At 35.4% G+C, this 72,089-nt stretch overlaps 1 long non-coding RNA gene across 1 annotated transcript; it reads right to left on the reverse strand.

Annotated features, from left to right (window-relative positions):
* Positions 1 to 6,218: 6,218 nt before the first annotated feature.
* Positions 6,219 to 39,605, reverse strand: LOC103883763. The gene is made up of 4 exons (XR_002521600.2): positions 36,000 to 39,605; positions 11,254 to 11,401; positions 10,214 to 10,298; positions 6,219 to 7,041 (listed from the first exon to the last, which is right to left on the reverse strand). It is a non-coding gene; the product is annotated as an uncharacterized LOC103883763 (long non-coding RNA).
* Positions 39,606 to 72,089: the final 32,484 nt, after the last annotated feature.

Below are 72,089 nucleotides of genomic sequence, written 5' to 3' on the forward strand. Positions count from 1 at the left end.
TGCTCTACTCTGTTCCTGTAGTATAATCAAGATGCTAATCTGTTGCCAGTAACTGTATCAAATGGAAAGAATTAAATGAATGTTAAATGGCAAGGACTATGCTAAGTTTTGTGGTTAAAATGGCTTTGATATTTAAAATACAAAGGTTTTCCTTTAATTTTTCATAATCTGAATTCTGAATTGCTCAAGCTGCTGCCATCTGAGAACTTATGTAATGCTTGAGCTAGAAAACACCTTAGAGATTTTCTAATGAGACTTTACCTTTTAATATAATATATATTTGTTAAACAAAATGTTGAAAATCAAAGAAAAATCACTTATAGCCCATCATTGGAGGACTCACAAACTTTAAATGAATCAACTGAGAAGAAAACAGACTTAATGAAAGTTCAAAATCGCTTTTTAGTAATAATAATTTCAAAAGAGTAAGAGAAAAAAGTGATTCAATTCACAGTAGATAGAGGCCCATGAATTATCTATTATAAGAACGTAAGTGTAGAATACTTTCATGACAAGAGAAAACAATGATTAAATGTACTAAAAGTCATAAATAACTTACTGAATAGAAAGTGTTGCCAGTTAGTTTGTCTTTCCATTCTGGCATAAAGTCACAGTTTTATGAAATCATGATACTAGTCACTTATACTTCATTTTGATTTCAATGAGATTTCACCAAATATTTTCCATTTGAAGTGTGCTGTAATTTTTTGATATAAAAAACCTTTTTAATAATGCTAAGCAACATAGACTAATATTTGAAACAATATTTGGTGGTATACTTGTTGTTTTGGTTTTATATCAGGCATAGTGTAGCAGATTGTATTATAGTTCCCAGGTATAATTTCCATGCCCTGTAGGAAGATTCACCCCAGCTCAGTGTCACATCTTATTCATTGCCTTGTAAGGGGAGTATATTCTGTCCCATTAATGATAGTCATGGATTTGTGATGTACTTGATAAGTGGTATTTCAGAAAACATGGTATATGTTATATATGAGCACAAGCTTAAAAAGCACTAAAATTTCTACCAGTTCTCTTTCTTTTTTCCCTCTGATAAGAAAATAATATGTCCAAAATAGGGCTGCTCCTTTAGCCTGGATTCTGGAGAAAGCAGACCTATAGAGCAGATCAAAGTAACCTGTATTTGATTACATACTACATGAACAGGACATAGATGTTTGTCATTATAAACCAATAAGATTTCTGGGTTGTTAGCTATTAGCAATGTAGTCTTGAATTTTATTGTAAACTTTTACTATAAATGAAGACAAGCATAATTTTGTTTCTTATTTAAGCAATGACCAGAATAATAACATTTCTGAAATCAAACCATATTCATATTCCAAGATTACATCGCACTACGTCTTGATAAAATATTCTTGTAAGCCAAAATTGTTAACTAAAATTTTTAATACTGTGTTTTATTTAGTTTTCCCCCCCCCCCCCCAAAATGTTCTATATCCCAAAGAAGTTTCCACCTCCTGGCAAATATGTATTAATGAAAATTTGAAAATGTTCCTCTTAAACAATCTTTGCTTTCATGAAATTTCTTAATTTTACTTAAACATTTAAAAATTCAAAAGTTTAAGTGTAACATAATGAAAACATGTTATAAAAAGATATTTTCTAATTTCTATGTAATCTCATTAAATTATATCCTCTAGGTTGTCTTATCGTGCTCAACTCTCCCTCTCATTGGCACCCCACTACCCATGTAGATCATTGGCATCTAACTTTCTTTGTCTATTACTTCCTTCAGCTATTTCTCCTGGTACAAAAATATGTTGATAACACCTATATGCAATTGCCCCTTCTCTAATACTCTGATTTTTTTTTTGAGGGGGAGGTAGAAATATATATATGTGTATGTGTGTGTGTGTGTATATATATATATTTTTCATTCTTTTCTTATAATTTTTCCAAGTTTCATGTAGGATTGTAAAAGGTAAACACATGTGTTTGATTTGCCATGTTTACTATAATGCCTTTCATATATTCATATTCTTTCCTTTCAAGGCTTAGATTAAATGGTGAATTATCTGTGCTAGATACCTTGAAATTCCAAAGTGGAATAATTATTCCTTCCTCCGTGCTCTCCTAGCACTTTGATTATCATGCTAACATAGCAATCATTATATTATATTTTAGCTACATTTGGATATAGTTATCTAGCTTTGTAAATTATATTTTACTTTATAAAAATATAAAAGTAATAAAACTTGGTTAAATGTAACTCGGATTTGAGAAATCAGAGATGGTCCTAAGTACATAATAAGATCACAGAAAAATAGCGGGAGTTGCAGCAATCTGTAGAAGATGGTAATGTCCTTCATTCAGTCAAGAAATATTTATCAAGCACCATGTATAAGTCAGGTACTGTGCTCGGGCATTAGCGATAGAGCAGTGAACAAGACAGACATGGTTCTAATTTACAATATACTCATGGAGGCTTAATATCTAATTATTTTTTTTTCCAATTTCCAAAGTATTTGATATCAGTTGAACCCATGAGCCAGTATGCTGCTGTCATTATGATTGCTATGGCTTTAGCAAGGAAAGGCAAAGGCAACAGAAATTGTGCCTTACAAGTCATAAAGTATGCGATTGAATTTTAAAATAAGGAATCTTGCTAAACTCCTATAACTACAGATTTATGTGCCACTTACAATAAATACCTATCAATAAAACTAATCATTTTACTTCTTTTTGGGACCGACATTTATATTGGAGTTGTTCTCATGATAGTTATGGCAAACACCTGCTGACCTCACTCTGTGAACCACCATCACTTATCCAAGCCCTACATCTGCCTCAATGCCAGCTCTCCAGAGCTTAAAAGGTGCTAGCCATGACCAACACTTACTATTGAGGCACAACATGCATTAAACCTAGCACTTGAAATATGTGAGGGAAGAAAATTTAAAAGAAAACTTTAAAGAACATATGAAGAAACTTTCAAACATTCATGAAAAATACATATTACAAAAAAAACTAGGCATGGATTTCAAAATTATTTTTTCATCAAAGTAAACTCATACTACCTTCTAATAACATGTCTCAACAGGATCTAGTTTGAAATATTAAGAAGGATAAGACACCAGTTTGAAAATAGTCCCTATCAATCAGAGCAACATAAATTCTGCTAAAATTGAAGTGAAAACAAACATCAAATTTATGGTGAAGCTTGGATGAAAGAATGGTGAAATCATATATGCTTTATGAAAATTTATTGGGGCAGTCTCCAAATAAATAGGCAGTTGACAAATGGATTTCAAAGAAGGAATAAGATGGTGATAGGATGAAGCTTTCAGTGGCAGACCATCCACATCAACTTGCAAGGAAAAATTCAATCTTGTTTATGCTCTAATTGAAGAGCACTGATGATTGACAGCAAAAACAATAGTCAATACAATAGACATCTCAGTTAGTTCAACTTACAAAATTCTGACTAAACAATTAAGGGAAAACACGTATTCTACTTGATGGGTGCCAAAATGGTTGCACCCAGATCAGCTGCCGAGAAGAACAGAGCTTTTGATGGAACTTTCGAACAAGTGAATCAAGGTCCTGAAGCATTGTTTTGAATAATTGTATAGTAAAACAAGATGAAACGTAGCTTTACCAATATGTTCCTGAAGACACAGCACAATCAAAGCAATGCTTACCAAGACCTGGAAGTGGTCCAGTGACAGCAAACACAGGATGGCCAAGAGCAAAGGTGATGAAGACAGTTATTTTTCGATGCTCAAGTCATTTTGCTTCTTGACTCACAGTGTTTTGAGCAAGTTAGACAAAGCTTTAGCAAAAAAATGCTCAAGACAGCTCGATTAGAGAGTCCCTTTCCACCATGACAATGTTTCTGCTCATTCCTTTCATCAAACAGGGGCAATTTTTTGGGAATTTTGATGGGAGATCATTAGGCATCCGCCTCACCATTCTGATTTGGCTCTTTGTAAGTTATTTTTGTTTTCTAATCATAACAAATCTGTAAAGGGCATCTATTTTTCATCAGTTAACAATGTATTAGGTTGGTGCAAAATTAACTATGGTTTTTCCATTACTTTTTGGGGATTTTTTGAGACAGAGCCTCACTCCGTCACCCAGGAGTGCAGTGGCACGGTCTCGGCTCACCATAACCTCCACCTCCTGGGTTCAAGTGATTCTTCTGTCTCAGCCTTCCGAGTAGCTGGGATTACAGGCATGTGCCACCACGCTGTGCTAATTTTTGTATTTTTAGTGGAGGCAGGTTTTCAACTAGTTGGTCAGGCTGGTCACAAACTCCTGACCTCAAGTGATCCGCCCTCCTAGGCCTCCCAAAGTGCTGGGATTACAGGTGTTAGCCACCCCACCCGACCTTGCCATTTCATTTTGAAAGGCAAAACCACAATTACTTTTGCACTAACCTAATAAAAAATGACTGCATTGATATTAAATTCCGAAGACTGTCAGTTCTTTAGGGATGGATTAAATGGCTGATATAATCTCCCGCAATGTGTGTTGAACTTGATGGCCCTTATGTTGAGAAATAAAGTTTGAGGTTTACATTATTTTTTAAATTTTTGTCTTTCAATTCAATTTTTCCACAAGCTTTTTAGTTTCCTTGTATTTGAAGTGAGGAATTTCCCATGGGATATATCATACAGAAAGGAAGAGAGATACAGAAAAAGACATACAGAGAGAGGGAAAGAGTAGGAAGGAAAGAGGAAGAATAAGCAATATTAGTACAACTACAAAGTATAACATATAAACTAAGGAAACTATTGTAAATCAGAATGAAAGAAAAATACTTTTTTGTTTTCCTTTTTTTTTTTTTTTTGACCTAGTTTCACTCTGTCGTTCAGACTGGCGTGCAGTGGTACAATCTGAGCAAACTACAACCTCCGCCTCCCAGGTTCAAATAATTCTCCTGCCTCAGCCTCCCAAGTAGCTGGGATTACATGTGTCCCCCACCATGTCCAGTTAATATCTGTATTTTTTAGTAGAAATGAGGTTTAACCATGTTGGCCAGGCTGGTCTCGACCTCCTGGCTTCAAGAAATACACCTGCCTCGGCCCCCCAAAGTGCTGGGTTACAGGCGTGGAAGCCACTATGCCAGGCCTAATTTTTTGTTTGTTTGTTTTACATTTCCTTTGTGTAAAAATCCAAGTGATAAACTTTAACAGTATTAGTTTACAATAAATGCGCTAAGATACTTATGACCCTTCCTCTATCTTCTGGATAGGCACACACACAGTTGAATTGAGTTACCCATTGTTATACTTTTAATTGTAAGCCCTGAAAATACATTTCTCTCTTCAGCTAAAGGTTCTCCATGACATCTGACTCATCACCATGTTCAAACTTCCAAGTTCTTTCCAATTCAATTAAAATGAAAACAGTGAGGAAATTTCTGTAACTCCACAAAATTACTGATTCAACACCTTGGTGTTTTACCATATGTAACAGAGACTAAAAATGGAGATAATCCAGAGGGAGAAGGACAGAATGACTCAGGATAGTACCTTTCACTTTCATGTCAGTAGTTAAAATTCAGTACAAGGCCGTAGTTACTAAATCTGCTCCCAAGTGTTCCACAGAGGCATATAGGAAAATGAGGAAAGGGAATTTCTCATGGTTTGACAATTCTGGTTGACTGGCAAATTCCCATGACATAAATGGAAAAAATAAAATGGTTGATGGTGGTAAAGATTCCAAGGAGTGACTAATGAGGCACTGGTATGGCCTTCTTTTAGGTTCTCTTTCTGCCAGAAACAAAGGACTCTATTTCTATTTTTTGACGCCTGATATATGAATAGTCTCTTATATTATTTGACAAGATTAAACATTATTTCACTCTTAAAAATAACTTAGAACATTCTTGAAATATAAATAATGAGTTTGAACAAATGGTTCAATGGATAGTAATTCTGTTTACATTGTCCATAGGCTATAAAACTTAGGTAATTAACACGCTTAACTTCTTCTATCTGAAAGTCAGTACACGTTTGCATTCTGCATATTTGAAATATCTTTAAAATAAGACAGTACTCATTAACTGAGATTCAAGTTATGATTCAGAGCTCCTCTCTTATATTTATAGGCATAAGGCAAATTCACAAACCATTCATTTTCTTTATTAAAGGATATGTGGTATAGTGTAGAGAAAAGATTTCATTTAAATTTTCTAACTTTACATATGAAATTGTTTCTGTTATTTTTTTTTCTTTCTACAAAATTTTATTAGGGTTTCTTTAAATGGGAGAATATAACCTACTCCTTTTGGGTTTTGCTGCTTCAACAGATGACATATTTATAAATACATACAGTACCATCCCATTATTCACAATTTTACTTTCCATAGTTTTAATTACTCATTGTCAACTGCAGGCCCAAAATAGGTGAGTACAGTACAATAAGATATTTTAAGAGAGACCACAATCTCATAATTTTTACTACAGGAATTATTCTATTTTATTATTAGTTATTGTTGTTAATCTTTCATTACACCCAGCTTAAACTAAACTTTATAATTACTGTGTATATACAGGAAAAAAACATGGTATGCACAGGGTTCAGCACCATCCATGGTTTTAGGCATCCACTGGTGTCTTGGAACATATCCCCTGAGAACAAGGAAGAGCTGTTATACATATCACTTATATATGCATACACACACACATGCAAACATAGAAAATAGTGAATATAAATAAATAAATGCAGTTTTATAGTTCATATTTCCTACCCAGCCCCTTAGTGAATCAGCACCTCTTGGTGTGTCATAGTAACCTGGCTTTTAAATAAGCACTCCTAGAGAATGTAAGAGAAGTAAGAGATAACCAAGCTCACCCGAAATGTCAGAATATTAAGGGTCAGATGGCTTCAGTGAGTGAGACACCCAGGACACACACACACACACACACACACACACACGGAGAGAGAGAAAAAAAGATAGACTACAATTTATATACAGAGATAGAGATTTTTCTTGTAATTCCTACTTACGTGTATTTTCACCTCATAGGGCTGCGTGATTCTGTTTTCCAAGGTTCTTCTGATCAAAATCTGCACCGGAAGGTAAAGCAAAATAAACTTATTAGAATAAGTTTATTCCAAAATAAATTTATTTCTTTGGGCAGCTCAGGAGTCAAAAGCAAAGTGAAATATGCAGATTTTTTTTTTTCCTGCTCTGGATGCAGAGCAGCCCTGAAAATTCAGCCACAATAATTCACAAAAATGATCTCTAAGTTGCCAACATATCCCTAAGGTCTTAGGTTTCATGGTTCCTAATATCTGTGTCTTTGTTCGAGTTTTAAATTCTGGAAAAGAAAATCTGATTTTCCTAAGTTGGATCATGTTATGTTCCCTAGATTAGAAACCCTAGTTAAGAAAACAGTTCCTATAGCATAGATATGACTCCAGGGGTAACCCATGAGTAGTAAAACTTTTTCCAGTAAAGGGGAGATCATTCTGAGATGTAGTACCCAATGCCAATGCTGTGGACAGAATTTTGGATCTAGAAGGACAGTTTAAATAGCTAGACTATCCCACCTTTTGTAGCCAATGAGAAAGATCCAGTAAGGAGGTTAGGTCAGATATTGTTAAAGGACAGATTAATACAATTAAATGGAGAAAACCAAATTCAAATTTCTTTGGACAAGAGCAGAAAATAGGAGTGAGGCCAAATGTCTTACCAGTTCAAGGTTCAGGATCTGATTAGGACAAAAATGGAAGGGCAATTAAACACAATGTAGGAATAATGCACAAGGATTACTGCTACAGTCAGAGGGAAAGTATCTTTGGTTTGCATTTATTAGACATAATTGTCTCACTGTCTGAATGGATCCTGTTTGTTTATATGTAGATGGAACCATGTTTCTTAACAAATTGAATTGTGCATGTAATTTAGTAGCCTTAATAGTGACTAGAGTTTTGATTTCAGTGACTATGCACAATGCTTGTAAAAAAACTTTTCACTATGACTTCCTTCTGAAGCTTCAGATTTTCATTCCCTTTAACTTTCTTATGGTCTTACGATTCCAAAAGATCAAAAATTAAAATATGGTATTTCTCCCCAATTTTTTCTTTTCTTTCTCACATTCATAGTTCATTAATAGCATCGTGCTTTTTGTCACTTAAGTTCAAATGTAATGGCTGATGATATTATAGATCAGTTACACATTAATTAGATTAAAAATATTTCTACATACAGTTCATCTCACTAGCATCCTACAGATAATCTAGGGCTTTCTTTTATAGTTTATCACCACAATTTAAGCAGATAAAAATCTAAATGCACATCCTTTCTCTTAGACTGTATGTTATTACTGAACCTTGTATATATAGTCAAGTTCTCAGTACGGTTAATATTTCATCAGGTCTGTTGCCCGGCTCATTTCTCTTTTGACTGCTGTGTGTGCCTTGGAGCTCTCACTTTATATGCTTCACTCCAAAGAGTCTCCTTGTATGTTACTGCAAGATGAGTCCAAGTACTCTTTCCCTCGCTTTGATGATGCTCAACAGTGAGCTCTCAAAGAGTATTTGACAAATTATCCTCCTTAAAAGCAACTTTGCCTCAGGATAAATATTAATTCTTCCCCAAAGATACGTGTTGTATTGAATACAACTGTGGTAAACAACAAGACTATTTTTTAAAACTTGTTTCTGGGTTTTTCAGTGAAAAAGCAGCAAGAGACATAGAATTGTATAACTGAAATGTCTTTTATAGATTATACATCTTTCATTTTGCAAATGAGAAAGTCTAAGACCCAGAGCAGTTCTTTGGTGTTCCCAAAGACACACAACTAACTGATAAGAGAAATGAAATGTCTTTCTTAGGGTTTCCAGCATATTGCTGTTTTTTGTTGTTCTTGTTTCTCACTATAGCACAGCTCATATAAATCTGTGACATCTTAATATGTACTTAATTTAACGATTGTTCAAACTGTCACATGATTTGCACCTACAATGGATTAATAAAGGCTTATAGCAATTGACCAATCTTTTTCTTAAAATAAAGTCAGTTAAGCAAAAATTTTAATGCCAAAATTATATTATTTTCTTGAGTAATATTTCAAAATAAGATTTTACAGTTAAAAAATTAACATTTTAAGACTTAGATATACAAATTTTGTTTCCAATATAGCATCAATACACTCCTGCATAATAATTTTATTAGAAAGACATTCTCAACACACCCTGGCCAACATTTTGACCTTTGCTAATTTTATGAGAAAATGAAAAGAGAAATTATTTTAATAAATAATATAATTAATTTCATGATAATATCACTAAATCCTCTAAGGGTGTACTGAAAAATACTGTAGTAACCAGCCACATATAACTATTTACATTTAAATTAACTAAAATCGGCCAGGCGTGGTGGCTCACACCTATAATCCTAGTACTTTGAGAGGCTGAGGCAGGTGAGTCACTTGAAGTCAGGATTTCAAGACCATGCTGGCCAATATGGTGAAACCCTATCTCTACTAAATATACAAAAATTAGCCGGACATGGTGGCACATGCCTGTACCCAGCTACTCAGGAGGCTGAGGCAAGAGAAACCCTTGAACCAGGAGGGAAGGTTGCAGTGAGCTGATATTGCACCACTGCACTCCAGCCTGTGCAACACAGCAATATGCAGTCTCAAAATAAATAAATAAAATAAATAAAATTAATTAATTAACTAAAATTAAGAATTCAGTTTTTCAATAGCACTAGTCTTATCCCAAGTGTTCAATAATCACATGTGCTTAGTGGCTATTGTATCAGACAGAGCTGATATAGGACATTTTCTTCATCACAGAAAGTTCTATTGATAATGCAGCTCCAAGTTACTAATACCAATTTATAGAGGAAGGAACTTAGGCTTAGTTATATGCTCATCCTCATACATGTAGTAAGAGAAAAAGTCAGAATTGAATAAAATTTCTGAATAATCTATGTTATTTAACACTATTTGCCATTGAATTTTTCTACTAATAGAATAAACATAGAATTTTATTTTATTCATTAAGACTTTCTGTGTTTTGAATTGCTTATTCACATAGAATAAACATCTACTGAATTAAAAAAAAAACCCTTGTTATATTTCTCTTATTAATTGTATAATCTTGGCATTTTGTTTTTAAATTAAATCCCCATTAATCCAAACCAAATATATTATCAATATTAAATGTAGTATTGTATAAATGAAATAAAAGTATATTAATATATTGCTTCTACTGGTCTCCTTACATTTCCAATGAGGAGGGTTCTCTGTTGACCCATTCATTTCTTTTCTTCAGTAAGATTCTTCCTTGACAAACCATCTTTTGAACATCTGGGGAAAAAAAATGGAGAAATAATATGAGAGAAGAAAACATAAAGAAGACATTAAATAAAACTGCATGAGAGGTTTTTATTTAAGGTTCACAATGAAATATATACCAGAGCAGTAGAAGAGCTGTTGCATTTAAAGATACTCGAAGGGGAATAAAATGTGAAGCATTTGGAAGATCTTTCCTAGCTTACATGTCTATTTTCAAAGTTGCCTTCAGGAAATGTATGGTAATAAACTGAGTTATACTGAAATTAGCATTCAAGTGCTGAATTGTGCTGGATAAAAGACTAATACAGGTTCTTCTGTGGAAAATGGTATTTTAATTGCTATATGTAGTAATAATATACTTTTATGATGAAAAGTTTAACAAATGTTATACTGCCACATATACATCATACTTAACTGAAGGAGTAAAGAAGTACGTTGTTAAATACTTTGCTAGTTTTAATACCTTAACTAACAAAAGCATTTATTCTTTTTTTATTTCTAAGAAATACACACACATTAGGAATTTAGAACCTAACAGAGTTTTTTTGTTTGTTTGTTTGTTTCTTCCCTCTTGGAAAATTCCAAGTATTGTTGATTATTAATATTTGTGAAATAACTATATACTTTATGTAAAAGTAACAGTTAAGATTTAGTCAAAAGAATGACAAAATTTGATTTTTCTTCTTGTCTCCCTAGCATGTTATTCTAAATTAAATGGGGCATTCCACATTATAATAGTAATAACAAATACAAACAATCTTCTTAAAGACTCTCTTTTAATTTAAGAAATGGTCCATTTTAAAAAACAAATTCCCAGTAACTACTTATACAAGATAGATTATGTTTTTGGTCCTTTTTCCCATATTTTAATTGGTTGTGCTTGGAGCGGTGTTACAGCCTTGGCCAGAAAATTATTCAGAGAGTAACTTCTAAATGTCATCATCTGTATTAAAGTGACATGCTTCACCTTGTTTTTAAACATCAAGAAGTTTTTGGAGTTTTGCTTCTCACTTCTTAACAAATAGAAATGGAATTTGTCTTCTTGATTATCACACAACCTTCCCTCCTCTTCCTGGCATGCCTCTTTTCCAGCCCAGACTTTGTATTTAAATGCACTAGAACAGAATTTATAAACAGAATTTATTAGAACAGAATCTCTATAGTTAGATGCAGTTCAGGACAAAGTTGTAGTATATGTTGATAATTTAGTCCTCAAGCAAAACCATGTTGTACACTTGTATTTCTAAAACCAGCAAAAACTCATTTTTTTTGTTTGAACAGAAGAGCAGAGACACAACAAATTCCTGTCTTCCTTTTCAGAAACTATATTGAAAATCTCTTTTTGACTTGCAAGGTTGATGCAGACTTTAGGAAGGTATGCTTCCACATTGAAATCCTCCGGAGATTAACAGCAACAGCAACTGCCTCGAGGTGTACTTGGTTCCATTTCACCACTTCACCATCTGGTAGACATATGAGGATCAGTTCAACAGATTTAGGAAATGGTTATTATGGAGGTTATTCTTTTAGCAGATGATTTTTTTTTGTTTTGCCACTCCCACATAAATGCAAAACAGAAAATATATTCTAAGCAGAGACTACTATAGAGCTTACCTATTTGAAATTCCCCCTCCAGCAAATAAAACCACTGCAAACTGAGCTTAACAATGTCCAGTCATAGCATGAAGGGCAAATTTTAAACTGAAAGTGCATTAGTATGATATATAGTTCTCTTTGGCCCCCAAAATAAATTACCCTCTTTAAAGATAAATGTAAATATAAGAACAAGCTGCAATGTTACTTTATAATTTTATTCTCCTTCAATGTGTCCTTGAAACTTCTACAAAGCAGACAGTGTTTTAGGAGAATTTAATGCAGAAAGTATCAAAGTACTGCAAGACTCCAATAGGTTTTCAAAATTAGACAAGCATTGATTTTAAAACATTTATAACTTCATATTCATTGTTAATATTTTCTTTGTATATAGAAGTAATTTTATGTAAGGTACAGATGCCTCTAGCCTTTAACGTTTTAATACAGTGTGTAGAGTTTATTGTTACGTAATTTACACACTTCTTTACAGACAATTAATAACCCTATATTTATTACAGCCTTTGTGAATTTAAGAAGAATTTTTAAGTAGAAGTGTATGATAATAGCTTTGACCTTATCCTTTTATATAGATTTTAATAAATAAATGATCATACTTCTCAAATGTGACTTAGCCAAAGAATGAAGTATGATATTTAAAGAACAGAGTAATATAAAAAATTGAAATTACGTATTTACACAGGATCTGTGTATGCTGAGAAAGAGTTGCTGTGTCTTTTATTGTTCATTTTTCTCTAGGCAGTAGTTGTTAACTGGGGTGATTTCACCTCCTTTTCCATGAAACATCTGGAAATATCTAGAGAAATATTTGGTTGTCAAAACTACGGCATGGCTACTACTAGCATCTACTTAATAGAGACTGGAGATGCTGCTAACTTCCTACAATGTTCAAGACAGCCTCATTCCGACAACAAACATCAATGCATTCCAAAATGTCAACAGACCCAAAGTTGAAAATCTCTGCTCCAAAGTTTATATTAATATATACAAAATAAAGTTTGGCAAATAAACTATTGACAAGTAAATTGGAAACTCCGAATCTTAGAATGAGACAATCTTCTGTGACTTGTTAACACATGTGCACACACACATACATTTTCACACACAGATTAAACACACATATATGTTTATACGTCATAGAAACAAATACATATATTCCCATATACCAACACATACTCAATTTTTAGTATTTGATTCTCAATACTCTTGAAGCAATTGATTTTTTTCCCTCAGTTATTTAAATATTGGTTGTTCTATATTATTTAAATCTCTAGTGATCAAAGCCACAATTTCAAGTAAACATAGGCTTTCTCCTGTTGGTAATCACAGCAACCATACAGGGTCAAAGCCATTATAGTGTGGGGCTAATATTTAGAAAAGCGTTTCTTTGTGTGCCTATCATATTTCTGGATTATTGGTCTTCAGCCTCTAGGACAGATTCACTTTCTAAATTAGACATTTTTCATCTTAAGTATAAAATGTTATTCTGAAACATTTACAAAAATATCATTGTTGCTTTTCATAACTCAATGTATGTGCAATCTGATTTTCTAAATTGTGACTAAGAGACTTAGCTGTCATAATTTTGGAAAGTGAAGAGGGTTATCATCTGTATGTTTCTCTACATTTTAAGTTTCATCTTTACATGGAAAAAAAATCAAAACTCCATAGCTTATCTGCATCTGGAAGGAAACATATAAGACACTCTGAACACTGTTCTGCTAGTCAAACCAAACTTCCTAATTTTTTTCCATTCTGTTCTGAAGATCTTTGAAAATTTTCACTGGTCAGTAACACCTGTGAATACTAAGTGGGAAGTATAAGGAGTTCTGCGGCAGGGTGCGGTGGCTCACGCCTATAATCCCAGCACTTTGGGAGGCTGAGGCTGGCGGATCAGCTGAGGTCAGGAGTTTGAGACCAGCCTGGCCAACATGGTAACACCCTGTCTCTACTAAAAATACAAAAATTAGCCAGGCGTCGTGGCAGGCGCCTGTAGTCCCAGCTACTCAGGAGGCTGAAGCAGGAGAATTGCTTAAACCAGGGAGGCGGAGGTTACAGTGAGCCGAGATCTCGCCACTACACTCCAGCCTGGGTGACAGAGCAGGACTCCGTCTCAAAAAACAAAACAAAACAAACAAACAAAAGAGTTCTACTCCCATTTATATAAAGCAAAGTGAGTTACTGCTTTCCAACACATTCACTGTTAAAGAACTACTGCAAGAAGGAAAGTACAATAAAGGGAATATACAGAGTCCATCAGTTAGAGATATTGATAGATAGTTATGCTGTAGTATACTTGTGTGTGTTGTTACACATGTCTAAATGGTGAACCATATGAGTCAGTTCTACTATCATACAATTGAATAACTGTGAAGCTATTCTTCATTCAGCATTATCATATTATTTGATTATCATTTACAATAAATTTACCTTCTCATGTCTGTTTTGTTTTTAGCTCCTCGTCATTATTTTCGGACCACCTTTCCATTTATTTGTTATAATGTTTAGGCAACATCTCACTATATGAACCTAAGAAGCTAGGTTTTATTTTACAAAAGCATTTTAAATTGTAAATAATTTTTGAAATAAAGAAAAAATTTGCCCTGTGAAGTGACCAAACTTGAATATAATATTAAGGTTAAAAAATTGTACTTTTATTCCCTATAGTATCATAGATACTAAAATTATTGGAGAACAACTGATGTGAAATGGACTAAAACAGACACCAAAATTCTGTGGCAGTACTGAGTTATAACATGGCTGTCTCTGATTTTGTTCTCATATTATTTTTGTTAGGTTGTCATATGATGAAATGACAAAATTTAAAACAATAAATTAAAAAGTAAAGAATGCTTAGAATTCATGCTTCACACAGGCAATGCTGAGAACAACGTAAAACTGGCAGGTCATTTGGGGGAGGATATTTGGAAAAAAGATTGGGGCTAAGCAGATAGTGAGATAAAATCTGGATATTTCAGGCAAAAGTAAATATGTGACTAATGACACAGAGGTGAAAAAACTTGCTTTGTGAGGAGAGTTACTAGCAGGTTAAGTTCAGACAAAGGTTGACAAGACTTGGGAGTACTTTTAATGCAAGTAAATTATTATAGATATAATGAACAATGTCTAGGTTTAAAGGATTTTTAAAATTAAGAAGTTAAATAAATAAAGCTGCTTTTACAAAGTAAGTCAGACCATGGCATAAAATGCATTTGAAAGAAGTGTTTTGAATTCTAGGAGACAAGCACAATAGTGATTTCCATAGTCAACAAGGGAGAATACATGAACTTATACATAGGTCTACTGGAAGTTTTTAGTATAATTCTATTAAAATGAAGCAAATAGAAGAAATGTGAAACAAAACTTTTGTGTATATGTATGCACATATATATTCACATGCCTCTAAATAAAAGTAAATACATTCAATATAATTCCAATAAATAATAAAAATAAATAAATTTTGTAACTACTAGGGATTTTGAAATAAATTACTAAATATTCTATTATTCAAAGAAAATTCAACATACAATTATTATTCACTTAGAAAATAATAAAATAAGAACATTTTAAATAAAAACTAATAGAACATAGTTAAATTTATTTTGAAAATACCTTAAAGGTCTTCAATATTGAAAAAATAAAGATGGGGACTGGCACGGTGGCTCAAGCTTGCAATCCCAGCACTTTGGGAGGCCGACATGGGCAGATCATGAGATCACAAGATCAAGACCATCCTGGCCAACATGGTGAAACCCTGTCTCTACTAAAAATAGAAAAATTAGTTTTCTGGGCATGGTGGCACATGCCTGTAGTCCCAGCTACATGGTAGGCTTAGGAAAGAGAATCTCTTGAACCCAGGAGGTGGAGGTTGCATTGAGCCAAGATCATGCCACTGCAGTCTAGCCTGGTGACAGAGAGAGACTCTGTCTTAAAAAAACAAAACAAACAAACAAAAAAAAAAACAAAGATGTAAGTGAAGGACATATATATTATTCATTATAAGAAATTAAATAATGAACAAAAATCAATCTGAAGATATATGTAGAGAAAAATAGTGAAATTAGTATGGAAAATTTTATATAATTTTAATGCAAAAACAGTAACTGTAAAATCTGATTCTTGTAAAAATATCAATAAAACTGGTAAATTCCTTAAAATAAGGTTTTCAAAAATGGAGGACAGCAAACAATATTAGATTAGGACTAAAAAAGAAAATATGAGATATATAAATGTAAACTAATCAGCCCGGCACGATGGCTCACGCCTATAATCCCAGCACTTTGGGAGGCTGAGGCAGGTGGATCACCTGAGGTTGGGAGTTCGAGACCAGGCTGACCAACATGGAGAAACCCCGTCTCTATTAAAAATACAAGCAAATTAGACGGGCATGGTGGCGCATTCCTGTAATCCTTGCTACTCAAGAGGCTGAGGCAGGAGAATCACTTGAACCCAGGAGGTGGGTTGCAGTGAGCCAAGATCATGCCCTTGCACTACAGCCTGGGCAAAGAAAGCAAAACTCTGTCTCAAAAACAAAAAAAAAAAGTAAACTAATCATGGGAGTATATTATATACAAATTTATATCAGCAAATCTTAAGATAACAAAGAGAAAATGGAATATAAAAATTACATAATGATTGTAAACAATAGACATTCTAACATTTGAACATATATTTTGTCAGGATACTTTGCAATACAACTTAAATTAATCCAGATGAAACAAACAATAAACCCTCCCAATTTAATTTTTCAATTTAGCATAACCTGTTTCTGGTAAAGGAAATATAAAAAAAAAAACTGTAGACAAATTTTATTCATCAATATGAAAACAAGCATTCTAAGCAAATATTAGGAAATCAAATCCAGATGATTATCAAAAATGATTAAAGAATATTCCAGAAAAGTAATAACAGTTCTTTATTATAATTCATTTACTCAGTAAATTAAAGAAAAACAATATGATTACATCAACAGCAGCTTTAAAGGACAAGCAGGCTGCACATGGTGGTTCATGCCTGTAATTCTAGCACTTTGGGAGGCCAAGGAAGGCAGATCACTTGAGGTCAAGGGTTCGAGACCAGCCTGGCCAACATGGTGAAACCCATCTCTATTTAAAAAAAAAAAAAAAAAAAAAAAAAAAAAAGAACAAAAAAAAAATTAGCCAGGCACGGTGGCAGGCACCTGTAATCCCAGCTACTCGGGAGGCTGAGGCAAGAGAATTACTTGAACTCAGGAGGGGGAGTTTGCAGTGAACCGAGATAATGCCACTGCACTCCAGCCTGGGTGACAGTGTAAGACTCCATTCTCAAAATAATAATAATAATAATAATTCAAGGAAGCTTAGAGTCTCTTCTCCATTAGAAAACCTCTACTTTTTAAATAAACATTGTATTCTTACCATCTTTCCATCAATCCAAACATCTGTGCTCCTTGTTTTGATAGATTATTTGTCTTAATATTATAGATTCTACCCTACATATACTATCTTTACCTACAACTTATATTTACTAATTTTATGTATAATCAACTTCTTTGCCATAATCTTAGGTTATCTAAGCTTTTGAATCTGTACTACATATGCTCTTTCTAATAGTATCTTTTTAAAAACGTGCTTTTATAAACAGTATTGCTGGATCACTATTATGCTGGAGGTGACATCATTAGGAGTTGTAAACAGAAAATACAAGAGGTATGGATGAGTGTACAAGTTCTCCAAAACTTGGAAAATTTATTTTATCTTAATTCTATTACGTTAGAAAATTTTAATTTAACATATTAAATTGTTTTTGAGTATGTATTAATTAGTGTAGGAAGAGAGAAACAAAGTGCTACTGTATTTGTCTGTTCTCATGCTACTAATAAAGATATACCCAAGACTGGGTAATTTAAACAATAAAAAAGAGGTTTAATGGACTCACAGTTCCACATAAGTGGGGAGGCCTCACAGTTACAGCAGAAGGCAAAAGAGGAGCAAAAGTATGTCTTACATGGTGGCAGGGAAGAGAGCATGTGCAGGGGGAACTGCCCTTTATAAAACCATCAGAAATCGTGAGACTTATTCAGTATCACAAGAACAGCATGGGAAAACCTGGCCCCATGATTCTATTACCTCCAACCAGATCACTCCTAGGACAAGTGTGGATTATGGGAGCTACAATTCAAGACGAGATTTGTGTGGGGACACAGCCAAACCATATCATTCCATGCCTGGCCCCTCCCAGTTCTCATGATATCAAATTTCAAAACACAATCATGTGGTTTCAACAGTCTCCCAAAGTCTTAACTCATTCCAGCATTAACCAAAAATTCCAAGTCCAAAGACTCATCTGAGACAAAGCAAGTCCCTTCTTCCTATGCCTGTAAAATCAAAAGCAAGTTAGTTACTTCCTAGATACAATGGGGGTACAGGCATTGGCCAAATACATCCATTCCAAATAGGAGAAATTGGCCAAAACAAAGGGCTAGAGGTCTCATGCAAATCTGAAATCCAATAGTGCAGTCATTAAACCTTAAACTTCCAAAACAATCTCGTTTGATGACATGTATTACATCTAGGTCATGCTGATGCAGCAAGTGGTGGATTCCCATGGTCTCAGGCAGCTCTGCCCTTTTAAGGCTTTGCAAAATATAGCCCCTCACCCCCCCCCAACCCCCACCGCCCCAGCTGCTTTGACAGGCTAGCATTCAGTATCTGCTCTGCTACTTTTCCAGGTGCACAGTGGAAGCTGTCAGTGGATCTACCATTCTGGTTTCTGGAGAATGGCAGCCCTCTTCTCACAGCTCCGTGGGGACTCTGTGAGGCTCCAATCCCACATTTCCCTTCCACACTTCCCCTAGCAGAGGTTCTCCGTGACGGCTCCATCCCTGAAGCAGCCTTCTGCTTGGACATCCAGACATTTCCACACATTCTCTGAAATCTAGGCAGAGGTTTCCAAACCTCAGTACTTTACTTCTGCACACCCACAGGGACAGCACCACATGTAAGCTGCCAAGGCTTGGGGCTTTCAGTCTGTGAAGCCACAGCCCAAGCTATACTTTGGCCCCTTTTAGTCATTGCTGGGATGAGTGGAACCAAATTCTGAGACTGCACAAAGCACCAAGGCCCTGGGGCCAGCCTACAAAACCATTTTTTCTTCCTAGGCCTCTGGGCCTATAATAGGAGGGGCTGTCATGAAGACCACTGACATGTCCTGGAGACATTTTTCCCATTGTCTTGGTGATTATCATTTAGCTCCTTATTATTTATGCAAATGTCTGCAGCCAGCTTGAATTTCTTTTCAGAAAACGGGTTTTCTTTTTCTATTGTATTGTCAGGCTGCAAATTTTCTGAACGTTTATGCTCTGCTTCCCTTTTAAACATAAGTTCCAATTCCAAACCCTACTTTGTGATGAACAAAACTGAATGCTTTAAAGAGCACCCTAGTTACCTCTTGAATGCATTACTGCATAGAAATTTCCTCTGCCAGATATCCTACATCATCTATCTCAAGTTCAAAGTTCCACAGATCTCTAGGGAAGGAGCAAAATGTTATCAGTCTTTTTGCTAAAACATAGCATGAGTCACCTTTATTCCAGTTCCCAACAAGTTCCTCATCTAAGATCACAGCAGCCTGGACTTCATTGTCTACATCACTATCAGCGTTTTGGTCAAAGCCATTCCCAACAAGTCTCTAAAAAGTTGCAAACTTTCCCACATCTTCTTGTTTTCTGAGGCCTCTAGGAAATTTCAAACAAATTTCTAGGAAATTTCAAACTTTCCCACATGTTTCTGTCTTCTTTTGAGCCCTCCAAGCTATTCTTACCTCTTCCTGTTATTCAGTTCCAAAGTTGCTTCCATGTTTTCGGGTATCTTTACAGCAGCGCCCCACCACCCAGTACCAATTAACTGTATTTGTATGTTCTCATGCTGCTAACAAAGATATACCTGAGACTGATTAATTTATAAAGAAAAAGGTTTAATGGACTCACAGTTCCACATGGCTGGAGAGGCCTCACAATCATGGTGGAAGGCAAAGAGGGAGCAAAGGCATGTCTTACATGGCAGCAGGCAAGACAGCATGTGCAGAGGAACTTCCCTTTATAAAGCCATCACATCTTGTGAGGCTTATTCACTATTACAAGAACAGCAGAGGAACCCCTCTCCCAACCCCAGGATTAAATTACCTCCCACCACATCCCTCCCAGGACACATGGGGATTATGGGAGTTACAATTCAAGATGAGATTTGGGTGGGGTCAAAGCCAAACCTTATCAGCTACCTATTCAATAGAAACTATTCTAGATCAAAAGTTGGCAAACTATGGCTTGTGAGCCAAATCTAACTCATTGCTCTTTTTCATAAGTAAAGATTTATTGTAACTCAGCCATCCTCATTCATTTACATATTATTTATTAATTTACATATTGTCATCACTGAACTTTACATCTGAGCAGGAAATAAATATCATTCAGGTTCATTCTATTTATTTTGTAGATGAGGAATATGAGGTTTAAGTAATTACATGGCTAGTCCAGGATCACACATGTAGCCAATTAAAGAATAAGAAACCACACCAATTCACAGCTTCTTTTTAACCTTCTGTTTACATCTGCTCCTCTCATTTTCTAATGCTAGCAGAGATAGGCAGAAACATTATTTTCTTGAGCTAATGGTCTGGGTTGATGATGACATGTGTCACCTGCAGATGAAGTAGAGCAAAACTCCACCTGACTCTTCTTCAGTTATTGTGACCGGGGAGACCAGAGAATAAACAGACAATTACAAATTAGTTTTTATAAAGCTACTGAGAAATAAACCAACACAAAACACTTTGTATAAAACCACTGGGATTTGAGGAAGTTTCCTACATCGAACTTTGTCTATTGTAACCAATACTCTGTCTCTCAAAAACAATAAATTCTGGATTCATAAATGTTTTTGAATATAAAGCTAATTCTAATATTGTAAATAAACTGGATGACTTATCACAGAATATACTGTAACACATTATTCTGCATAAGGCATGCCCTCTAATGTTATTATATACATTTTAATATAGATCATATTATTGTGCATTTACACTAGGTATCTTCTAATGGTGTGTGTTTCAGGTTGGAGGGAATATACATAAAATATGTTAAAAGTGCCTTAAAAATAAAACTCTGCAAAGGAAATAAAAGTAAAGTTTATAATGTGAATCATATTCTATATTTGCAACATCTTAGTTAAAATTTCAATTCCTTTGAAGAAAAATTATGAAACACAATGCTTGAGAACCATTGCAGATTCTACAGCAAAATTATGTATTATGAAGCTTTGCAGTTTAATCCTTTTTTGAACCACCCATGCAGTTTTTGTCTTTTTTTTTTTTTTTTACTTTTATACTCTTTTATTTTAATTATTTGGATTTTATCAAATTAAAATGTATAAAATGACTTTTATTTATGTATTGCCTAATCTATATATTTTATAACATTTTTACTACTTTTAAAATAAATTAATTAATGACTTTAGGCTACAGAAAGATTATTTTAGGTAAGAGCTCATAAGCCTTCTTGTAATTATTTTTATTAAATACTTTACTGTTAGTTTTATCTTTCTTTATAGATAGGCACGAAGACTGGCATATCAGCAAATAAATAGCTGATTGTATAGATACTGAAGTAATCCTTAGTTTTAGGAAATACTACTTCATTTTCACTTTATATTATTTTAATTTACTAATAAAATTGAATATCTATGTTATTTACCAATTATTCATTTTGGTTGTCATTTGTTTATTTTTATTTTTCTCAAGTTAGGCTCATTTTCTAAAGTTTGTTAGCATGTATCCATTGCAATAAATGTATGCAAATAAATGTATTTACTGTGTAAATAATTTTGCTTAAATATCTATAAAATTTGTAAATATTTAAGTAACTTTATTGAATTCTCCTGGACTATTATTTTTATTTCCCAGTCATTGGGAAATAGAAATTTTAATTTGATAAATCAAAATTTCTATTAACAGATCTATATTAGATTATAAAGTATAATTAAGAGGCTTTATCTTTTCTCAATCTGATCATCCTTTGCCCATAACCAAAAGTGATCATATATCAAAATTTTGTTTGGGATAGGCTTAGTTTACAACTTTTTTTCTGTCATTTTGATTACTAACACTCCCTTTTTACTGTCAAATATTGGAACTTAGTCAATAAATTCTATGATCACTCTGCCTATAATTACTCTGCTAATATGTTTCTTCTGCATACAACATACAATAGAACAAATGATAAGACGATATTCTGCCTCTGATATCCTATGTTTAAAAAAGAACATAAGAAGAAATAGGCATCAGAATGGACATATTAGGAATCATTATCCCCAGAATTTCTACAGCTAAGGAAATGTCTTAGAATGAAAGCGATTTTAAATCTTATCTCCAGCAAAAGAAACTACCACCAGAGTGAACAGGCAACCTACAGAATGGGAGAAAATTTTTGCAATCTACTCATCTGACAAAGGGCTAATATCCAGAACTTACAAAGAACTCAAACAAATTTACAAGAAAAAAACAAACAACCCCATCAAAAAGTGGGCAAAGGATATGAACAGACATTTCTCAAAAGAAGACATTCATACAGCCAACAGACACATGAAAAGATGCTCATCATCACTGGCCATCAGAGAAATGCAAATCAAAACCACAATAAGATACCATCTCATACCAGTTAGAATGGCGATCATTAAAAAGTCAGGAAACAACAGGTGCTGGAGAGGATGTGGAGAAATAGGAACACTTTTACACTGTTGATGGGATTGTAAACTAGTTCAACCATTATGGAAAACAGTATGGTGATTCCTCAAGGATCTAGAACTAGATGTACCATATGACCCAGCCATCCCATTACTGGGTATATACTCAAAGGATTATAAATCATGCTGCTATAAAGACACATGCACACGTATGTTTATTGCGGCACTATTCACAATAGCAAAGACTTGGAATCAACCCAAATGTCCATCAGTAACAGACTGGATTAAGAAAATGTGGCACATATACACCATGGAATACTATGCAGCCATAAAAAAGGATGAGTTTGTGTCCTTTGTAGGGACATGGATGCAGCTGGAAACCATCATTCTTAGCAAACTATCACAAGAACAGAAAACCAAACACCGCATGTTCTCACTCATAGGTGGGAACTGAACAATGAGATCACTTGGACTTGGGAAGGGGAACGTCACACACCGGGGCCTATCATGGGGAGGGGGGAGGGGGGAGGGATTGCACTGGGAGTTATACCTGATGTAAATGACGAGTTGATGGGTGCTGACGAGTTGATGGGTGAAGCACAGCAACATGGCACAAGTATACATATGTAACAAACCTGCACGTTATGCACATGTACCCTAGAACTTAAAGTATAATAATAATAATAATAATAATAATAAATCTTATCTCCAGTTTTTCATTGACAGACTTTTTCTCATATTCTCATACTCTCATCCCTTTCCACGCAGTGTAAACATAGAAGTCCATGATGAAAGAGAAGCCTCTGAAAGGTGTTGCAACTGTCATTAACAGTAAAGACTGATATTTTCTGTTGTTTACTTTAAAATATTTCAACATAAACAGATTCATAAGTGTGTGTAAATGAATCGGAATCTGTAGCCTAGAAGTAGATAAATAATATCTAATTTATCACAATTAACAATCCATAATCTAGACATGTCAGCTTGTATTTTAATGACTATAATTAAAAATCCACCATCTAAAGGAGAATTCTACAGTCTTCAATTGTCACTGACTAAATATACACCATAAACTTTGTTAATAATAATAAAAGATGAAAAAAATTATGAAATGTATGGCAATATATGTGAGTTATCTAGGTATATTGAACAGACATCTCCAGCTTTGCCTGAGTGTTACATCAAAATCAGATGAACCAATGAGTTAGTTTCTTTCACATAATGATTTAGGCTGACTCAGTGAATTCCTGTGTCTTATTTTTTTCTTAGGGATTTCACTTCATGGCATCTTATTCTGAAATTAAACTAATATTCTACCTGCCTAGAATATACTTTGCATGCATTGAGCTCACAGTAAGAGTTTTTATAACTATTATTCTACCTATTTGTGAATAAATAATATATAAATAACAAATGTATATATTAATATATAATAAATATTATACATAAAATAATTGTTATTTTAATTAAAATACCTAATATATTTTAGATAACAATAAATAAATAAAGATTTATTTAGTTACTTTAATTAAAACATGAGTCCCGGTAACAAAGTTGTTGGTGAAAAAGCCAGTAGCCTTCCCATACTTGTATTCATTGGGCACAACATTGTTAATGGCCAGATTTAGTTAGGATGGGAGCACACACCTATATGGTTGCTGTTTATTCCCACGGTCAGTTGAACAATGACTTCTTTTCTTTCAAGGATCACGTCTTTTGACTCTGGGTAGGCCTTGAATGCCATGACTATCTTCCCAGGGCATCAAGTTAACTTGAAGTCCATTTATTATTTACATATGCTTTTACATCCTGGCGTTTAAATGCTAGTAAGCGGTGAATTGGATAAAAGCAAACAGACTAATGATTATAAACTTGAATAATCGGTATCTAGGTAATCAGGTTACTATAAGCAGGTTTCATTTTGAACTGATACTGTTTCTCCTAATTTTCTCTTAGTGCAAATTTTGTTAAACCCTTACATTTTCTGACCTTTAAAAATCATTTTATGCTAAATGTTTCTAATGTCCTTGAGACTTAGTTAAATGAATTGCCTGACAGATCATTTAGCACCATTTCCACTGCTTTGTGAACCTGTCAAGTAGGGAGTTTACCTCACACTGATTCTGTTATTTTATTATAAACTGAGTCTTCAACAATTCTTATTCTAAAATTATAAAGGGACTGCTCTAATAGGATTCCCTTCCTATTTGAAGGTTCTCAGTGGATTCACATCGAAAGGAATGGGAGAAACCTCCATCTGTGCATTTTCATGGGAAAGAAAGTAACACCTAGAGTGTTAATACACTTGTTTCTAAGCCATAATTAACTGTGTGCACAAAAGTGTAGACATCAATGCACCCTAATCCAATGTAAGTATTTTGGTGTAGCAGACTGCTACCAAGTATAACAGAATTACTTCATTGGGTTTCTAAATTTATTCATAATAGCTAGAAAGGCATTTCTAGTTAGTTAGGGCATAGCAATAATAATGAAACTAATTCTCACTCTGTAGATTTATATGGATGGCAGTCTGAATGTTCAAATGCATCCATCTTCTAAAGCTCTGTCTTTCCAGCCTGCTTTATGTAACAAATATGTGCTGTGCTCTAGGTGCAAAGGCACACCCACATTTTTCAATGGTTGAAATACATGCACTCTGAAAAATCCCAGTATCAGTTATGAAACATGCCAGTCTCACAGCTTAGAAACTCTATGGGTCAGTGGTAAGACAGATTTTATTTCATTTCTTTATATATTGTTAAAAATGTACAAAGAAATATTATAAAAATTGCTTTCATATTTTGCTACATAGGATGTTTATTATAATATTTTAATAATTTAGGGAGGTAGTGGTTATAGTTTTTATAACTTCATGAGGCCTTTAATCTTGCCCTATTATTTAAAAAAGAAATTAATGAGGTGACATTCAAATAACATAAAATTAGCTATTTTAAATTGAACAAGTCAGTGACATTTAATACATTCATAATGTTGCACAATCACCAGCTCTATCTAGTTCCAAGACATTTCAAACACTCTAAAATAAAACAAAATAAAAATCTTACTGATTAAATAATTTCTATCCATTCACCCCTCCTCCTAGCCCCTGGAATAACTGAATCTTCATTCTGTATATTGATTTACCTATTTTCAATATTCTATATTAATAAAATTATATATTATGTGATATTTTATGTTTTTCTTCTTTCAAATAAGACAATGTTTTAAAGCTTCATCTATATTGTAGCATATGTTAATATTCCATGTCTTTTTTAGAGATGAATAATATTCCATTGTTTTATACCATGATTTGTTTATATATTCATCATTTTATGAACATTTGAACAGTCTTCACCTTTTGGCTATTGTAAATTGTGTTGCTATGAATATGCACTTACATTTAATTGTTATAGTAATTGTTTTCAATTATTTTATGTGTATACCTTGGCATGTAGATGCCAGGTCACATGATAATTCTATGTTTCACTTTTTGAGGAACTGTGAAACTTTTTTCTATAACAGCTGAACCATTGTGCATGTACACTGGAAATCTACAATGGTTCCAATTTCTCCATGTTCTTATCAATATTTTTTGTTTTCTGTTTTTGTTTGTTTGTTTAAGTCAATTCCAGTATATGTGAAGTAATATGTCATCGGCGGTTTGATTGGCATTCTTATCATAAATTTTCTTAGTGCCTTCATCTTGAATGAGTGTTGGAAATTGTCAAATACTCTTCCTGCATCAGTTGAAATGGCCATGTAGGTTCCCTTTCCCTTTTTAAAAAATTAATATGGAGTATAACATTGATTGATTTTTATGTTAAACCATCCTTGCATTGCTGGAGTAAATTCCATTTGACACTAATGTATAATACTTACATTAATACTATGCTGTTGAATTTAGCTTGCTCATGTTTTGTTGAGGATTTTAGCATCCACATTTATAAGAAATAATGTTCTGTATGTTTCTTTCCTTGTGATGTATTTTTACAACTTTTATTTTATGTTTGGGGGTACATGTGAAGGTTTATTACATAGGTAAATACATGTCATGGGAGTTTGTTGTACAGATTATTTAATAAATCGTGTACTCAATATTTTTTCTGCTCCTGTTTCTCCTCCCACCATCTGCCATTAAGTAGACCCCAGTGTCTGTTGTTCTCTTCTTAGTGTTCATGAGTTCTCATTATTCAACTCATAAGCGAGAACATGCAGTATTTGGTTTTATATTTCTGCATAGATTTGCTAAGGATAATAAAACCTCTAGCCTCACTGAGGTTCACACAAAAGAGATTTGCTTATCTGTAAGGGATCTTATTTATCCTTCACTTAGGAAGGCCTCTATTCTCTTCTGCTTTGTAGGGTTTCAGCTGAGAGGTCCACTGTAGCCTGATGGGGTTGCCTCTGAAGGTGAACTGCCCCTTGTCTCTAGCTGCCTTTAATGTTTTTTTTTTTGTTATTGTTATTGTTTGTTTGTTTCTTATTTAAACTTTGGGAAATCTGATGATTATATGTCTTGGGGATGATCTTCTTGTGTAGACTCTTGCAGTATTTTCTGAATTTGACTGTTGGCCTCTGTAGCAAGTGTGGAGAACTTTTCATAGATGATGTCCTGAATTGTGTTTTCCAAGTTGTTTGCTATCTCCCCTTCCCTTTCAGGGATGCCAATGATTCACAGATTTGGCCTCTTTACATAATTTAATATTTCTTGGGGAATTTATTCATTTTGTTTTATTCTTTTCTTTTTTAGTTTTGTCTGTCTTATTTCAGAAAGCCAGTCTTCTAGTTCTGAGGCTCTTTTCATTGCTTGGTTTATTTTATTGTTAATATTTGTGATCACATTGTGAAATTCTTGTATGTGGTTATTCTGATCTGTGAGATCCATTAGGATTTTGTTTTAATACTGACTATTTCATCCTTCAACTCCTGTATCATTTTATAGTAATTCTTAGTTTTTTCAGATTGGGTTTTGTCATTCTCCTGAATCTTGATGGTCCTTTTATATCCTATTCTGATTTCTATTTCTGTCATTTCAGCCAGCTCTGCCTGGCTCAGAACTCTTGATGGAGAACTGATGTAGTCATTTGGAGGATGTACAACACTCTGACCATGTAAGTTACTGCAGTTCTTGAACTGAGTCCCATCTCTGCATGTGGGTGTTTCTTTAACTGCAGGGCAAACTGAGTACAGTCAATAGACTACTGAATGTTTTCACAGGGCTGATGCATTGTGCAGGGTTTTTATTTGAAGCTAACTTCTTGGTTTTGGTTTCAGAGTGGGGTATGTTAGTGAGTTTTTTTGTTTTTGTTTTTGTTTTTTTTTTTTTTGGTGTTGAAGCTTTGGAGTGTGATCCAGTAATTTGCACTTGGGCATATTGGTCAGTTGGTAGACTCTTGCTCAGTTGTGTGGCTCCCCTATGCTTTTTCACAGTTGCAGCAGTGTTTCCTCTCAATGTTCTGAAAGTGTGGGTGTTTCTCCCCTTTGGGTGTTGGCTATAGATTGTGACTCCTAGCCTGCCCACTGGAGATCTGGGATGATCTCCCAGTTTATGTTTCTTTCTGAACATGGGGATGGCAGATGAAGGAAATCCAGTAATGATTGTAGTCAAGGGTTTTTGCTTGTCTCCTGGGGGCTCCACCTCAGAGAGATGCATGTCATCAATTTCTCAGTACAATCATCTTAGGATGGAGGGTCTGAACTGTGGGCCCAAGACAGGGGTTCCCTATCTGGTGATGCATGGGTGGGTGGTGGGACATACGGGAGATGAACTGGCCTCTTCTCCTTGGGTCGACTGCATTTTTTTGGAGGTGTGGATAAGGCACTTAGCATCTTTGCTCCTTTGTTAGTCCAGGGGTAGCAAGGGCAGATCCACTGCAAAGACAGTGGCAGAGAGGCGTTCAGTTGTCCCTCAGAGCTCTGTCCAGCGAGTTGCAAACCTGCTACTGGCTGAAATGACCAAATGACTTCCTTAAACATTTCTTGTAGAGCACATCCATTAATAAAACAGTCTCTGTCACATTTTGTCTATGTGCAAGTATCTTAAACTCACCTTTATTTTGACCAGATATAGAATTCTTTGTTGTTAGTATTTTTAACTTATTACTTTAAATATGTCATCCTACTTCCTTCTGTCCTCTGTGGTTTTTTATGAGAAGTCAGCTATAAATTATTTTAAGAATTTCTCGTACCTGATGAGCACTTTTCTCTTGTTGCTTTCAAGATTTTCTGTTTTTGTCTTTTGTTTGATCTATAATGTATTTTGAGGTGGATCTGAGTTCATGAAGTTTGGAGACTGTTGCACTTCTTTGATGTGTAAATTTTTCTCTATTATCAAGTTTCTGAAGTTTTTTATTTTTTTGTCATTATTTAGTCAAATTTTTTTTTCACCCTTTTCTCAATCTCTTTTTCTTCTGGACCTCCCATATGAGTGTATCGTTCAATTTGAAGGCACCTCACTGATCCCTTAGTATCTATTCACTTTTCTTCATTCTGTTTTACTTTCTGTTCTTCAGACTAAACTATTTCAGTTATGTTGTCTTAAAGTAAAATTATTCTTCCTTCTCCTTGTTGCAACATGCTGTAGAATCTCTGTAGTAAAATTTTCATTTTAATGTTAGTATGTTCAACTACAGAACTTTTATTTTATTCCTTTTTAAATTTATTTCTCCTTTTTAGTATTCTTATTTTGTGAATACATTGTTTTATTCTTTCTTTTACTTCTTGTGTATTGGTTTTCTTTAGGTCTTTGAACATATTAAAGACAAATGATTCTTCCTGTCCCCTAGAATTTGCTATGTTTTGTTGCTGTAATGTGCAGTTGTCTATTTAATGACTTCTCCAAACTATTTTTGTAAACATTATAATCCATGTTGTATGTGGTTTTTGAAGTTTCTACTAAAGCTTTGATTTCTTTAGCTTGTATTCAACTACTTTCTTGATAAAGATTTTTTTTTTTTTGAATACCAGGAGGGAAAACAACAAAATAATACATACCTCTCCCAGTTTTTGACAATTGGTTCTGTGCTTAGATACTCTTAGCACCTGTCCAAATGATTTATACTCATGCTTTATGTTTCATTTCCTGCTTGCATTGAACATAGAGATCAGCTAATTGTAAAAACTTAGTGTTTTTTTTTTTTTTTTTTTTTTTAATTTTCTGGCAATACATCCTGTCCCAATAGAGGTACAGATTTTTAAAATCACTAGTATACACAGATGCTTTTGAATGTCCTAATATTCCAGAGAAACTCCACAGCTTTGCCTTCCAAGCTTTACATAACTCAACTATAATCTTCTGCTCCTGATCACTATAAGTTTTTATTAACCTTACAATGTTTTTATGAAATAACTACTGCTTTTCTACCCTAAGGGTGTTCATATTAGGTGAAACAAAGAAAAGTATCCTTCATTAAAATTTCAGGTAGTTTCTTAACAGATTAGAAAAGACAAACATAATAAATTGTGAACAGTTTGCTATGCTCCCTCCAGAACCTCAGACCAGGGTCCTACACCCAGAACATGGGAAGCTATCTTCAAAACAACTGATGAACTGTGAAGCCATTAATACAAGGGGATGTAAAAATGCCACAAAGCTTTCCTATCTTTTTATTATTATTATTTTATTTATTTATTTATTTATTTATTTTTATTTTTATTTTTTTTGAGATGGAGTCTCACTCTGTCACCCATGCTGGAGTGCAGTGGCATCTTGGCTGACTGCAAGCTCTGCCTCCCGGGTTCACGCCATTCTCCTGCCTCAGCTTACCGAGTAGCTGGCACTACAGGCGCCCACCACCATGCCTGACTAATTTTTTGTGTTTTTATTAGAGATGCGATTTCACCGTGTTAGCCAGGATGGTCTTCATCTCCTGACCTTGTGATCCGCCCACCTGGGCCTACCAAAGTGCTGGGATTGCAGGCATAAGCCACCACACCCAGCCTTTTCTACAATTTTTAAGCTAGCTTTTCTTTGATTTAGCATTTGCTTGGGCATAAATATTTGATTGTTTTCAGAGTTTTGATAATGTTGGTTCTGACTGTTTCTACCTTTTTTAAATGTTGATATGGAGGGGTGGATGTTTGAAGTTACCTACTCTGCACATTTTTTTCTTTCTATAATTTTATTATGTCTCATTTTACTAATCTAAAGTGGATCTCTATCTGTTTTTATTATTTGAATTACCATACATTTTTGTACCTTTACATTGCCCTTACCACAATGTAGTTTGCTGTATAGCTAGATATGCACCCAGAGAATAGATTGAAAGCTCTTTAGTAACACTGATGATTTCTAATTAATTACATTCTTACACATAACCTTGGTATAGTTAAGCTACAAGTGGTGTTGAAGGTAGATTTAGAATTTATACCCTTATGTATGTTAGCAATTAATATAAATTTATAACATAAGATAAATATGAGTTTTAGAGAATCTGACAAAAAATTATATTTAAAAAATGTGTATCATTGGGATACCCAAATTACCCTACTATCTAATCTGATCTATTTCCTCATCAAGACAAAATCAAAATGACTGGTGTATTATAATTCTAAAACTTTAAAAAATATTTTCATGTACTAAATTTTTATTTTTAATTTATGTGAGAACATAGTAGTTATATACCATATATTTATGGTGTACATGAGATGGTTTCACACAGGCTTGCCATACATAATCATCTCATCATGGAGAGTGGTATATTTAACCCCTCAGGCATTTATCTTTTGTATTACACACAATCCAATTACACTCTCTAAATTATTTCAAAATGTACAGTTATTATTGACTATAGTCACCCTGTTGTGCTATCAAACACTAGGTCTTATTCACTCTTTCTACCTATCTATATTGTACTTATTAAACATCCCCACATCCCCACATCCCCACTTCCCTTGCCAGTTTGTGGTCACCATCCTTCTACTCACTATCACCGTAAGTTTAATTGTTTTGATTTGTAAATCCCACAAATAAGTGAGAGCATATGATGCTTGTATTTCTGGGCCTGGCTTACTTCTCTTAACATAATAATCTTCAATTACATCAATGTTGTTGAAAATGATAAGATCTCATGATTTTGTGGCTAATAGTACTTCAGTATCTATATGTATCATATTTGCTTTACCCATTCATCTGTTGATGGACACATGACTTGCTTCTAAATCTTGTGTATTGTGAATGATGCTGACACAAACATGGGAGTGCAGATCTCTCTTTGATATACTGATTTATTTTATTTTGAATATATACTCAGGGATGGGATTGCTGGACCATATTGTAGCTGTATTTTTAGTTGTTTGCGGTATCTCCAAACTTCTCTCCACAGTGGTTGTATTAATTTACATTCCCCCCAATATTGTACAAGGATTATTTTTTCACGACATCCTCACCGACATTTGTTATTGCCTGTCTTTTGGATATAAGTCATTTTAAATGAGGTGAGATGATATCCCATTGTAGTTTTCATTTAAATTTCTCTGATGATCAGTGATGTTGCGCACCTTTTCATATGCCTGTTTGCCCTTTGTATGTCTTCTTATGAGAAATGTCTATTCAATCTTTTTCCCATGTTTGATCAGAATATTAGATTTTTTTGAGCTCCTTATGTGTTATAGTTATTAATCTCTCATCGGGTGGGTAGTTTCCAAATATTTTCTCCAATTCCTTGGATTGCCTCTTCACTTTGTTGAATGTTTGCTTTGTTGTGCAGAATCTTTCTTACTTGATGTGATCCCATTTGTCCATGTTTGCTTTGGTTGCCTGTGCTTGTGGGGTATTATTCAGGAAATCTTTGCCCAGGCCAATGTCCTGGAGAGTTTCCCCAGTGTTTTCCTGTAGTAGTTTCATAGCTCAAGGTCTAATATTTAAGTGTTTAATCCATTTTGGTTTGATTTTTGAAAATGGCAAGAGACAGTGGTCTAGTTTCATTTTTCTACAAATGGATGTTCCGTTTTCCCAGCATCATTTATTAAAAGTACTTATTCCCCAGTGCGTGATCTTGGCATCTTTGTCAAAAATGAGTACCCTTTCAGTGTGTGGATATGTTTGTGTGTTCTCTATTCTATTTCATTGGTCTATGTATTTGTTTTTATGTCAGGACCATGCTGTTTTGATTACATTATCCTTAGTATAATTTGAAGTCGGGTAATGTGATTCCTCTGGTTTTGTTTTTTTCGCTTAGAATAGCTGTGGCCATTCTGGATCTTTCGTAGTTCCATATAAATTTTAGAGCTCCTTTTTCTATTTCTGCAAAGATGTCATTGGTACTTTGATATGGATTGCATTGACTCTGTTGATTGCTTTGTGTAATATGGACATTTTAACAATATTGATTCTTTTAATTCATTAACATGAGATATGTTTTTATTTTTATTTTTGTTCCTCTTCCATTTATTTTATCAGTGTCTTATAGTTTTCATTATAGAGGTTTTTCACTTATTTGTCCAGTTTAATTCCTAGGAATTTAATTTCATGTTTAGGTATTATAAGAGGGACATTTTAAAATTTCTTTTTCACATTGTTCACTGTTGGCATGTAGAAATGCTACTAATTTTGTATGTTGATTTTGTATTCTGCAACTTTACTGAATTTGTTTTCAGTTCATATAGTTTATTGGTACAGTTTTTAGGTTTTTTTAACTTAAGAATATATCAGCTGCAAAAAAAGATATGACTTCTTCTTTTCCAACTTGAATGACTTACGTTCCTTTCTCTTGTCTGATTGTTCTAGTTAAAATTTCCAACATAGTGTTGTATAACAGTGGTGACAGTGAGTATCCTTGTCATATAGTAGATCTTACAGGAAAGGCTTTCAGTATTTCCTCATTCTGTATGGTACTAGCTGTGGGTCTGACAAATATGACTTTTGTTATGTTGATATACATTCCTTCTATACCCAGACTTTTGAGGGTTTTTATCATATAGTGATGCTGAATTTTTATCAAATTCCTTTTCAGCATCAATTGAAATTATCAGAGGGTTTTTATCCTTCATTCTGTTTGTATGGGGTTTATCACACTGACTGGTTTGTGTATGTTTATCATCCTTGTATCTCAGGGATAAATCTCAGTCGGTCATGATGAATGATTTTTTCAATATATGGCTGAATTTAGTGTGCTAGTGTTTTGTTGAGAATTTTTGCATCAATAACTATCAGTGATTTTGACCTGCAGTTTTCTGTTTGTTTGCTTGTTTGTTTGTTGATGTATCTTTTTCTGGTTTTTGTATCAGAGCAGTACTGGCCACATAAATGAATTTAGAAAGATTTTCTTCACCTCTATTTTTCAGAATAGTTTGAATATGATTGGTACTAGCTCTTCTTTATATGTTTGGTATAAATTTGCAGTGAAGCCGTCAGATACTGGACTTTTCTTTACTAGGATACTTTTTTTTATGGCTTTGATTTTGTTACTCATTATTGGTCTGTTCAGGTTTTGTATTTTTTCATGGTTCAATCTGAGTAGGTTGTATGTGCCTAGGAATTTGTCAGTTTCTTCTAGATTATCTGATTTATTGGCATATGGTTGCTCATAGTAGCCATGAATAATCCTTTGAATTTCTGTAGTATCAGTTGCAATGTCTCCTTTTTATTTCTGATTTCATTTATTTGGATCTTTGTTTTTTTCTTAGTCTGGCTGAAGTTTTGCCAGTTTTGTTTTAGTTCAGAAAACCTTTTTTTGTCTCATTGATCTTTGTTTTCTTTATTTCAGTTTCATTTATTTCTGTACTGATATTTCCTTCTACCAATTTTGGGTTTGTTTTGCTCTTGCTTTTTTAGTTCTTTAAAGTCCATTGTTAGATTGTTTATCTGAGGTTTTTTTTTTTTTTATGTAGGCACTTATATTTATATATTTCCCTCTGAGTACTGCTTTTTCTGTATCCCATAGGTTTTGATATATTGTGTTTCCATTTTCATTTGTTTTAATACATTTTTTTTTTTAATTTCTTCATTGACCCATTGTTCATTCAAGGTATGTTGTTTAATTTTCATGTATTTCTACGACTTCCAAAATTCCTCTTGTTATTAATTTATAGTTTTATTTCATTGTGGTCAAAGAAGATGCTTGGTATTATTTCAATTTTTGTAAAGTTTTAAGACTTATTTTGTGACCTAACGTATGGTCTATCCTTGAGGATAATCCTTGTGAAGAAGAGACGATTGTATATTCTGTAGCTGTGGGATAAAATGTTCTGTAAATATCTATTAGATCTGTATTAATCAGGGTTTTACAGAGAGACAGAACCAATAGGATACAAGTATATACATAAAGGAGTTTATTAGGGAGAATTAGCTTACTAAACTACAAGGCAAAGTCTCACTACAGGCCATCTGCAAGCTGGGAAACAGGGAAGACGGGAATGGCTCAATTCAAGTCCAAAAGCCTTAAAACTAAGAAAGCTAACAGTGCAACCTTCAGGCTGTGGCCAAAGGCTTAAAAGCCCTGGGGAAGCCACTGGTGCAAGTCCCAGAGTCCAAAGTCCAGAGAACCTGGAGTCTGATGTCCAAGGGAAGAAGGAGCAGAAGCAACCATTCACCATAAAAATAAGAAAAAAATTCAGAATACCCAGCAAGCAAAGTTATTCTACCTTCTTTAGTCTGCTTTGTTTTATCTGCACTAAATTGTGCAAATTGTGTCCAACTACATTGAAGATGTATCTTCCTATTCCAGGACACCAACTCAAATATCAGTCTCCTCTGGCCACACACTCACAGGCACACCCAGAGACAGTGCTTTACCAGCCATCTAAACAACCCTCAATCCAATCAAGTTGACACCTAATATTAACCATCACAAGTCCACCCCTTGTCAACTTGGCATCCATACAAATCTCCTTAAATCATACTTACGGCCCAAATAAAGACAATAGTAAGGTCGTATTTGTGCCTAACATAATACAACTATCCTTTATACAATTAAAAATGCACCAGTTCTTAACCTGAATACTATTACATAAAATTACCAACATTTAAATGCTGATGTGAAGTCAATAAATCTTGTTACATGATAAAAAAAGACAAAAAGAAATAAAAATATTTTCTTAGTTCAGGTGTATATATGCACAAACATATTCTTAACAAAATAAGGAGGAAATAGTGATGACAATTATAGTTCTCAGTTCTTTAACTGGTCACATGGTCATAGCAGATACTCATAACTACCTTCTTCTATTTCCCATTTTGTATTTCCTTTTCCTTCAGCAAGCACCTTGAGTGATCATGGCTTTTTATCTGGTGGAGTAACCTAGACTTTTATTCCCGGGGGCTCTGAGTCATTTGTAGTCCTGACTGGATTGGGTTGTTGTAGTTTCCCATTGACCTTAATCACAGGGCATGGTAATACTAACAGATACCCTAAGAGTTCTCTTGTATTCCAGACATTCTCTTCCTTACCTCCATTGTGGAGTAGTAGTCTGATTTCTTCTTGATAGTTTGGGTCAATCACCCCTGCCAATGCTGTAACTCCCTTAATAGCCTGTTGACCTAAAGACAAGAGGAGCTCGAAGTGGTCACATGGCAGTCTTAACTTACAGTTCAATGAAAACATTGCTGTGTCTCCTGGAACTAAGACCTCTAGGCCAGCAGAACATAATGTTGCAGGAACAGGAAGCAAACACTTTGCTAGCAGGTCAACTAGGGGTAATGGTGAGTGGTGTCACTTCTACTTCCACCCCTTGATTTTTGGACTCTTGAATTCTGACTGTGGGAGAAACAGTACCATATATCAGATGCTGATTCAGAACATACATAGCCTTCTGGAGAACTCTGCCCCAACCCTGCAAAGTATTGCCACTTGGTTGGCATTGTGATTGTGACTTCAAAAGACCATTACATCATCCTTTCAAGCCAGCTGCTTCAGAATAATGGGAAGATGATAAGACCAGTGAATGCCGTAAGCCTGAGCCAACTGCCACACTTCTTTGCCTGTGAAATGAGCTCCTTGGTCAGAGGTAATGCCATTTGGATTGTCATCACAGTGGCTGAGGGATTCTGTGAGTCCACTGATGGTAGTATTGGTGGAAGTATTGTATGCAGGAAAGACGAATTTATATTCTGAGTAAATGTCTATTCCAGTAAGGACAAACAACTGCCCCTTCTATAATGAAAGAGTTCCAATGTAACCAAGTTGCCACCAGGTAGGTGGTTGACCACCCTGAGAAATGGTCCCATATCAAGTGTTCAGTATTGGTCTCTGAAATTGGTGGATGGGACACCCAGTGGTGGCATTAGAAAGGTCAGCCTTTGTAAGTAAAAGTCCATGTTACCGAGTCCATACATAACCTCCATCCCTGCCACCATGGCCACTTTGTTTATGAGACCATTAGGTGATGGCAGAGGTGGCTGGAGAAAGAAGCTCAGTGGTGGCCACACAATGGGCCATTTTATCCATTTGATTATTAAAATCCCCCTCTTCTGAGGTCGCCCTTTGGTGAGCATTCACATGAGACACCTTCACAGTTTTTGACTACTCAGACTGGTCCATTCACATACCTTTTCCCACAGTGTCTTTGTACCTAATTTTCCAGTTATGTTCTTTCCAAGTCCCTGATCATCCAGCCAAACCACTGGATACCACCCATGAATCAGTATACAGTCACACATTAGGCCATTTGTACTTTCAACTAAATTGCACAACCAGGTACACTGCTCAAAGTTTTGTAAACGTAAAATTTCCCTTCACCACTGTCCTTCAGGAATATCCCTGAAAGGGGTTGTAGTGCTGCAGCTGTTTACTTTCAGGTGGTGTCTGCATATCATGCAGAACCATCTGTAAATCAGGTTCTAGTATTCTCTTCTTCTATCATCTAATCATAGGAAACTCCCCATGAGGCTGAAGGTGCAAGCTGGGAGACAGAAGGCCGAGTGGCAGGAGTGAGGACCGCGAGCATTTTAACCACTTCCTCATGTAGCTTGCTTGTGCCTTCAGGACCTGCTCAAGCCCGGTTAAGTATACTCTACTTCCATTTGATTGTTGAATGTTACTTTGTACACCCAACTTTATGGATAGATGGAACAGAAAGCACCCAGGTCATTATAGGCAATTTAAGTCAAATGGCAATTTAATAATCTATAGTCAAACATCAATTTCTACCAAGGCCCAGTAGCAGGTCAAGAGCTATCTCTCAAAAGGGTAGTTATCTACACAAGATGGTAGAACCTCACTACAAAATTCTAGAGGTCTATTCTGTGATTCACCTATGGGGGCCTGCCAAAGGCTCCAAACAGCATTCTTATCTGCCACTGACATCTCAAACACTATTGGATCTGCTGGGTCATATGGCCCAAGTGGCAGGGCAGCTTGCACAGCAGCCTGGACCTATTGCTGAGCTTCTATTTTAGGCCCTACTCAAAACTGTCAGCCTTTAGGGTAACTCAAAAAATGGGCCAGAGTAACACACCTAAATGAGGAATGTGGTGCCTCCAAAATACAAATAGACCCACTAGGCATTGTGTTTTTATCTTGATTTTAGGAGGGGCCAAATCCAACAACTTATTTTTTGCCTTGGAAGGAATATCTCAACAGGCCCCACACCACTGAACCCTTAGAAGTTTTACTGAGATTGAAGTCCCCTAAATTTTAGCCAAATTTGTTTTCTATCCCTTGACATGCAAGTGTCACACCAATAAGTTCACAGTCATTGCTGCTTCTCACTCACTGGGTCCATTGGGTCCATGATGTTATCAATGTAATGGACTAGTGTAATATCTTGTAGAAGGGAAAAGCAATCAAGATCTCTGTGAACAAACTTATGACATATGGGTGGAGAGTTGATACATCCCTGACGGAGGACTGTGAAGGTACATTGTTGGTCTTGTCAACTAAAGGCAAATTGCTTCTTGTGGGACTTACGGACGGGGATAGAAAGTCATTTGCCAAATTAGTAACTGCATATCAAGTACCAGGAAATAGGTTAATTGGCTCAAGCGATGAAACCACATCTGGTAGAGCAGCTGCAATTTGAGTCACCACTTGGTTAAACTTACCATAATTCCCTACTATTCTCAAAGATCCATCTGCCTTCTGCATAGACCAAATAGGAGAGTTGAACAGGGATGCAGTGAGAATTACCACCCCTGAATATTTCAAGTCCTTGGTAGTGGCACTAATATATGCAGTCCCTTCAGGAATGCAATATCGTTTTTGATTTACTATTTTTCCAGGTAGAGGCAGCTCTAATAGCTTCCTTTTGGTCTTTCCCACCATAATAACCCCAACCCCTCCTGTCAGAGAACTAATGTGGGGATTCTGCCAGCTGCTAAGTATGTCTATTCCAATTATGCATTTTGGCACTGGGGAAATGCCCACAGCGTGTGTCCATGGATCTGCTGGAGCCACTATATGTCAGACCTGAGCTAAAATTCCATTAGTTACCTGACTTCCATAAGCCCCTAATTGTGGATTACTTCCATAATCCATAATGACATTTTCAGTCCCCTGAAATTAATGTCAGTTCAGAGCCAGTGGCCTGTAGTTCCTGAAAGATCTTCTTATACCCCTTTCCCCCAGTGTATAGTGACCCTGGTAAAAGGATGGAAGTCTTCTTGGGGAAGGATGGGAGAATGATTAACAGTATAAGTTTGTGGTAGTGTAGTAGGTTCCTTCCTCAAGAAGACTTGTCCTCTCCTTCATTCAAAGTGTTCTGGGTCTGTAAACTGCTCAAGCCTGGAAATTGATTGAAGGGCTGTGATTCTCTGTTTTTATAATTCAAATTAGACTTTTGCCCACTTGACCTGGAAGTTTTCGCTTACACAACTCAGGCGAAAACACAGTAGAGTTCCTATCAATTTTCCTTCTAGGAATGCCATGATTAATTAGCCAATGCCAGAGCTCTATATGAGTCAGGCTATTCTGACTGTTGCTTTGCCTCTGCTGTTCGTTGTGGTAAATATGCCCACCTTGCTTTTGATAGTAGAGTGACACAACTTGGCCCCTGATACCTAGGGATCCAATTATTTCCATTGCATTTAAGTTTTCCAGTTGAGTCACTGTGGTCCCCACTGTAAGATCTGACATACAGAGAAGAACAATCACAAAATGTCAAAAATTCTGGTTCTCCCCTCACAAATTTATTTTGCAAGGTATTGGTGAAGCGTATGTCTTCGGGATCCTCCTAGTTGGGACAGTAGGTCTAAAGTGACAAATCCACTCTAGGATTCCAATCACTCTAAGTCTTTGGACCCTTTCCTCTACATTAAACCAAGGGAGATCAGGCATTTCCAGTTCACTCAAAGTGGGCAATCTTTTCATCCATTTTCAGCTAACCAAGTAAATAAACGATTAGAATCTCATTTAACTCCCCAAACTGCAACATTAAATCAGAATCTCTACTTAGTGGGCCCAATGTCAATAAATTCAGCCTGATCCAATTTTATGTTTCTACCACCATTCTCTCACCCCCTTAATATCCATTTCCATGACTATTCTCTAGGTTTCTGCTTATATAAATTAGAAAACCCAAGTAATTCTTTTGGAGTGTAGCACACCTTCTCATGGTATACCTCACCACCACGGGGCTGCTGGAACTTGAGTCTAGTTACAGGGGTGGTGGGAGAGGGTCCTGAAGAGAATCAGCATTGTGCAACTGCCTCAGGGGAGGCTATTGTTCATCCCTAAGGCAATGCAGAGTTAATCTCCTCAGACAAAGGTGAAAAGACTGATAACAGCCTGAATGAGGCAGAGGAAAGTTGCCACCACAGGGGGAATGGAAGGAGGCCATTTCCTCTGGGAAAAAAAGGGAAAAAAAGGGGCTCATCAGAATTTAGAAGCTCAATGTCCCCAGCTTCATCAAGGTTCCTCCCACACGTATCTATCCCAAGTTACAGGGTCCCATTTTTTCCCTATCAATGCTGCCACTTTAAACAGTGGACACATGGCAGGGCTGAGTATGTTCCTTTTGTTTTAGGTCAGCCACTCAAGCTTGTGTCTGATTTTCAGCAATTTCAGCCCTTTGTCTCCAAAAAAATAAGAGTCTCACCAGGGTCCCCTTAGAAACTTTGAGGCTAAACATATGCTTTTACAGCTGGCAGATATATCCCTGAGCTCATCTTTTTATTTCATCACTTTGTCCAGCAAACTTAGAAGCAACCAATGAACTTCATTATAGTTATTGGTTCTCCACAAATGTTCAAAGGTATCAAGTATAGAGTGACTAAACTTGCCTCTCAGGAGTGGTGAATTAGAAGTATCAAATGCATTTATTTTGCACAACTCTCTAAACAATGCACACCAAGGACTATCTGTGATCTTGGTACTATTAAAAATAGATTCCTTAGCATTGGTAAGTCTAATCAGATTAGAGAGCCCTATCAAGAAACCCTAAAATGAACTAAGGAAATCCATCCTTAAAATTCTGCTTCTCTAGAACAACTTCTGATACCAAAATCTGTATTTCTCTGGGTTATCCAGAGGAACAGAACCAATAGCATATGTGTATATATGAAATTATATACTTGTTAAGAAGAAATTATTAAGGCAGATAATGAGGGTAAGGAAGTCTTTGGTAAGGTTTTCCTTTTAATAAAAACAGCCCCCAAATCATTTATTTTCTAACAAAGAGCAGCCTGTAAAATCAAGCTGCAGACATAGACAGGCAAGCTAGGAACTTGGCATGGGTGAATACCGACAGCTGTGCCAATAGCTGGGGCTAGGCATGTCCAACATGGTGGCTCCATCATCCCTACTCTTTGCCAGCCACGTGTACAGTAAGGAGTAGGCAACATGGCAACAACCAAACAAAGACCCCATTTGCATAATAAGACTAGGATGGGGGCAGCCAGTTTCTCCACACACTATGTAAATGTCACATCTGGTCCAACCAATCTTTGGGCCCTATGTAAATCAGTCACCACCTCCTCAAGCTTGTCTATGAAATCCAGTTCACTCTGTTGTGGGCTGGAATTCCTGTGAGGGTACCACTCTCTCTCTCAGGAGAGAGAGCTGTTTTCCTTTCTCTTTCTTTTGCTTAATAAACCTCCACTCCTAAACCTACTACTTGTGTGTGTGTCTATGAATCCTCGATTCCCTTGGTGTGAGACAACAAACCTCAGGTATTTACCACAGACAATGATTCTGCTTCACAAGGGTGTGTATTAGAGAGAATTGACTCACTAAATTACAAGACAGAACACCACAATAGGCCATCTGCTTGCTAAAAAAGAGAGAAGCTGGTAATGGCTCAGTCGAAATCTGAATGACTTAAAAGCAAGAAAGGTGGCAGAGCAGACTTCAGTCCGCCCCCAAAGGTTTGAGATACTTTGGGGAAGCCACTGACACAAGTCCAAGAGTTCAAAGTCCAGAGAACCTAGAGTCTCATGTTCAAGGGCAGGAGGAGCAGAAACAAACATCTGACATGAGAAGAGAAAAAAAGCAAGAAGACTCAACAAGCGAAGTTATCCTAACTACTTCTGACTGCCTTGTTCTAGAACTACAGGCAACTGATTTGATGGTGCCCACCCACATTGAAGGTGGGTCTTCCTCTCCTAGTTGACCAACTCAAATCTCAATCTCGTGTCAATACCCTCACAGATACACCCAGAAACAATACTTTATCAGCCATCTAGAAATCCTTCAATCCAATCAAATTGACACCTAATATTAACCATCACAAGATTCATTTGGTCTATACTGCAGATTAAGTCTGATGTTTCTTTGATTTTCTGTCTGAAAGATCTGTCCGGTGCTGAAAGTGGGAGGTGAAGTCTCCAGTTTTTATTGTATTGGAGTCTCTGTCTTTAGCTGTAATAATGTTTTATATATTTGGGTGCTCCAGTGTCGGGTGCATATATATTTACAATTATTATACGTTGGGAGCCAAAAAGGCCAAAAGGATCATGACCAACTCAGCATTCCACTGGAAGTTATATGACCAAACAGCAAACTGTTTATCATGAATGCAGGATGTGAGCAAACTCACACCTGTACCTGCTGCCAGGAGGTTTGCTGAGGGCCATCACTCCCTGGTGCCAGACTCCTTGAAGTGATCTACTATGAAATTTTGCGCCTATTGTTAGAAGTATGCAGTCTTGCAAGCCTGTTGTGAACAAAACAGCCAACTGACAATTACCCGACAATCACCCCACCTTTCTCATTATCACTTTTACCTAATAAATTTGGAGTGCTGAAAAAGCTCAGGGTCCCTGTCCAGTAGAGGAAAGGTGGCTTCTGATCCCTTTTTTCAAAGGTACTCTCTTGTCTCTGTCTTTTATTCCTGCATTCGCCCTCTTTGTTCAGTCCACCAGGCTACAAGTAGCACCCCAAACAGCTACAAAATTGGGTAATCTACAGTTATATCCTCTTACTCAATTGACCCCTTTATCATTATATAGTGACTTTTGGGGGTCTCTTTTTTATGAATTTTGTCTTGAAATCTATTTTTTCTTATATATGTATAACTACTCCTGCTTTCTCAATTTTCATTAGCATGGAATGTCTTTTTCCATTTCTTTATTTAACCTATGTGTGTCTTTATAGGTAAAGTATTTTTCTTGTAGGTCACAGGTCAGTGGGTCTTCTTTATTTATCCATTCAGCCACTCTGGCTTTTGATTGGAGAGTTTGGTTCATTTAAATCTAATCTTATTATTGATAATTAAGGCCTTACTCCTGCCATTTTGTTATTTGTTTTCTGGTTGTTTTGTGGTCTTCTCTTCTTTTTTCTTTCCCTCCTGTCTTTCTTTTAGTGAAAGTAATTTTCTCTGGTGATAGATTATGCTTCTGGCTTTTTATTTTTATTTTTTGTATCTGTTGTATGTTTTTTGGTTTGAGGTTACCAGGAAGCTTGCAAATAGTATTTTGCAACCTATTATTTTAAGTTGATGACAACTTAGCACTCCCTAAATAAGCAAACAAACTAGCAAAAAGAAAACTAATAAAAACTACGACTTAACTTTGTCCTCCTGATTTTTAACTTTTTTGTTGTTTCTATTTGTATCTTACTCTACTGTCTATGTCTTCAAAAGTTGTTGTTGTTATTATTTTTGATTGGGTCATTGTTTAGTCTTTCCACTTAGGTTAAGAGTAACTTACATCCCATATATATAGTGTTATACCATTCTGTGTTTTTCTGTGTACTTCCTATTACCAGTGAGTTTTTTACCTTTAGGTGATTACTTATTGCTCATTAATATCATTCTGTTTCTGATTGAAGTGCTTTCTTTAGCATTTCTCATAGGACAGGTCTTCTGTTGAAATCCCTCAGTATTTGTTTGTCTGGAGAAGCCTTTATTTATCCTTCATATTTGAAAAGTATTTTTGCGAGATATACTCTTCTAGGGTAATTTTTTTTTCAGCTCTTTAAATTTAACTTGCCACTGTCTGCTTGGTTGTAAGATTTCCACTGAAAAGTCTGCTGCCAGATGTACCGAAACTCTATTGTAAAACATGTTATTTGTTTCTTTTCTCTTGCTATTTTCAGGATGCTTTCGTTATCCTTGATCTTTGGGAGTTTGATTACTAAATACCTTGAGATAGTCCTGTTTGGGTTAAATCTGCTTGGTGTCTATAACCTTTTTGTACTAGGGTATTGACATCTTTTTTATTGTTTAAGATATCTGTTATTATCCCTGTGAATACACTTTCTAGCCCAATTTCTTTTTTTCTTCTTCTTTAAGGCCAATAACTATGAGATTTGTCCTTCTGAGGCCATTTTCTAAATCCTGTTGGAATACTTTACTATTTTTTCTTCTTTTTTTCTTTTGTCTCCTCTATGTATTTTAAAATAGCCTGTCTTAAAGCTCACTAATTCTTTCTTCTGCCTGATCAATTCTGTTACTAAAATACCTTGATGGATTCGTCACTATGCCAATGACATTTTTAAGCTCCAGAATTTCTGCTTGATTCTTTTTTATTATTTCAGTCTCTTTGTTAACATTATCTGATAGATTCTGAATTCCTTTTCTGTGTTATCTTGAATTTCTTTGTGTTTTTTCAAAATAGCTATTTTGAATTCTCTATCTGAAAGGTCACATTCTCTGTTTCCCCAGTATTGGTCCCTGGTAGCTTATTTAGTTTAATTTGTAAGGTCTTGTTTTCCTGGATTGTCTTGACACTTGTAGGTGTTCAACTGCATCTGGACGTTGAAGAATTAGGTACTTATTGTAGTCTTCAGAGTCTGGGCTTGTTTGCACTCATCCTTCTTGAGAAGGCTTTCTAGATACTCGAAAGCACTTGGGTGTTGTGATCATTAATCTCTATTGGCTTTAAGGGCCACCTCACACCCAGTAATGTTGTGGTTCTTGCAAACTCATAGATATACTGCTTTGGTGCTGTTGGACAAGATCTGGGACAATTTCTCCCGATTACCAGGTAGAAACTATTATTCTCTCCCCTTACTTTCTCCCAAACAAACAGAGCCCCTCTCTCTGTCTGAGCCACCTGAAGCTGGGGGTGGAGTGATGCAAGTACCATTTTGGCCACTTCCATTACAACTACACTGGATCAGACCTGAAGCCAGTACAGCACTCGCTTGCCCAAGGCATACTGTAACCACTCCCTGGCTACCACTTATGTTAATTCAAAGTCCTGTGGTTCCACAAACAACAGGTGGAAAAGCCAGTCTGACTTTTGCCCTTTCTTTCATAGAGGTGAGTTCCCTTAGGAGCCAGGTGGGTCCAGACTAGTCAGGGACTAGGGTCAAAAATCTTAGTCTTTCTGGTATTCTGTTTACTGCAGCTAAGCTGGCATTCAAACCACAAGATGCAGCTCTTTTTATTCTTCTCTCCCAATTCTAAAGACAGAGAAGCCTCATCTTGTAGTCACTGCCACTGCAGGAAGTGAGGAATACTGCCAGATTACCAGCCAATGTTCCCTGAAGGCCCAAGGGCTTTTCAGTCTGCTTGTGGTGAAGGCTGCCAATCTTGGGACTCACTCTTCAGGACATTGGGCTCCTCTCCAGCACAGGGAAGGTCCAGAAATGCTGTCTAAAAGCCAAGTCCCAGAACTGAGAACCCCAAGAGTTTGCTTAATGCTCTATACTTCTGTGGCTGAGCTGGCACCTAAGGTGCAAGACAACACTTTTACATTTCCATCTACTTTTCTCAAGCAGAGGGAGTCTTGTCCCATAGCCATCACAACTGGGAATATGCTGAGCCTCACCTGAAGCTAGCAAGTCTCAGAGTCTCACCCAAGGCCCTCGATGTAGCACCTGAGTATTGCTGCTGGCTATTCATGGCCCAAACACTCTTCAGTTAGTAGGTGATGAATGCTGCCAGAATTTCTTTCCTTCAAGGCAGCAGGTTCCCTTCTGGCCCAGGATGTGTCTAAAAGTGTAATTTGAGAGTTAGGATCTGGAAACAGTGTCTTATGACTCTGATCAGTGCCCTATCCTGCAGTGGCTAAGCTGATATGCAAGGTGCAAGACAAAAATCATCTCCTCTCTTTCCTATCCTCTCCTTAAGCATAAAGAAGTTTCTTTTAGAGTTGCAAACTGTGCAATCTGGGATTAGGAAAGGGTTGATGCCAATAATCCCTTAGCCACCCCAGCTGGTGTCTCTGTAAGTCATTTGCCACCCCCTATCCTAGTCTACTGGCTTTGGATCCATTTAAGCACTAGGACTCACCTAGGACTTGCAGTCCTTTTGGCCTACACTGCCTTTCAAGTTTATTTAGAGCTCCAGAGCACTGTAACTCCAATGACAAGGCTTACAGGAACTCAGATTCTAACTGCTGTGATCAATGATTCCTGTCTGGTTAGAGCTGGTTTAAATGTTCCCTCGATGGGTGGGTGTCAGCTGAGTTTGGTCTGGTTTTTCTTTCTGCTATAACAGGACAGCAGCAAGTTCAATGTCTCACAATTGCTCTCTGTGCTCTCCAACCCCCAGTGCACGGAAATGGTCTCTGAACCATACCTCTGCTTCTGGGGCATGAAAGGGGGTGGGGCTGCTACTTAAGATGGTGTGTTCTACCTCTTCATTTCTTCTTTATGTGATATAAAGTTAAAACTAGGTACTATGAGGGCCTACCTTATTTTTGGTTCTTATGAAGTTGTTCTGCTGTTTATGTGAACAAAAATTGGATCCTCTATTTTGTTTATAATGAAATTTATAGATTTCCTGCCTGCCCGCCTAATCTCAAATGTTTCCTTTCTTGCAATTAACCATGTGCATCACAAGCTCTGTAATATTTCACTGTTACTTTTTGCAAGTTGTATGGTTTTGTGGTTTGTACTGAAGACCTCTTGTCTCAAACTGTTAACTCCACCTTATTCTCATGACTACATATTCTTTGATTGTCAGAAACAATGTCAAATTTCCCCTTTAGCAGAGAACTATGTCAAACTTCCTCTTCATCACGAAATGTCTGTGGACTCAATTAACTGTCCTCTTATTTGAGCCACCATAGAATCCATTCAACTTTACGTGCCCACAGCTTATATTCTATTTTATTTTATTTGTTTTCATTTATTAAATTATTAAGAGGATGAAGCCTGGTACCAGACTTTCAATGTTGAATTCTGACCTTGCCACTCACTGGTTGTATAATATTTAGAAAGTGATCTATCTGTGCTTCAGTTCTCTTTGCTGTAAAAGAGGGTAGTATTAGTGCTTATTTTATACATATTTTAGGGAGATTAAGTGAGTTAATCTATATTAATAGCGATTTAAATGTTATCCATAAAAGAATAATACTATATATGTAAAAAAATAATAATGATAGTATTATCAATTATCATCATTATCATCATTATCATTATTCTGAGAGGCCCTTGAGGACAATTATTATGTTTTCATCTCTGTAGATTTGAAAATGAATAAAACATCCTGCACAAAATAGTTTCTCAATAAATATTTTCAAAGTGCTAAATAATTGATGTTTGTCACCAAAACTCTGACCCTTTACTTACAGTCTGAATCAGTTAATGACACAACTACCAATCCTTTCCATACAATATGAACAAAAACTTAGAAGATGGTAGTAAGTGCCCTTTCTCATTAGGACAAACATTTATTTCATCGCAAATCCTGAGATTAAATCTTAATGTTCTCTCAAACTATTTTATTACTATTGTCTTGAGTATCACCCTAACCAAAGATCTCCTCATTATGTGGACTCTTGCAAAGTCTTTTCCATTTTGCTCTCTCTCCAATCTCATTCTAATTTGCATGCCTTCCACACATCCATAATCTACTGGCTTCCAAATCTTTCCAACTTGCTGAAGTTTTTTGTCCCTCCTTTGCATTCCTTTTACTCTTTTCTGTTCTCTTGCATTCTTTGCACTGTTAGTTTTTCTGTGTATTTCTTACTAGTCTGTGGATGTTTTGAGAGTAAGAGGTAGATAGATTGATAATAGATAGATAAATACATAGGTGCATAGATAGATCTTGAAATATGTATAATTTATCTCTGTTTTACCAGAATTTAGAATATGTTTGACCTAATGTATGCAAAGTACATGTTCATTGAATTAAATTGTCGAGAAACAAACTAATGTCCCTCCTGATGATAAGTCAGTAATTCCTGCCTCCTTATTTAAATAGATATTACTGTAGGACTTAAAATCTCATGCTCGATAAGAAAGCATTTGTATATTCATTTTTATTTTCTGGTTTGCAAGGAAAATAGAAAACAGCTACTTATCTAAGTGTGTTACATTATTTTCAACTGTTATTGTCTTGGTTTAGTTTTTGGCTTCAGTGTACAATTTTCATAAAGTCATCAATGGAATTTAATAATACAATGTACTTAATTTTTGGGAAAAAACAGTGTTTTCTTAAATACTATTTTATTATTATACCATTGGAACAGTGCCTGCCAGATAGTTTTCTGAGACATCTGTACATACAGAATATATCACTCCTGAGAATAACTGCACATTTTACAAGCATTATAAGATATTTTTATAAAATGCATGGCTGTATTTTTAAATATGATCTTACAACTTTAAGACATTTATATCATATTGAACTTGACATCTCTGAGCCATTATATCATGTTTTACATCCTTTTATTATAAAAAAAATAAATTTAACCTCTAGAATCCTAAGACGTTCTTCCTAAGTGATGAAGCAGATATATTGATAAAACAAAAACATAAGCTTAAAATCATGAACTTAAAAGCACATGTCTTAGCTAATGATAAGAAATGCATTTCAGCATAAAAAAATGACTTTTTGTTTCTTATCTTCTTTTTTTAGAAATAACACGTTTAATCTAAACAAACTTTGATTTGTTTTTTTCAAATTTCTTGCCTTATACATTTTTAATATAACCCTGAATCCTCAATTCTACTTAAAAATTAGTTATTTTTAAAGTTTCAGCTAACTTAAGACTACTATTTCTATGTTAGAAATATAAATTATAAATATAAAAATTAAGGATTCACATTAAAAAAGAAGATTGTTTTTTATTGGGGAAAATCTAAATGTTCACTATATTTTAACAGTTTAAAGGCATTAGCAAAACGTTTTCAAGGCACTTAAATGTATTTATTTGTTTCTCAGAGCTCATTAGACTGTTTTATATATATGTATATATAAAAGCTAGTACCTGTGGCCTTTTGTCTATTTATTTTAAAGAAGCAAGCATTTGTGATATTAGGCAAACATAAATTTAAAGATGAAAAGCTTAGTTATACCATTTGTTAATCTGGTTGTTTGGTTGAAGAAAAAAAATGATGGTAAAAGAGAACGACTTAATATGCTTCCATCATCATTTCAACCGTTCAGGAATATTTTCTGAAACTTTTAAATAAAAATAAAAGAGGTAATAACTCTTTATCCCTATTCTCACTTTTCATATCTAAAAATTCTATAAAAAGAAAAAATCCTAAAGATAATTTATTGTAGTACACAACAATTATTACAAAAAGGAAACTATGGATAATCTTTTAATATAGTTGTATTTAAAACAAAACAATGGAAGATATTGAGAACATGTGTATACCTCCTTAGATCTTGGCAAAATACAAATATCTCCGAAAGTTTAAGACTCATGAAAAGTCCATTGACCAATTAGAGAAATTTAATCTAGGCATTTTAGTAAACTACTAGAGGATAGAAAATGTTCTTATTCGGACAACTACCTATGTCACAACAGGTAGGGAAGTTAAAGAAAAAATCATGCAAACTTGTCAACTTTATCAACTATGGAATACCTCTAACTGGAAGAAAATTGCTAAAAATAAACTGCAGCCAAAGATGGGCATTAGTAAAAAGAAGTACACAGATGATCAATAACACAGGTATATAATGGTACAGATGCTGAAAATACAGGGGAACCCAATGTGAGGACAGAGAACATGAGTATTGTTAACAAGGTTTGGAGATGACAAACTCTCAGTAAAAATATTGACTGCCCTATCTTATCTCATCCAACCTCATTCACACTCTCAAATCCAGAAAAGATAAAGACAAAAAAAAAAAAAAAACTAAAAACAAACAAAACAAGAGAATAACTCATTTAAAATTGAATAACTACCTATTAATTGACAGAAGTTCTTTGGAGTAGGAAAAAATGTCTGTATTGTTTAATCTCTCAAATGAATAGTCAAATATATAAAATTCAAATAAATATATTGTTATTTAATAGAGGTAGAACTTAGAGTGATTTCAAAGTAATTTTTATACTTTTTTCATCACAACAGAAGAAAAAGAATAGTAAAATTCCTCTCCAGATTTAAACTTGATAAAGCCATTTTCTCCCCATATAGTCTTCATTTTTGACAATTCCCTTCTGTCATCTAAAACTCAGATCCTTCCTTCATGCTTCCCATAAGATTTCTCACTGACTATAAGGAGTTCCTCAATTTTACCAAGTTATTTTGCTCATATTTCCTCTGCTCCCTTTACCCCAACACATCTCCCAAGGTTCATAAACGCTCTCTCATATAACAATGAAAAGTAAAGAACACAAGAGAAAGACAGGGAATACTGGAGAATACCCACTATAGCCAAGGAGGGAATTAAGAAATACATGAAAATAGGCCTACCATCTGGAGGGGTAACAAAAAATCTTGTGAGGAACAGAAAGATTTATCAGGCCATATCCTTGAGATATAGGCCCACTGTGCACTATAAAGCCTGAGACTTAATCAGAAGACTAAACACCCATGTCCACAGTCTACCACCAAGTTAGTAAGCATCCTGTAATAATAACAGTGGATTGTAGCTTAGAAAACTATGAGACGGTACAAAGGGAAGTTCCAGAACTGATATGTTTTTAAATCTAGAGCTAAAAACAAGGTCACTTGAGGCATTTGAAATGTCTGATGTCCATAGTATAAGAAACATCAAGCACAGTCCAACCCAACTCCAGGACGTTTTAACATTCTCACACTGAAGCCCATATCTATTGCTATATGCATGCATGTTTATCAATAAAAAAAAAAATCATGCCGAAACAGTCTTATATATAAAACAATCATCAGAAGCATATGTAGATATGACACAGGAGTTATAACTATCAGAAAAAAAATTTAAAGTAACTATGATTGATATATTAAAGGTTCTAATTGAGAATGTATAAAACATGCAACATCAAATGTAGAATATATATCTACTGAGAGATTAAAATTATACAGAAGATATAAAAGGAAGCTTTAAATTAAAAAAATAGTAAAAGAAAAGAAGAATGTCTTGAAACTTCTCATCAGTAGACTCAACACAGCCAAGGAAATAATTCAGTGCACTTCAATATATCAGTAGAAATTGCTAAACAGAAACACAAAGAGAAAAAATATGAAAAAATAGAAAATCTAAGAATTGCAGAACAATATCAAGTAGTGTATATACATGTAGTTGGAATATCAGATGGTGAAAAATGGAGTGAGACAGAAGAAATATTTGATGTCATAATTGAAGTACTAATGACAGAAACTAAGTCAGAAATTTAGGAAATTCAGAGAACACCAAGTAAGATAAATGCCAGCTAAACTAAATGAACAACAAGAAAAGAACATAATTACCTTTCAAACCTCAGGACAAAGAGAAATTGTTGAAGGCAGCCAGAAGAGGAAAATCAAACCCACATCTACAGAGCAAAATGAATAAAAATTACAAGGAATTTCTCAGAAATCATGCAAATAAGAAAAAAGTAAAACCTAATATTTTTGAAGAAAAATAAAAAATCTGCTAACCCAGAATTTCTCATTCAGTGAAAATATCTACAAAAAAATAAAGGAGACATTCCCAGTGTATTAAATCCTTGTTTCTACTATAACAAATATAGTAGTTAAAACAGCACACATCTATTCTCTTACAGTTCTGAAGTTCAGAAGTCTAAAAGCAAGGTGTCAACAGGGCTACATTCCTTCTGAGTGTTTGAGGGGAAAACCCATTATTTTGCCCTTCCAACTCTTAGACACCACCTACATTCTTTGGTTCATGATCTATTATTTATGTTCAAAGCCAGCAGTCCAGTGTCTTCAATCCTCTGTGACTCCCTGTCTCCCTTTTATTAGGACACTTAAGATTATATAGGGTCCAGGCACCCTTGGGAGACCGAGGTGGGTAGATCACCTGAGGTCAGGAGTTCAAGACCAGCCTGGTCAACATGGTGAAACCCCGTCTCTACTAAAAATACAAAAATTAGCTGGGTGTGGTGCCAGGTGCCTGTAATCCCAGCAACTCGGGAGGTTGAGGTAGGAGAATTACTTGAATTGGGGAGGTGGAGGCTGCTATGAGTTGAGATCACGCCATTGCACTCCAACCTGAGCAACAAGGAAGAACCTCTGTCTCAAAAACAAAAAAACAAAAACAAAAAAAAAACAAAAACAAAAAAAAATTACATAGGGCTCACACAGATAATCCAGGATAAACCTCCCTCCCCCCATCTCAAGAATCTTAACTTAATTGCATTTGCTAAATTATTTCTCTATTCAGGGTAACATACTCACAGGCCTGGAAATTAGAACACAGACATATTTGAGAGGGGTATTTTTCAGTCTACTGTATTCAGCACACAAAAATTAAGAAAACACATTGCCAGCAAACTTGACCTACAATAAATGTTAAAAGATCTTCAGGCAAAACAGTTTTCTAGGTAGCCTTAAACCAGCCCTGTTCTCCTGCCATTCTCTCATGTTGTTTTCAAGAATAACTGTAGAATGTGTAGAAAATGCAAATGTTTTTAAATTTATTATTATTATTATTATTATTATTATACTTTAAGTTTGGGGATACACGTTTAGAGCATGCAGGTTTGTCACATAGGTATACATGTGGCATGGTGGTTTGCACCATATCCATTCCACCCCTCCCTTTCCTTCATTCCCATCCTATTCTATTCCACTCCACTTATTTCTATTCTTATGTTGTCCGTTTCCATCCATGTTCCTCCATCCTTTCCTTAATTCCATGCCTCCCAGCCACTATTTCTTTATCCATTATTCCATTTCCATTCCATCCACTATTTCTTCCTTCCTTCCTGTCTTTCTTTCCTCCCTTCCCTTCCCTTCCCTCCCTCCTCCCTCCTCCCTCCCTCCCTCCTCCCTCCCTCCCTTCCTTCCCTTCCCTTCCCTTCCCTTCCTTCCTTCCTTCCTTCCTTCCTTCCTTCCCCTTCCTTCCTTTCATGGGGAGTTTCACTCTTGTTGCCCAGGCTGGAGTGCAATGGCATAATCTTGGCTCACCACAACCTCCGCCTCCCAGGTTCAAGCAATTCTCCTGCCTCAGCCTCCCGAGTAGCTAGGACTACAGGCATGCACCACCATGCCTGGCTAATTTTTGTACTTTTAGTAAAGATGGGGTTTTGCCATGTTGGCCATGTTGGTCTCAAACTCCTGATCTCGTGATCTACCTGCCTCACCCTCCCAAAGTGCTAGGATTACAGGTGTTAGCCACCACATCTGGCCATGTGTCTTTAGAGTATAATGATTTATAATCCTTTGGGTATATACCCAGCAATGGGATTGCTGGGTCAAATGGTATTTCTGGTTCTAGATCCTTAAGGTATCACCACACTGTCTTTCACAAGTATTGAACTAATTTACATTCCCACTAATAGTGTAAAAGTGAAATCCTGAGATAAGGGGTAATTAACCAGTTGGAACAGCCTGGGCTCTGTTTCAGTCTCTTCTAGAAAAATGATATCCTGCAGTATTTTAGCCTGAAGTATTAGGGCCTCCCTTAGGAATAGAATTCAGGGTGGGCTGCTTTTCAGGGTTCTTCAACTGCAATACAAGTGGTGTACGCACAGGCAAAAAACAAGACAGAGCTTGATATTGTCTATGAGAACTTCACTTTAAATCATTAGAACCCATGTAAGTTAAAAATAAAAGGATGAAGAAACGTACATCATAAAAACACTACTCAAAATAAATGTTCTGTAGCTATATTAATTTCAGATAAGTCAGACTTTGGATCAAGAATGATGGCCATGGACAAAAAGGAACATTACATATTAAATAACAATAAAGTGTTCCATTCTCTGGGAAGATATAGCATCAAAATACACTCTACATTTGGAAAATAATTATATAAAACAAATATTTGATAATAAAGCTTTTTTTATATTTATGAAATAGCCCTATGGAAGATATGTTGATTAATTCATTAACTTAATATTTACTGAGAAATCTTTGTGGACTTGATAACATTGTTACACATACTGAAAATGTGTGGTAGCATATAGGAGATACAAAGAAACATAAATGATGAAAATGTAACTTAATAGGCATAGTAATAAAAGTGTGTCAAGATTCTTTAGGAGTATATTTTGATCATAAAGCATGACTTGCTAAATCTTCTTTTAGAGGGTGCCATACCTGTTTTACTTGATACTCTGCATCTAAAATTCTAAAAAAGAAAAAATACACAAAAAGGCTCTACATCCTAATTAGTTAATCTACTTTAATCCTTCACTGGCTGCTGTGATCTGGGAAAATCCATTTTTGGCCTAAGAACATCCAAAATAAAGGTTCTATCCAAGATAGTATCATATTCATCCACAGTAGGGTGATTTCTCTCTGCCTCAAATTGAGCCATAAACACAGGTTACTCTGTTTTACATGCCAGTAATACCTGGGAGAACAAGTGATTTTTAAAATAGAAAATAGCTTGACAACGTAGGTGTCTGGGGTCAAAATAATGTGTTTTAGTGATTCGCATTTTCCTACTGCCATGCTTAGGGTGTATATAACTCCTATTAAACATGACATTATACTTTTAAATAGAAATAACCATTTAATATTCTAGTGTCTTTTCCAAATTAAAAAAAAAAATTATTATTTTTTAACAATTTTTGTGGATACATAGTAGGTGTATATAGTTATGGGGTACATGAGCTGTTTTGATACAGACATGCAATATGAAATAATTACATCATGGTGGTAGAAATTTAGGTATTGTATTCTTCCCAATTGTTGAATTACGTGACACTAGGTATTTTTACCTTCTTGTATTTGAAAAGAATATCCCAATTGACAGTATGGTAAATCAGATTTCAATTTAGTTAATTCTATGTTAGTAGACCTTTTATTCCCTCCTGAACACTAAACTTTAGAGATGTATTGTTTCCAATACAAACATGTTTCTGTTTTCCTGGGTATCATAGGCAGCCTCTAATATGGCCGCCAATCATGGTCCCACCTAGTGTTATTTACCCTGTGCAACCTCCTCTGCTTCAATGTGGGCTGAATTTAGTGATTCACCCCTAAAGAATAGAATACCACAAAAGTGTTGAAATATCACTTGACATTCTTACAAAAAGAATGTGGCTTTTGTCTTAAGTACCTTCTCAGGCATTTCAGTAGATCATTGTGAAGGAAGCCATGTTGGAAGTTTCTCAACTGTGAAACTCCAAACTCAAAAAAGCCCATGAAGAACTGAGGCCCTCAGCTCAGCAGCTTCTTAAGAACTGAGTTCTTAAAATAACCATGTAATTGAATTTGGAACTAGATACTCTGCCAGTTGACTATACAGATAAGACTCACGCTAAAAGCATGAATGTAGCATTGTGAGAGACCTGTAGCCAGAGGCACCCAACTTAGTCCTGACCCACCAAAACTGTAAGATAGTAAATATTTGTTGTTTAAGTGACTACATTTTTGGTTATTTTGGTATGCAGCAATAGATAACTAGTATAATCAAATGAATAACCTGGATGGGAAATCAAACACTGAGCAAACCACTGCAGATAGTCCCCATTTTACAGTGGTTAGTATGATTTTAAACTTTATGAGTATGTCAAAGTAATATATATTCAGTAGACAGAATACTTTCAGTACTCTTACAACTATAGTCTTTCACTCTCAGTGCAGTATTCAGTAAATTACATGAGATATTTGACAGTTTATTATGAAATAATTTTTGTGTTAGATGATTTTGCCCAACTCTAGGCTAATGTAAGTGTTCTGAGCACATTTAATATAGGCTAGGCTAAATTATAGTGTTCATTCAGAAGATTAGAAAATGCATTTTCGACTTACAATATTTTCAAACTAAAATGGGCTTATCAGAATGTAGGCCCATCATAAGTTGAAGAGCATCTGATGTGGTGGAAAGCCAATAATTTTACCTACCATGGTCAGTAATGAAAAGAAACTGGTCTTTAATTTGGGTTTTATAACAATTTTGGTAGGATTCCAAAAACTCTGATAAAATTGACACCTAACAATTAACATAATGGAGCAAAGTAGATACAATAACTCCATTCATGTTTGAAGTTCATGGAGTGATATAATGATTGACATAAAAAAGTTAAAAAAATTCTCAGCAGAGAGTATAACTTAAAAATTTCACTCCATATATAAAGTCACCATTTGGCCCCAGATGGGTGAAAACCAGATGTTAACTAGAATTTATCTTCCTATTTAAATGTGATTCAAAACATCTGGTTCAAAGTTCTGTGCAAGAGTTCTGTGAATTTCCAGGGAGTTTACAGTGTCATGATCACCTCTGGCTCTGAGTCTTCTTTCAGGATCTATTGTCTGTGTATATGTCACTGACTCAGTCATAAATCTCAAAGTTGCCCATACGATATATTTGCATAATGAATTAAGTAAAATAAATTATAGTAAAAATAGGCAGCCAGGCCAGTCATGGTGGCTCACGCCTGTAATCCCAGCACTTGAGAGGCCAAGGCAAGGCAGGAAGATCACTTGAGGTCAGCAGTTCAACCGGTCTGGCTAAAATGATGAAACCCTGTCTCTACTAGAAATACAAAATATTAGCTGGGCATGGTAGCATGTGCCTGTAGTCCCAGCTACTAGGGAGGCTGAGGCACAAGAATCACTTGAACTCGGGAGGTGGAGGGTGCAGTGAGCTTGAACTCGGGAGGTGGAAGAGCAGTGAGCTGAAATTCAGCCACTGCACTCTAGCCTAGGTGTCAGAGCAAGATTATATCTCAGAAAATAAAAAAAAAAAATTAAAAAGCAGGAAAAATGAGGTAATAAAATAGATATTCTTGTCAAAATAATATGATTTCAAATTAAACACTAGGTATACTCATTCTTAACATGTACCTTGGCCACACAACCACCACCTTTTATTTTGAGCCATCATTTTACATGACCACCACCAATATACAATCTCTTGGTTTCACTCTGTCTTTTCCTGTGGGACTTTGTTTAATTGTTCAACAATTAAGCAATATCTTTTCACCATCTCAGATGTAAATGTTAAATCCACTGATGGGATTGTTTATGTTTCTGATGACATTTATTCTTGTGATATCTAATAGTCTATTTGCAACATATTTCTGAAAGCTTTTCCTCAAGGAAACTTACTAATCTAAAGGGATCCTGGAGCAGTTTGAATATACATAGACACATAATGTCTGACTTTAAGAATGGTTTCTACACATGCTTCTATGACAAATAGTAATAATCTCTATTTCTCCACCAATGGCTTCAAAATAAATTTAAATTAATAAATTCCCAATAGACAAGTTGCATAATTCCACTAAACATTGAAGTTCACCTTTTCATGTCAACCTCTTATATCACGTGATTATCTCCTATCTACACAGAAAAATTTTTTTTAAAAAAAGCTATCATGCTATAAGAAGAACAAAATAAAGGAAATACATGGGGCAAGAATTTGTCAGTAGAAATTTAGAGAGAAATCAGAGTTGAGAAGGATAGATCACTCAGTGAAGAACAAGGTCATCTATTAATAAGAAGATCCTGAACCCGCACTCTCTGCCCAGAACTAGAATAAAGGCATCGAACAATGTTTAACTTTTATTTTAGATTCAAGGGGAAATGAAACACATGGAAAGGGGAAAATGGTAAAAGCTGCTTTAATGGTAGCTTAAAGAATAGTACAAAAGTAAAGCCAAGCCAAGTCTAAATTTGTAAGATATTGAAAGACTAGTCAGTCATGAATGGACATGCTCAATGATAGATAGGCTAGTAGAGGGAAATTGGAGTCTCAAACTTGTTTAGGATTATTTTCTGTCTCTATAGTTCTGGGACAAATACACAAGTTTTGAAAATTTAAGTTATTATGGATGGGGTAGGCTCTGAAAGTACAAATATTGTTACCTAATAAGGTTGTTAATGATCAATAAATGACTATCGTGATGAAGAATTCCTTAACATAAATGAAGTAAATTTTCAAGCGTGCAGTGATGCTCTACCAACTTTAGAACTTTGTAGGAAATATCCAGAGGGGAAAGTTAGAAGAAAAAGGTGTGATTCTCCAATCTTGTCAATGAAAAAGAAAACTTTGTGGTTATAAATCACAGGTGGCTTTAAACTTCGTAGACATGACTACTGTTGTTAAGTAATAGTGTTTCAAATATGTTTAAAGTGTTCTCTTAATGCTTTCACTGCTGCTTTTAGTATTAAAAAATCCAATTTGTCTGTGACCTGTGGGTAGTCAAAGCACCTGCTTGCTAGTCTCACATCCATTCTACTAAGGTCAAGGAGCCTTTATGGTCTAGTCTAGTGGTCACTACATTGAGTATGTTTCAATCTTAAGCTCTTTGGGGGACAAATGCAGTATGGATGAAGATGGATAATGTGCACTTTCCAAGTTCCTCCCAGCCCCTCTCTATGGACCTGTTGATATGGTTTGGCTGTGTCCCCACCCACACCTCATCTTGAATTCCCGCATGTTGTGGGAGGGACCCAGTGGGAGGTAACTTAAACATTGGGACAAGTCTTTCCCATGCTTTTCTCATGATAGTGAATAAGTCTCACAAGATCTGGTGGTTTTAAAAATGAGAATGTCCCTATTATCTTGTCTACTGCTATGTGAGACATGCCTTTCACCTTCTGCTGTGATTGTGAGGCCTCCGCAGCCATGTGGAATTGTAGGGCCATTAAACCTCTTTCTTTTGTAAATTGCCCAGTCTTGGGTATTTCTTTATCAGCAGCATTAAAATGGACTAATACAGAAAATTCATACAGTAGAGTGGGGCACTACTGAAAAGATACCCGAAAATGTGGAAGCGACATTGGCACTGGGTAACAGGCTGAGGCTAGAACAATTTTAAGGGCTCAGAAGAAGACAAGAAAATGTGGGAAAGTTTGGTATTTCCTAGAGATTTGTTGAATGGCTTTGCTCAAGGTGCTGATGGCAATATGGACAATAAAGCCCAGGCTGAGGTGATCTCAGACAGAAATGAGGAACTTGTGGGAAACTGGAGCAAAAGTAACTCTTGTTATATTTTAGCAAAGACACTGGCAGCATTTTGCCCCTGCCCTTGAGATTTTTGGAACTTTGAACTTGAGAGAGATGATTTAGGGTGTCTGTCAGAAGAAATTTCTAAGCAGCAAAACATTAAAAGATGACTTGGGTGTGTTAAAGGCACTCAGTTTTGTAAGGGGAGCAGAGCATAAAAGTTCAAAAAATGTGCAGCCTGACAATATGATAGAAAGGAAAATCTCATTATCTGAGAAAAAAATTCAAGCCAGCTGCAGAAACTTGCATAACTAATGAGGAACCCAATGTTAATCACCAAGACAATGGGGAAAATATCCCCAGGGCATGTCAGAGGCCTTCATAGCAGCCCCTCCCATCACAGGCCTGGAGACCTAAGAGGAAAAAGTAGTTTTGTTGGCTGGATCCAGGGTCCCTGTACTGTGTGCAGCCTAGGGACTTGGTGCCTTGCCCCCCAGTCACTCCAGCCCTGGCTAAAAGGGGCCAACATAGAGCTCAGGCCGTTGTTTCAGAGGGTGCAAGCCCCAAGCCTTTGCAGCTTACACATGGTGTTGAGCCTATGAGTGCACAGAAGTCAAGAATTAATGTTTGGGAACTCTGCCTAGATTTCAGAGGATGTGTGGAAATGTTTGTATGTTCAGGCAGAAGTTTGCTGCAGGGGTGGGGCCCCCATGGAAAACCTCTATTAGGGCAGTGCAGAAGGGAAATGTAAGGTGGAAGACCTCACACAGAGTGCCTACTGGGGCACTTGCATGTGGAGCTGTAAGAAGAGCGCCACCATCCTCCAGGCCCCAGAATGGTAGACACACTTACAGCTGTACTGTGTGAATGGAAAAGCTGTGGACACTCAACACCACTCCATGAAGGCAGCCATGAGGGAGGCTGTACTCTGCAAAACCACAGGAGTAGAACTGCTCAAGACCATGGGGACCCACCTCTTGCATAAGTGTGACCTGGGTGTGAGACATGGAGTTAAAGGAGATCATTTTGGAGTTTTAAGATTTGACTACCCCACTGGATTTTGAATTTGCATAGGGCTTGTACCCTCTTTGTTTTGGCCAATGTCTCCCATTCAAAATGGCTATATTTATCCAATGCCTGTACCCCCATTGTATCTAGGAAGTAACTAACTTGCTTTTGATTTTACAGGATCATAGACAGAAGAGATTTGCCTTTTCTCAGATAGGAATTTGAACTGTGGACTTTTCAGTTAATGCTGAAATGAATTAAGACGGGTGGGACTGCTGGAAAGGCATGATTGGTTTTGAAATGTGAGGACATGATATTTGGGAGAGGACAGGGGTGGCATGACATGGTTTGTCTGTGTCCCCACCCAAATCCCATCTTGAATTCCCATGTGTTGTTGGAGGGACCCAGTGGGAGGTAATCGAATCATGGGGTCAGGTTTTTCCTGTGCTGTTCTAGTGAATAAGTCTCGCATGATCTGATGGTTTTAAAAATGGGAGTTTTACTGCACAAGCTCTCGTCTTTTCTGCTGTCATGTGAGATGTGCCTTTTACCTTCTACCAGGATTTTGAGGCCTCCACAGACACATAGAACAGTAAGTACATTGAACCTCTTTCTTTGTAAATTGCCCAGTCTCAGGTATGTCTTTATCAGTAGTGTGAAAACAGACTAATACACCTATCTATTGAGTGTTAGGTGTAATATAAGCAGGCTAAAAGCAAGAGAGGAGAGAGCTCCTCCTCACTCTTCATGTTCTCATCTACTGCCACAGAGCTTGAGGCTGCTTGTGTTTTGGAGTTCAGGCCTCAATGTCTTTCTTATCATCTTTTTTGGGGGCTAAAATTCTATAAACATACACACAAATACACATAATCTGAATATATGTGTGTGTGTGTGTGTGTGTGTGTATAGTGTGTGTGTATCTATGATGTTTACTTTGAAAATTTATATTAAACTATTTTACAATATATTTTAGGATTATTTTTTATTTTATTTTATTTTATTTTATTTTATTTTTATTTTATTTTTTTTTTTTTTTGAGACGGAGTCTCGCTCTGTCGCCCGGGCTGGAGTGCAGTGGCCGGATCTCAGCTCACTGCAAGCTCCGCCTCCCGGGTTCCCGCCATTCTCCTGCCTCAGCCTCCCGAGTAGCTGGGACTACAGGCGCCCGCCACCTCGCCCGGCTAATTTTTTTTTTATTTTTTAGTAGAGACGGGGTTTCACCGGCTTAGCCAGGATGGTCTCGATCTCCTGACCTCGTGATCCGCCCGTCTCGGCCTCCCAAAGTGCTGGGATTACAGGCTTGAGCCACCGTGCCCGGCCTATTTTAGGATTATTAGGTCATTTAGACAAGTACACTACTTTACAAACTCATAAAACCACCTTTACAGACAGCTTGAAATGTCCTGAATTAGAAAACATTTTGAAAACTTAAATTATTAATTTTCTTAAATATAAGCAGTTACCCTTACTAAATAGAGATCTTTTTTAAATAACTACCACTTACTGAAGGCTTGCTATATCAGAGGTTTAATTATTTTTTTTCATCTTCTAAACTGCATAACATTAATACAATTTTTCCTATTTTAAAGTTTGAGGAAACTGAGGCTCAATAAAGTTATTCACTAAAATTATAAAGTTAATTAGAAAATTAGAATTCACAACCAGATTTATTCATTCTAAAGCCTGAAATATTTCCTCAATAGCACTGAAAACAAAATAAAACAAAGCAAAATAGTAAATAAAGATACGGTTTATAGTTTCAGAATTCATAATCTTATAATTCTACATTAAAACATGAAATATAGAGGATACAGCTAAGCTATTTACTCATTTTAAAGATGTCTGTGTTTAACTCAGAAATTTAACCAACCTCAATATGTTTAATATTCCCCTTTATTTTATTTTTTAATTATTTTTTATTTTTTTATTATACTTTAAGTTCTGGGATACATGCGCAGAATGTGCAGGTTTGTTACATAGGTATACACGTGCCATGGTGGTTTGCTGCACCCATCAACCTGTCACCTAGAGAATAATTAGTTATTTCTCCTAATGCCATCCCTCCGCAATATTCGCTTTTGAAGGGACATCTGTATGTGATGGTAGATAAGAGGATTATCCCTGAATCAAACACAAAGCCCAGAAGGCATGAGAACTAGATTGCATGTATGTTTTACCCTTCCAAAGTTCCCTATGGGTTGGTAGCTGCCACTTCAGAATAAATGGCCATACCCCTTAGATATGAAATTCATCTGACTCAAAATGGCTGTTGCTCATCTGGCCTGGTCTACTGAATGGAATTGGTGCTAGTTTTCTTTTTGGTGGTTGTGATGTTATTTCTCTGGGAGGGGTTGGGGATGAGTGGTAATTAGTGTCTATACTTAGCCTGCATTTCACCTAATACTAGATTTTCAATGAAATTGGACTTTGGCTGCAAAACCATAAAAATTCAGCAGCATAAAGCATAAAATATATTCAATCTTAAATAATATAAATTATACCAGCAGAAAGATGTGTATATGCAATCAACAGCCATATATTTTTTCAAAAAGGTAATCTTTAAATAAATCCTTACAGTTACAATATAATAAATGAGGTTCCAATGCACTTTTCAAACAAAACAACGGAAACATCTATTAATTTTCTAAGCTTTATGTTTCATTTGTTGAACAATAGATCTGTTATTTTCATTTCATCTGCCCTTGGAAGATTTTGGGGATATTACTATCCTTGCCTATTTCATACCCCGTGAATAAATTTTAAAATTATGAAAACAAAACAACATTAAAACTTTATTTACCCTTGCTTTTAAAGTAAAAAATCATCATGCTAAGAATATAGTTAACATAACAAATTTAACTTTTGCCAATGTTAGTGCTAGCTTTCCTTGATATATAGTAATTATTTTCTTCATCATTATATTGCCAGTCTATCATTCATCATTTCTTCTATTTTTGTTTGTTTGTTTGTTTTTGTTTTTGAGACGGAGTCTCACTCTGTCTCCCAGGCTGGGGTGCAGTGGTGCAATCTGGGCTCACTGCAAGCTCCGCCTCCTGGCTTCTCGGCATTCTCCTGCCTCAGTCTCCCGAGTAGCTGGGACTACAGGCACCTGCCACCACACCCGGCTAATTTTGTTTTTGTATTTTTAGTAGAGACAAGGTTTCACCATGTTAGCCAGGATGGACTCGATGTCCTGACCTTGTAACCCGCCTACCTTGGCCTCCCAAAGTGCTGGGATTATAGGCGTGAGCCACTGTGCCCGGCCTATCATTCATCATTTCTGAAGAACACTAATTCCTAGGATTTTTACTCCTAGTGTTATCGCTGTTTCTAATCTTCCCTTAATTAATAATTTATGTAAAATGTAATAATTCTGGTTTGATATACTATACTGAAAATAAAATTTCCTAAATTCAGCTATGATGCTCAATCCTGCTAATAGGATGTCCTAGAAGAAAAAGTATCTTCTATCTAATGAATAGTCTGCAATCAAAAAGAGCTTTCCATGTTTTACTTTAGCACAATCACTAAAACATTTTCCCATTGTAATCAGAACTGTATCAGGTCTCTGTTATTTTGACTTTGTTTTCTCAATGTACATTATGTCTATCCTAATCTTATAGGCTTTTCAGCATTCAGCAAGTGCTAGTGCTAATGTATAGTTCATGCCATGTCAAAGAAAATGGTCTATAGTTTCTTTCTCACATGCCAATCTAATTAAATAGTTACCATAGAAAATGAAAGTGACATATGCAGCAGAGCATAAAGATGTTTACAAAGCAGTTTACAGGTGTAGAACAACACTGATTGAAGTGCTAGATTGTTTACTCATTTTGAAGCAGCTGGACTCAGTTCAATGTAAAGCAAAGATACAATTTTTGTTCAGATTACTCTTATGGGAGTTAAGTATCATTCAATAATGAGTGATGGAAGGAGCAACTAAAACAATCCAGCTGCAAATTAAACAGTTCAATTATCTTGTACAATGGCTCCGACAAGACCAAATTCTAAGGTGATCAAAACAAGAAGGTGATTTTTTAGGGATCGCTCATTATGTGTGAATGCTCAGGCATTTTCCCACTATGGGAGAACAGAATTATGCCCTACTGTATATCATTTATCTGAAACAAAAACTCTTATTTGCTGAAACAAAAACTCTTATTGTAGTTGATTTATAAAGAGGTACTGATATGGAATGGTCTCTTTTTAGATGTTATTATTATTTTATTTAATCTAAAGGGGGTAGATGCATGTTTTCCCAAATGTTTGTCTCTTTTCCTTCCATTTAATCTAAACATCACTACACTAGTGCAAATAAGTCAAGTATGGAATTAAAAATGCATAAACTGTCTAACAAGAGTAATTCTGAAATTCAGATTAATTAGGGTTTTTCAAAATGTATTAGGGAAGGAGTAAGGGACATTCATGCGGTATGAATCCATCTCTACATATAAGGTACCTAATGGATGTCCAATAAATATTTATTGGTGATGGTGAATAAGGCTATCTGGCCATCTGTGGAGAAGCAAGCAAACAAGAACACTGAGTGTAGCTATAGTATCACATTACTGGGTCATCAATCTCCTTTTACAATATGTTACCAAAATTTCATGGTCCTGCTTTCCACTTGCTCTTGGATATGACAAAATACTTACACTTAAACATTATACTTTTATGGTCTAACAACCACCTCTAGTGTTTGCACCTTTTCCTGACTTTTAATTCATACTGACAGTATTTGAATACAAATTTAAAATGAGTAGAACCTTCTTAGAAAAAAATGTATTAACTACATTGTGACAAACACTAGACAAAACTTAAGACACTCCTCTAAAAGCAGTATCTGAACTGTCCTGAGTTTGCATATTAGTTTGTTAATAGTGATGCCACTTGAACTGTTCTCGTAATCATGCATTGTTGGTGTGATTGTTCTAGAAAAACGAAATAAGAAGAGGAAATTATAGAGTAGAGAAGGTCCATCATAAAAGAAAGGAATGTTATTCTTCCCTTACATAGTCTAAATAGTTTTCCTTTTACACTAATATGTGCCAGTGATAACAAACTCTTTTGCAGCATACCAATATTCATCATCTTCTTAATCAATCTGTCAATCAAACAGTCAGCTACTGTTTATTCTCTGTATATCAGAGGCTCTACAGGGCCCTCAGGGAATACAAAGTAACATAAGATCCAGTCTCCACCTTGTGAGCTGAGGAAATAAGCTATTTAAAGCTAGAAAAAGTAAAATCATTACCAAGTAACATATAACAGAAATGACAGAAACAGAGAAGAGAGGTTTTGTCATCTAAATGAAAATGAAATTAGAGGGTAATAAACCAGAAACTTAAGATAAATGTTTTTTACAATGCTTTTAGTTTGGTTTAAGGAAACACTATTAGGAAAAAAGTGTGAAAAGTATGAAGTGGGCAAAATTCAATAGCTTTCTTCGTGTCTCGCTAGTTTCATTTTTCTTTGGTGTTCATCAAAATTCACAGGCAATCCAGGTGTAGCCAAGATGTCTTGACAAGATTTCCGAGGAAAGTGACTTTGATAATCAAGTTCAAGAGTATTCCAAGACTGGAAACTGTCCTACAGAAATGTTACTGGTGCAGCTGCTCTTTATTTAGCTGCCTGCCGTGTCTCTAGTACCTATCCTGGGTCTTCTTGGGCCTCCAGTTAATCAGCAATTCTGTATTGTGCCTTTGGTCTTTCTCTCTCAAGGGTAATGGTGTGGTTGTGGTATTTTTGAAATGGAAGTGGAAAATGTGGAGAGTGTATTCTCTGACTGTCCCTAGCGCTTCAGGGCTACACTTGCATTTCACAAGGCCTTTGTTTTCAGTTCAATACTGTCTATTGCTCTGTGAGTCTCTCATAACGATCAAGCATGAAGGTATCTTGACTGACACCTGACTGGAGTTTCACTTAATGGATATCTTCAGTTTTTGGTTGCTTAGACTGCATTAAAATGTGTCCTTTGGGTGAAAACTTTCTGAGCTTTTCTTTTCTTTTCCCCTTTGAATTGGTTTATTGAAAAAATAGTTTGAAAAATGTAAAATCACAAGAGACAAAAATTGTCCAAGTGAAAGAGGAGAAAAAATAAGAAAAAAAAAAAAGCTGTTAAGTAGGTTCACATGCATCCACGTTAGGGATGTCCCAGGCTTGGTGTTTTGAGCGAGGAATCTCTTTGCTAAAACTTTTAGGAAGAGCACATATTCCTCAAAGAGATCATTTATACAGTCAAGCTAACCTAAATACCAATAAGCACTAATTGAATAGGAGTAAGAATAAGTAGATTGACCTTTAAAGAAAATTACTGTACATCCATTATAACCTTGCTAATGTAAATTCTTCATTTTTACTATGAGTCAATTAATGGCTCATCATTTAAAAAGAATAACATCTGTTTGTTTCTGATTATTTTTGGACTTTGAAATTATTCAGTTTTTATTGTATAAAATCAGGAAAAATAGAACTAAAACATCAATAAATTAATCATTCTAAGATAATTAATTTATAAGAAAGTTATATTTCTTTTATGCATATATACATAAAATGACTGTTTTTATGTATGCAACTTTATATACATATAATTCTTCACTATTTTTACAGAGTTTTAAAAATTTAACCTATGAATCATTCAAGAACTCATTATGTATTCAAAATATTTCTCTCTGACAAGTAACATATATTTGAGTTTCAGTTTGGTTCATAATAAATAATTGTTTGACTTTCAGATATTTAAAACTTGTTGTGCTATTAAATCTGTCAATGTTTTCTTTACTGTTTCCTTCTTTTGCATTTTTTGTTTTATTTATTTATTTTTAAATTTATTTATTTATTTATTTTAATTTTTCTGCCATAATTTGCTTTGTTTCTTCCATAGGTACATATAACTTCCAAATGTACTTATTTTCTTGTTTCACAATACATAATTCATTTCTCACATAGCTTCTATTATTGCATTACTCTCAATTACATTTTTGGATATGGTCTTAACTACTGATTTGTTGGATTAGAGTCAAGTGTAGTTCTTAGTACCTCCAATATAGGCTCGGTTCTTACCTCTTTAGTCTTCTTATACCTTTCCTATGTCTGATATGTCTTTATTAATCTCAGTCCATTTCATTCTTTTTTTTTTTTTTTTTTTTTTTTGAGACTGAGTCTGGCTCTGTCGCCCAGGCTGGAGTGCAGTGGCCGGATCTCAGCTCACTGCAAGCTCCGCCTCCCGGGTTTACGCCATTCTCCTGCCTCAGCCTCCGGAGTAGCTGGGACCACAGGCGCCCGCCACCTCGCCCGGCTAGTTTTTTGTATTTTTTAGTAGAGACGGGGTTTCACCGTGTTAGCCAGGATGGTCTCGATCTCCTGACCTTGTGATCCGCCCGTCTCAGCCTCCCAAAGTGCTGGGATTACAGGCTTGAGCCACCGCGCCCGGCCCTATTTCATTCTTATGAGATTTTAGTTTCTACTTATTTCTTAACTTTTTTTTAGAATGTGGAGCAATTCTCAGTCATAATATTCTTCAGCCTTAAGTAAATTGTTTTAAAAGTATAATCATCTTTAGAAACACTTAGATATTTTTCTCATCCTCTTGTTTCACAATAATTATATAGACAAGATGATTTAGAAAATATTTTCTGCGTGTTTTCACATCAAATAAGATATATAGTTAAATGCTATATTTTCTAACACACCTGCATGTTGGAAACTCTTGACCTGGGAACTCACCCTTTTTAACTCACTCTTGACCTGGGAAATAGTTCAGATTTTTCAGATATTTGGGTCCATGACTGTCAAAGTACACATCTTTTAGCCATGAGAACTGTCCTGAGAAAATGTTCTTAAATTCAGTTCAGCAAACTATATTGTTAGTAGTCATTCCTTGAAGATTCTGTTATAAGTGTAAAATGAGAGAAGCTGAATTTCAACTAGACATTTCTTACAGCTCATCTAAAAAATTTCAGAAGTTTTTGGGATGGTTAATAGTTGGTTAGATTCTGGTCACATCTTGTTCCAGCAGAACCCAAGAATAGTGAGACAGCAGGGAAAGAATTATAACAGCACAACGTAAATTAGAAATAAGGACAGAGCTCCACTTTGCAAAGCAACATTTGTTCTCCTTTCTTATAACAATAGAGTGGGGTTTGCAACCAATTTTTTTTTTTTGAATGGAAAACAAATTGTTCTTGTTTGTTTTTAAAGTGTCTTTTCATTTTCTATCGTAACATATAAACAGTTTTAAAAAAGGAAGAACATAAAAGATGGTACCTGTAGTTATCCTTGAGTTGCATAATTGATAAGAAAAATAATTGAAGAAAAATATTATATGTGTAGATTAACCACAAGCTATGAGAAATTCTAACTTTGATGTGATTTTACCTCTGGCATTTGCTCCATTCTCTTGATCTAAGTTTCCCTATTAATGAAATGAGAACTTAACCCAAAATATACCAAAAAATATTAATTTGTATTCTTAATGTGCTTTTCTGATATAGAAATCATATTATGCAAGTAAAAATAATGTTCTTCAATGTACATAAAAACTTTAAGGTACTTTAATTCCCGATAGAGAACTATCTCAAAAGTTACTGAAGCTTCAAACTTTGGATTTCAAATATGGCAGCTCTCTGTGAGCAATAGGATGTCTACTAATACAAATCAAAAGTTATTAATGACTAAAATGTATCCCTGAGTCAAGCATTAACTCCAGTCAAATTTAGATTTTGAAGCTTTATTTCTTATAAAAAAAAGTAAAATTAACCAAAATGACCAAATATAGATAAATAAAACTAAGCAGATTGACCTAACCAAAATATACAATTTGATTCACGTCTTAACAGCTATCTGTATTTTCAACTTTTTAAAATCACTTTTAGGCCGGGCGCGGTGGCTCAAGCCTGTAATCCCAGCACTTTGGGAGGCCGAGGCGGGTGGATCACGAGGTCAGGAGATCGAGACCATCCTGGCTAACATGGTGAAACCCCGTCTCTACTAAAAATACAAAAAAATAGCCGGGTGAGGTGGCGGGCGCCTGTAGTCCCAGCTACTCGGAGGCTGAGGCGGGAGAATGGCGTGAACCCAGGAGGCGGAGCTTGCAGTGAGCCGAGATCGCGCCACTGCACTCCAGCCTGGGCGACACAGCGAGACTCCGTCTCAAAAAAATAAATAAATAAATAAATAAATAAATAAATAAATAAATAAATAAAATAAAATCACTTTTACCAAATTATATCAGAGGTATGTTCAGACATTTAACTTGTTAATAATACTACAAGACATTTCAAAAACACGAAGGCTACTATTAGATATTATAGATAGTGTTATTGTTGAAGGCATTCTTTCTAATTTTAAAAAATTTCATTTTATTTTAGATTCAGGGAGTACATGTGCAAGTTTGTTACGTGGGTATATTGTGTAAGGCTGGGGTTTGAGATTCTCTTGAATCTCGTTTAGCTCCAAGTTCTAAGTGAGAACATGTGGTATTTGATTTTATATTTCTGCATTAATTCACTTATCCATGTTGAAGGCATTCTTGTTTGATCTACTCCTTGTCACCCTTGATGTGAAGCATACTACTTAAATGTTGCAGGTTTATTCAATATTTTTATTCACTGAACTATGCCCAAGAACTTAAGAAGCAATGCACACCTCAGTTTTATATGCTATCTCTGGGTCTACGGGGAACTCTTTAAACTCAAGCTGTGAATGCACAGTATTAGGAATCAGTAAACATCAGTGATAATTACCCTGAAAGTTACAATGAAATCTGTATTTTATATATGTTATATATATTTTTCTACCTTGTAATTCTTTTATAAATTTATATATTTGGGGCCCATATACGTATATGGCTAAGGTAAAAGTGTGCTTACCGCCAAGTCAAAAGCAAACAGAAATCAATTCAAAATAATAGGAAAGTCAAGTCACTAGAATGTCTATGACCTCAGTTTGGAGGCAGTGTCATCAGTATAAATTCTACAGCATTTAATTACTAACAGTGTGAAAAATCCCAATTAATTTCTCATTATGATTACAACAAAATTTTGTGTATTACATTAATGTTTACAAGTTACATTTTGTTGTAATCTCCATCCATGGATTATTATATGGGACTCAGAAAATCAAATGACATAACCAATGTCACCTTGACTTAAGCAACATCACATCTGACAGAGTCTTAACTCAAAGATAGCTTTCACATTAAATTCACGTATATTTTATTTTTGTACGCCTTCTACTCAATGGAAAGATCATGGAATTAAGAATCAGTTAACCAGGTTGTAGTTCTGGATATGGCATTGTGTTTTGAACAAGCTATTTAAGTTATTTTAATGGTATTAAAATAATTAAAGAAACTTGTAGATACTTTATCATTACTACAATTCATTCATCTTAGTGTATAGTAACTCATCTATGCTTGTTAACACACAATTCTGCCCAGGTTGGAAATAGAAAGCTAATTATAGATAAATTAGTTGACAGGTATAGAAAATAAAATGAGCATAAAAAGGCTTCATCAGGGATGAATGTAATTTATTTACTAGCTATGAATTTTTAGAATAGGAGCAATCTGATCAGATGTGGAGAAATCAGAGAAGGCCTTTTAAAGAAATAATACCAGATAGAGATAAACTACTGTAATGTAAACTGCATAAAGACACAACCAGGAACAATTCTGGAACATAGTTGGTGCTAAAAAAATATGTCTGGAATGCATAATTAGATGACAACAACAACAACAACAAAACCCTGCAGACTTAGTTAACTCTTTCTTCAGTCTGAAACCAAAACAAGTCATTACTTGGATTTTATTCTAGTTTTTATAGTATAATAACATTGGCAGCTTTAGATATATGCACATACATTAACACACATGAACATATTCACAAATGTGCATATGTATACACTCCTACACAGAATACGTTTAATTTGTTGGAAGATATCTTAGAACCACATCATAAACAAGTAGGCAGCAACAACAAAATATGAATTATTCTAAAAAGCAAGAGTCCCAATTGGGGGTCCTTATTCTATCTCTTGAAATTTTCCACTAATAGAAACTTTCCTTGTCAAGAGAGAGATTGTCAGATCCACACTAGGGTTTATAAAATCTGACATAAAATAAAATTTATAGAAAGATGAAAACATGTAATTTCCTCTTATACTCATAAATTTTCAATATTACTTCTTAAAAAATTCAAGTTTTTCTGCTAGACTTGTACAATTCTAGCTAAGGGCCTGCTGTGTAGAGCATGTCAAAATCTTTTGAGCTAATAACTGCATCTAGCTTGATAAACAGAGCTGTACTATTTCTTTTTTCAGTGAATATTATGCATTTGCCCAATTTTACATTTATTAATGAAGTGCCCAAGGCCTATTATTTCAGAAAAATGTAAATTCACTTCATTTTACCAAAATGTTTTTAAATCCATCCTCAAATTATTTGTGTTAGTCTAAAAATAGTTTACATACATAGCTAAATACACAAAGATAATAGCATATAGGAAGAACATTGTTCTTTTAAGTACTGTGTTTCTCATCTGATTAGTTAGCAATTTGTACAATTACACTTAAATGGATGCAATGCTGATATCACTGCTTATTTTATTGCAGTAGTAAAATAGGTACAGTGCTATCTGCCCTGCTTGTTTATAATATTACTCATAAACTATTTTCATATACTCTATTTCAATTTCTCAGCTTGATTAGCTAACAATCTGCACTAAAACACTCAAGGTAAAATGGAAAGCTAATTGCATAGAGATTTTTAAGCTCATTTGCACATAACAGCATTTGTTAGTACCAATGAAGGTAAAAAACAGTATGACTTCTCTCCTATCCTCACTAATTCCCTCTGCCAATTCAAAATGTCCACAGAGAAACCAAATGAGGTAGAACATAAAAATAGTATTTTTGATAAGGGCAGTATTTGAAAAGAAGAAAATGTTTCTTAGGTCTATGTACAGGTGATGAATCGCTT

This window comes from Papio anubis, chromosome 6, assembly GCF_008728515.1.
Source record: "Papio anubis isolate 15944 chromosome 6, Panubis1.0, whole genome shotgun sequence".
NCBI classification, from domain to species: domain Eukaryota; kingdom Metazoa; phylum Chordata; class Mammalia; order Primates; family Cercopithecidae; genus Papio; species Papio anubis.